Consider the following 72,089-nt stretch of genomic DNA (forward strand, 5'->3'; position numbering starts at 1 on the left):
CGTAAATGGAAATCATAAAGGGTTTGACTAGATATGACATGTTCAATAGGCAGAATCTTTGTAGTCGAAGTTTGTTTGTTCGCTTCTCCCTCAAAAAATAAAAATATATATCATTGTTCCTCTCGAGGATTTGGTGTTGACATTAAAATGCATGGTCGTGCTCCGACTGAATCGATGGATCAATTATGCAGTTTTCTTTTGATTGATACAAGTTAATATCGGGAAACAAAATCTTGGACATTTGACATTGAATATATCAATGTCTCATCTTCATATACATATCTCGAAGAACAAAGGAACATTTGATCACAGTCATAACAATTAGTACAAGCGGATTAATATGTAAGTTATTAGTACATAATGTTATAAGATGCAAGTTTGTGTATACCGTTATTACCCTTTGAGGAATGAAACACCTGATAATAAAAAGAAAATATAAAAAGACAAGTTTAGTTTTATGTAAAACCCATTAAAAAGTTGTTATAAACGTGTAGTAATTGTAATATATCTTAAAAAATATGCATAGAATGAATATATAAAAAAAAGAAATTGCATTAGTAACAAAAAATCAATTTCTTAGATAAGTTTCTAAAAAAACCGGTTTCTTAACTTGAAGAAACAAGTTCTGGCAAATTTGTAAACAAAGTCACGGCCAAAGTAATATTGAAAATAAAAACTTAGGCAATCTTGTAAAGAAAAGGAAACCTCTAAACATACTAACCTGCAATAACGAGTCATTGTGACAAAGAAGAAATAAAATATTTACTTCTCTTACTTCTACAAATAATAAAATGTTAACATGTACTTTTTATATATTTAAAGTATTTGGTAACCCATTTAGTGTTGGTATTAGCCATTTATTTTGTTTTGCAACCATATGATTGCAAACATCGCACAGGCACATAGAGGCTCACACGCAAACAGTCAGATTCAATTCGGGATGCAGGGAACAACAAGAAATAATGATAACTGGATTCTATAACAAACGACAAACCTTCAAAATCCTTAATTCATAGCTATGATTTTTCGTTTAATACTCATGGATTTAAGTAATTACTGCTCCAGTAATGTATTCAGAAAATTTCATTAAACCCAATCACCTACTAAGAAACACGTTGTGTTAAAGCTAATAATATGCGTGAAGCATAAATCATTGAGAAAGATTGCTAACCAACTGCAACTGCATATGCTAATGTACACAAAAGATCACATGGTGAAACGTTTACCAGCAAGAGCAATGTGTGAGACTCTACTATTTTGGTGTCAAGTAGCCCTTGGAGTTCCCCCAAACACTTCAGTAGGAAATCATTAATAAAGCATCCCAATGAAGTGTTCGGAGGATCTCTGAGGGACACTTGGCTTTTCCTTCATCTGTATTTGCTTGAAGTTGATTGCTTTCTTTTGAAAATAAACATGCCAGAATTACTTGGTATATATAGAGAGAGGGGGTAGAGGTTATTTTCTGATCGATGAACATGGATACATCAGCAGCATGAACATGGTTGCCATCGTGTCTCTATTAGGAGATATATTTTCCGATACTCCCAATTTTCACATAAAGGGAAATATATGAGAGTGACGAGTTATGCTGAGGACCAGGTGAACATGGGTATCATATTCTCATTTGATCATCTATCCCATATACATGACCACATTCAATCTCTGACCTACCATATATAACATATTAGCATAAGATTTGATAATGGGAAAGAGATGTATATTGACTATTCATTCAATACCAGAATTGAATCGAATATACCATGACTACAATATCATGTAAAGAAATGATGCATGCTGATTTATATATAACGTTACAGACACGGCAAGAGGCAGGACATGCAAAATTCTGCTCTAATTATACTTTTTGTGAAAGATTTCCTATTGCAGGTCCACTAGTCTGATTCTCTTCTTACTCTCATAAGCTCCCTCAGTTTCAACCATTACCCTCCAATTATGTTCAAATGTGTATAAACTATAAAAGGCGTTGAAACATTCTCACATCCAAATATTCACCCTACACCTATCACCATATATTTGGAAGACTGCATCTGATTGTCCACCTGCTTGTAATTTTCTTTTCTTCTGATTTTCTTTCGTATGTATTCTGTACCCTGTAATTTACCAGCTAGCTTCCAATCTTTTTGTTTTTATAAATCTGTGGTTCTAGAAAAAAGTTGCAGAAAGCATGAAGAGCAACTTACCAAGTAAATAAAGATCCAGTAGAAAAAAATTGATTTTGTATCAATCCCCCTCTTTTCTTTCCAATTGATAACTATAGTTACTGTTGCTGATAATGAAGAGCATTGACGATGGAGTAGACTTTGAATGACACGGGAAAGGAAGCAGCAACCTTTTGATCATGGAGAGGTTTTCCGATTGTGTTGGAGGAACGGTTTTTGTTTACATAAGTTGAATAAAAATAAACTAGTTAACGATTTATTTTAGGTTTAAAACACAAAACGGTGATAAGCCGATTTAAATGTAAAAAAATTTACAAAAAAATAACGACTATAAAGAACAATTAGAAAAAGAATTAAAAAAAACAGTTTCTTAAATTATTTTCTTTAAAATCATTTTTTTAAACAATGTAAAACTATATTGCAAAAATATAATGCAAATTTGTAAAAACAAATCCGAAGCTAATTCATAAAAAAATAAAATTTTAAATCCGGTGCCGAACTTGCTATAGCCCATCACACAGTAAGCAATTTCGATTACAATCATCGTCGGGATAGGTAGGGGGGGGGGTATCTCCGATGTTTTCTGCGAGGACGAGCTCATGAAGCCAAGGTGGATAGATGATGAGGGTTGGTTTAGGGTACGCCAAAATATAGTGAATTCGAAGCATCATCGGGAAGGGTCATTGAAACGTAATCATCAGCAAGTAAGTTCTCATGTTCTTGTTCAGCCTACGCTAGAATAAAATAAATTCCAAGAGAAATTGAGATGATAAAAACATCATCCTCGTCATTACAGCTAGATAGATCGATTGAGAGGGAGGTGAAGGTAAGAGATGGCGATTTCCATCTACTAACACCTCATAGATTGAATTTTAAGCTAACCTTATTCAATTGGTGCGTGGAGGAATCTAATGTTTAATTTTAAGGTATGAGTTATTCCCATTTATATTGAACATAGGTTTGAAGCTTTTAGTGGAAATCAAAATCCGTTTCGTGTTCATTTGAGAGACAGGGTTTTGTTTTTAACCATTTCCAGATAATTGATGTGGTTTCAAGCTCTGATCTATCGCCGACTTCATAGATTTGGTGTGTTTGGGTGAAAAACATAATTATGAACCCTATGTTTCCAATTGGGGGTTATGTGTGTTGGATTACCATCGCAAACAGAAGGCGAAAGCAAGCGAATGATTCAGACGCTCAAAGATATGCTTCGGTCTTATGTATTAGATTTTGGATGGAGTTGGAATACTTACCTTCCACTGGCCGAGTTCTCCTACAACAACTGTTATCATGCCAGTATTGACCGACCATCGTTTAAGATGTTATATGGAAGGAGGTGCATGACCCGGTTTGCCCGGGGGAGGTCGGGCATCGGGTCATGGGTGTACTGAGGAGGTACTCAAGACCAATGAATTGATTTTGTAGGTGCACGACAGGTTGCGAGTCGCGTAAAGCCGATAGGAGAGTTACACAGATCCGGGACGTTCGAACATTGTGTTTCAAGATAGGGAATTGGTGCTTCTAAATATGTCACCTTGGAAAGGTGTCATCTGATTTCGAATGTCAGGAAGATGGCCGCAGATTTATTGGCCCCTTCAGGATTTCTACCCTAGTGGGAAATGTTGCATACCGTCTAGATTTTCCTGATGAGCTCAGCCGGATCCACAAAACCGTCCATGTGTCTTAGCTTTGGAAGTGCGTCGTTGATTAGCTCACAGTTGTTCCTTTGGATTACATTCAGATTGATGATCGTCTGAATTATGTGAAGAGACTGGTGACGATCTTGGATTGGAAGATGAACACTCTTTGTAACAAAAGGGGCATCTTTACATAAGGTCCAGTGGCATTATCGGAAGGGTTTCGAATGGAAGTGGGAACCTGAGGCCGCGATGCGAGAGCACTACCCTAATTTATTCGCGACAACAAACTTTGAGGACGAAGTCTAGTTTAAGTGGGGGAGAGTTGTAACATCTTGACTTCCAAGTATTTTCAAACTCTACACTTGATTTGAGTTTGGTTTTAAAATTTAGTCCCAAGGGCTATTTTCCTAATTTTTGCGTAGGACTCTCGTACGTTGGGCGTACGTGGCAAGGGTGCAAATCCTAAATTTTATGGTTTGGACCCTATTTAAGCATCATTATAGCCCCATACCCTCGTTTATCTTCAGCCTCCAACCCTATCTCGAAACCCTAAAGTAACTGAGTGAGTTTTGAAGCATGATGAGCCTTTTTAGTTCCATTTTAGTGCTCTTAGTGGTGAAGGAGGAACCTAGAAGTTGTGGTTGTAACACTAGTCAAAATAGGTCAATAAATATCACATGTGATTATACCAATCATGTAATGTGATTTTGTTAAACTAGTAATGTAGTAAACTCACTATGTATTTCATGATAATTCTAATATAAATATGAATTTTCATACATACTTTATGGTATAAATCAAAGTATAGTCCATACGATTCCAAAAATATAGAAAAAATCTAAATCTGACTTTGCATGAAGAAGTTATGATAAACCGAACACTAAAAAATCTCTATAACATAAGGAATTTAAAATAGGCTTAGAATTAGCTATTGGAGTCTAAAAGAGAGTTGTAGTGCTCGTAAATACCTACGCGTGGATATAAAGATCGTTAAAAACGGAGTTCGTATGCAAAAGTTACGACCTTCCGAAGTTACAGCTGTCTGAGTGCATGACAAGTGTCAGAAACCCTAATCTAACTGGACTCACGACGTGAGCCTAAATACACATGACGTGAGGAGTCAAAATGCCACATTTTGAAGCTAGAAGTCTATGGAATGATAACCCAAAAGCTCACAACATGAGCAAAGTTTTCTCACGTCGTGAGGACGCTGCAGGACACGAATCGGGGCTAGAAAACACGCGTTAAAGCTACGGGCTGACTCTTGGCATAGCTCACGACGTGAATCTATCATTTTCACGTCGTGAGAGGCCAAAAATCAGCCTATAAATAGCAAGTCCAGCCTCCTCTCTCCTTACACCATTTCTTTTCTCTCTCTCTCTCTCGTTTGTTGAAGCCGTTTCGCTTCCCGAGCCCCTACGACCTCGTATCGCTAACCGTTTCTGATTAGATTACATAAAATCACGCTGCAAAGGTGATTTTCACGGCCCCACTTTCTAATATTTCGGGGGAAAACGCATGCTAAATATTATATATACGTTATTATTATGTCTATATGATAGTATATCAATATCAACCTAGATAGTTATAATAATCGGGATATAGTTATTTCGTATCTGAAAGTATACAACTATCGTAAAGTTGTTAGCATGTTAATGTTATAGTAGTATACTAATGTAGATCTTTAGTTATACTTAGGATTCTATATATATGTTGTGTGCGATATAGTAACAGAGTTATACTCGGAAGTTCTATATGCTATTTGATAAGTATGTTGTTATTATTGGTTTTATGTCAAGATAAAACCTAGTTTTAATTCTAATTATTGTTGTCGTAACACCGTAAGGTGTGATCCTTGTACTACCGCAAGGTGTGATCCTTGTACTACCGCAAGGTGTAATCCTTGTACTACAGCAAGGTGTAATCCTTGTACTACCGCAAGGTGTAATCCTTGTACCACCGCAATGTGTGACCCTTGTAATAATAATAATAGGTATAAAACTAAGTCATACAGTCGCAACTATAGACTCATGGTAGAACAACTTTAGAAGCATTATACTTTGTCGATATACAAGTATGAATGTTAAGTATAAGTTTCCTAAAGACTTATACTCTAAGTATAAGAATCTAGTAGGTATATTACTTGTATATTAAGTAGACCACTATACCTATCCTACTTACTCGTATAGAATTGAAACAGATTTATACGCAGCGGTTTTACTCGTATAAAATTGAAATAAGATTTATACGTAGCAACTTAGTTTGTATGGAATTACAAACATTTATATTTATAATACATGAAACTTATAGGTATATACTTAATTGGTAAGTAAACCATTATACCTAGGATATATATACTAAACGTTGGAAACTCAAAATAATACTTTCAAAACTATACTTATGAACTTGGAAAATGTGTTATTTTTATATGGAGTCAAAACCTGTGGACTCACCAACTTTATGTTGACGTATTTTAAATTGCATGTGTTTTCAGGAAGTTGATAACTATGATACGAGAAATGACGTTACACTGCCCGGTGTTTCCGCCGACGGCCGGGGTGTGACAGTGGTGTTTCACTCAAAGCTTTGTATCCTACAACTACTCTGCTTGTGCATCTTCTAGATGTATAAAGCTACAACTTGAAGAATATTTCATTTTGATGTAGTTTAGTTTAATTTTAGCACCTTTTTGTCCCAAATCTTGATTCTTATGAGTATGGAGTACTCCAAGATGTTTGAGTTGTCATTTTAGATGTTATAGGGTGTGTCAAGTCATAAAAATATGATCTTGGACATTAGTTCTTTCCCATGCATGATCTAGATTGTCTTAATGGGTCAAGAGACTAGGGTCTTTGGTAATACGGTCTTATTAGCCATGAAAAACCATAAAGTTGGAAACTTTATGGTTCTGAACACTTGTTAGGGTCTAGATGTAGATTTTGGACATAAGTGCTTAAGGATTTAGCACTTAATGGATTGGGAGGCTAGCAGCCACGAACGTTGGGCATAGCAACGGGTAGACTGCATGTTCAGGGTCAGCCCTTCGACATTTGGTCAAGCAATTAGTACTACCCATTTCTAGAATATTAAGTTATTCAAAATTCTCGGCCATACTTTTGAAAGTAAGCAGTGATTTAAGATTGTAACGGAGCATTGGTAGATTGTCTATGGTGATGCATAAAGAAAATTTTGGAACAAATGCTCATGAGTACTTTAAATGGAGATTTTAAGGTACTTGAGTAACCCAAACATAGAGATTACTTCATGGATTCTATTACAAGTAATTCTAATAAGGTAATATGATTTATATGTCAAATGGAGATGCTTGGGATTCTCTCCAACAATCTTTTTTGTTTTGGTTTCTCCCAAACATTGTTCGTAAATGGCAATCATAAAGGTTTTGTCTAGATATGACATGAGCAATAGGCAGAATCTTTGTAGTCAAAGTTTGTTTGTTCGCTTCTCCCTCAAAAAATAAAAATAGATATCATTGTTCCCCTCGAGGATTTGGTGTTGACATTAAAATGCATGGTCGTGCTCCAACTAAATCGGTGGATCAATTATGCAGTTTTCTTTTGATTGATACAAGTTAGTATCGGGAAAACAAAATCTTGAACATTTGAGATTGAATATATCAATGTCTCATTTTCATATACATATCTGGAAGAACAAAGGAACATCTGAAACAAAGGAACATCTGATCACTTATCTAAGGGATATATCACATTTATATGTTGTGAGTATAGCAAATACATTTGACTAGATCCTCTATACTCATTACTATTAAATATTAGACCATATAGTCTTGGTGACTTGTACAAGTTCAGGTCTTAGAAAATGGTGCCTAGAGTTACAACACAGTCACAACAATGAGTACAAGCGGATTGATATGTAAGTTATTAGTACTTTATGTTATAAGATGCAAGTTTGGGTATACACATAACCATTATTACCCTTTGAGGGATGAATCGCCTGATAATAAAAAGAAAATATAAAAAGACAAGTTTAGTTTTATTTAAAACCCATTAAAAAGTTGTTATAAACATGTAGTAGTTGTAATATATCTTAAAAAATATGCATAAAAGGAATATATATAAAAAAAGAAATTGCATTAGTAAAAAAATCAAATTCTTAAACAAATTTCTAAAAAAACAAGTTTATTAAAAATGTAAAAACAAACTTGTAAAAACAAGTTGTGGCAAATTTGTAAACAAAGTCACGGCCAAAGTAATATTGAAAATAAAAACATTGGCAATCTTGTAAAGAAAAGGCAACCTCTAAACATACAAACTTGCAATAATGATTCATTGTGACAAAGAAGAAATAGAACATTGACTTCTCTTACTTGTACAAATAACAAAATGTTAACATGTAGTTTTTATATATTTAAAATATTTGGTAACCCATGTAGTGTTGGTATTAGCCATTTATTTTGTTTTGCAACCATATGATTGCAAACATCACACACGCACATAGAGGCTCACATGCACACAATCAGATTCAATTCGGGATGGAGGGAACAACAAGAAATAATGATAATTGGATTCTATAACAGACGACAAACCTTCAAAATCCTTAATTCACAGCTATGAATTGTCGTTTAATACTCAAGGATTTAAGTAATTGCTGCTACAGTAATGCATTTAGAAATTTTCATTAAACCCAATCACCTACTAAGAAACACGTTGTGTTAAAGCTAATAATATGCGTGAAGCGTAGATCACTGAGAAAGATTGCTATCCAACTGCAACTGTATATGCTAATGTACATAAAAGATCACATGATGAAACGTTTACCAGTAATAGCAATATGTGAGACTCTACTATTTTGGTGTCAAGTAGCCCTTGGAGTTCCCCCAAACACTTCAGTAGGAAATCATTAATAAAGCATCCCAATGAAGTGTTCGGAGGATCTCTGAGGGACACTTGGCTTTTCCTTCATCTGATTTGCTTGAAGTTGATTGCTTTTTTTTTAAATAAACATGCCAGAATTACTTAGTATATATATAGAGAGAGGGGGAGTAGAGGTTATTTTCTGATCGATGAACATGGATACATCAGCAGCATGAACATGGTTGCCATCGTGTCTCTATTAGGAGATATATTTTCCGATACTCCCAATTTTCACATAAAGGGAAATATATGAGAGTGACGAGTTATGCTGAGGACCAGGTGAACAGGTGAACATGGGTATCATATTCTCATTTGATCATCTATCCCATATACATGACCGCATTCAATCTCTGACCTACCATATATAACATATTAGCATAAGATTTGATAATGGGAAAGAGATGTATATTGACTATTCATTCAAAACCAGAATTGAATCGAATCATGTAAAGAAATGATGCGTGCTGATTTATATATAACATTACAGACATGGCAAGAGGCAGGACATGCAAAATTCTGCTCTAATTGTACTTTTTGTGAAAGATTTCCTATTGCAGGTCCACTAGTCTGATTCTCTTCTTACTGTCATAATCTCCCTCGACTGTAACCCCACTATCATTTTCAAGTTTCAACCATTACCCTCCAATTATGTTCAAATGTGTATAAACTATAAAAGGTGATGAAAGATTCTCACATCTACATATTCACCCTACATCTATCACCATATATGTGGAAGACTGCATTTGAATGTGCACCTGCTTGTAATTTTCTTTTCTTCTGATTTTCTTTCGTATGTATTTTGTACCCTGTAATTTACCAGCTAGCATCCAATCTTTTTTGTTTTTATAAATCTGCGGTAATAGAAAAAAGTTGTAGAGAGAATGAAGAGCAACTTAGCAAGTAAATAAAGATCCAGTAGAAAAAAATTGATTTATCAATCCCCCTCTTTTCTTTCCAACTGATAACTATAGTTATTGTTGGTGATAATGAAGAGCATTGATACGGGAAAGGAAGCAGCAACCTTTTGATCATGGAGAGGTTTTCCGATTGCGTTGGAGGAACGGTTTTTGTTTACATAAGTTGAATAAAAATAAACTAGTTAATGATTTATTTTAGGTTTAAAACACAAACCGGTAATAAGCCGATTTAAATGTAAAAAAAAATTACAAAAAATGACGACTATCAAGAAGAATTAGAAATGAATTAAAAAAAAAACAATTTCTTAAAATTTTTTTTAATTAAAATTATTTTTTTTAAATAATGAAAAACTATATTGCAAAAACATGGTGCAAATTTGTACAAAAAAAATCCGAAGCAAATTCATAAAAAAAAAAAAAAAAATTAAATCCGGTGCCGAACTTGCTATAGCCCATCACACTGTAAGCAAGTTTGATTACAGTCATCGTCGGTGTAGGTGGGGTGTTTATTTCCGATCGGTTTCTGTGAGGACGAGCTCATGAAGTCAAGATGGATGGATGATGAGGGTTGGTTTAGGGTATGCCAAAATACAGTGAATTTGAAGCAACATCGGGAAGGGTCATTGAAACGTAATCATCGCCAAGTAAGTTCTCATGTTCATGTTCAAGATACGCAAGAATAAAATAAATTCCAAGAGAAATTCAGATGATAAGAACGACATCTTCCTCATTACAGCTGGATAGATCGTTTGAGAGGGAGGTGAAGGTAGGAGATGGCAATTTCCATCTACTAACAACTCTTAGATTCAATTTTATGCCAACTTTATTTAATTGGTGCGTGGAGGAATCTAATGTTTAATTTTAAGGTATGAGTTATTCCCATTTATAATGAACTCAGGTTTGTAGGTTGTAGTGGAAATAAAAATCCGTTTCATGTTCATTTGAGGGACAGAGTTTTGTTTTTAATCATTTCCAGATAATTGATTTGGTTGCAAGCTCCAATCTATCACCCACTTGATAGATATGGAGTGTTTGGGTGAAAAACATAATTATGAACCCTATGTTTCCGATTGGGGGTTATGTGTGTTTGATTACTACCCCCAGAGAGACGGCAAGAGCTAGTGGACGATTCAGATGCTCGAAGATATGATTCAGGCTTGTGTATTAGATTTTGGAGGGAGTTGGAATAGTTCGAGTTCTCCAACAACAATAGTTATCATGTTAGTATCCACCGACCATCGTTTAAGGTGTTATATAGAAGGAGGTGTAGGACCCCGGTTTGCTCGGGGGAGGTCGGGCATCGGGTCACTGAGGTGGTACTCAAGACCACTGAATTGATTCACTAGGTGCGCAATAGTTTGCGAGTCACGCAAAGCCGTTAGGAGAGTTATGCAGATCGGGGACATTCGGACCTCGTCACTACAAGAAAAAGACCCTTTTACGACGCGCAAACAACGACACTCGGAGATTTATGTTACGAAAAAGAGAGTGACGTTAAAAAAGTATCATCTCTTCAAAAAATTTAAGGATTTAGGTCACGCATTATTGCGTGCCCTTGAATTAGTGTCTAAAGAAAAAAATTAAAAACACGGAAGGTGCTTTATCTTAAACGTGCGTCCTCTATGGCTGTCGCTTTATAATTTTAATCAAACGCGCGTTTTAATAGCTAAGGGGGAAATGGAATCCATAAAAATCAAAACCCCCGCCTGTTCGATCCTTTCTCAGCCATCGACCCTAATCTTTGAATTAGCAAGAAAGAAGCCTTAGGGATCGACTTCATTTTCACCCACCTCCAACGCCTCCAACCCTAGTCCTTCATCCAACACAACTCGGGCTTTCTCTGCATGAAAACCTCCAACTACATCCTCCACATGAAAAAAAAACCCTAATTGGTGGCCACGTTTTGACATCAGGTATCCTTGGGATGAAAGCCTTCTATTGACATCAGGGTCCCATTGAGATCTTCTGTTAGGGACGATTGCTCATATTTAGTTCATACATCCCCCCTAACCAAACCATTAGCATCGCAAAATAACCCTAATCTTCTGTTCGTTCGTCTTGGCGGCTAGAGAGGGAATTGTTCAAGGTTTTTGTGTGGGTCTGTCGGATTTATGAGTCACCGTCGAGGGAAGAGGGGGAAGAGGACCTCGAGACAAACTTTTCTCCAACCTAAGGTATCAATTCCTATTATTTTCTTCTCCTTCTTTTATATTTCCCCGCCAAGCACCATCTACCGCCATGGTCGGCAGCCTAGGCTGTCGGCGTGTTTCTATGTCGCCACCCTCCACAATTAGACAGTTGGAGGGTGAACGACTTTCTCCATCAGTTCGATTCTTGCATAGAAGTTGCAATCCAAAAACAAAAAGAACAGCTGTCTGTCAAGGTTAGTTACATTTATAAAAAGATTTTGTTTTTTACATTAAAAAAGGATTAAAATCTTTTTCTTTCCTACTTCATCTCACTTTCTCAGAAATGCAGCTTAGCAAAATGATGCTTCTGAAGTATTGGGAGTGACATTTGACTATTTACACCAATCGTTCAAATCATTTGGATCTGGTTGTGGTGTTATTTTTTGATATTGAAGAAAAGGAAAATAGTGGAATGGGAATGGGGGAATGGGAGTGTGAAAACAGGTAATTTTTTTGGGAATATTTATAAAAGATTTCAAATGGTTCAATTCACATAAACAATATATTTTTGATTCTGTTTTTTTCTTTTCTCAACAGCCTGATTCTGAAGGTCATGAACATTGATGGAGAACTTGTCCCCCTCAGTGAAGAAAAGGTAAGAGATTTCATCTTGATTGAAAAAAAATATAATGTGTGATTGTTTACACTACAGGTGGAATATTTAAAAAAAACAGTTGAAGATATGGCTTCTGGAACTTGTCCCCCTAATTAGTATTTACAAATTGCCTCTTCTGTTACCAATGAGTTGTCATATATCTAATATCTGACAATCTCTCTGTTTTTTAGGAATTAGATGACCCTCTGATCGCTATAAAGGTAATCTCAATTAGAAAATGCTTAAGTGTCTACCATACAGTGATAACCAACAGTTTAAAACTATCTTTTTAATTTTAGATTTGGAATCTTGGTTCACCTGATCCTAACTTCACACTGGATGCACATCTCAAGAGAGTGAACTGTGTGGATTACTTTACTGGTGGTGATAAACCTTATCTTATTACTGGAACAGATGATCACACTGCTAAGGTTTGTCCCCCTTTTTTCTTGCTATGTGTATAAATGTGTCTACAATTTGCATTTTATGTTATAAATAATTTGAAACAGGTATGGGATTATCAAACTAAAACCTGTGTCCAAACTCTAGAAGGTCACACACACAATGTTTCTGCTGTATGTTTCCATCCCGAGCTTCCAATAATAATGACAGGCTCAAAAGATGGTACTGGTCGTATATGGCATTCAACCACTTACAAGTGAGCTCTTGTTTTTTTACCTTTAAGGGTGTGTTTGTTTTGTAGATTCTGAAGGAATCGGAATGCTAGATTCCATTCCATGGTGTGTTTGGTTTCCAAATGGATGGAATTCAATTTTTGTTAGATTCCTTCAAATTCCATGTTTGATGGATGGAAGGAATTCAATTTCTTTCTGATGCACATAACCTGTTTGATGAAATGTCAGAGATAAAAAGTTGAAGTTAAAGTTAATATTTTAATCAATATGCAGGGTGAAGATGATGAATCAGTTAGAATAGATAAAATGGTACTCAAGTCGATTTTGATTTTGGGTAGAAAATAAAAAGATTTTATATTAGGAAATCACCATTTTTTCCTTTGTTTAGTCCTTCAACTGCGATCACAAGAAATTGGAATGATCAATTTCTGTTCCACAGGTACGATCCAAAGCATGTTATCATTATAGTTCATCATAAAACCCATATAGGCTCTTGCAGCTCTTTTTAATACTGAATGTGTATTAATTTCTTGCCACCTTATTTAACTTTTGAAACCACCTTGATGCTAGTGTTCCTTGACCATCTATTACAGATGCATGAGTCTTATTTTTATGTAATATTGTTTTTTTAAATTTCATGTTTTTTGCAGGTTGGTAATGATTTTTTGAATTCAACAAGACAAAATTTAAGATTAAGGGAGGATCATAAGGTATATTATGTATATCATTATTCAAGATGGCATGTTAGTTTTGTCCTATTTTATTCATAATTCTATATAGAATGCCTTTTCGTCGTCAATATTATATGTTTTAATTCTATCAAAATCTTACAATTTCTAAATTAAGGTACACAATAATTGTTGGTTGCTGGAACCTTTGTTATCTCCTGTCCATGCTTTTTCCCTCATTACAGCAGGAAAAGGTTTGTCTATTCTATGTTTTACTCATATATTTAATCATTTTATAGGTTATATTATGAGAGTTTTACCCATGGTTAGTTAACATTTTTGTTCTGTGATCTATTTGTTTAGTGAATGTAACTTATCTTCTTGTGATCTTTGGTACCACAGAGCAAAAGCACGTCGGTTCTGTTCCACAAATTTTAATTTGCTCAGCAACAGAAGTCACACAATATTTACATTGGTAACTTTCTGAATTGGCTAAACTAATTCATTTTTTAGGTTAATTTTTTTAACATTTTATTACTATATCACCTTCTAATCAAACAATGATTTTCATATATCATTAAAAAGTGAAACAAAATAAAATGCTAGATAATTGTGGAGCCTGAACAACTAGTACTTAATCTAATAGAAGCTGATTCAGATATACTTAATGTCCATTGTGAGCAATCTTTGACCATCTATTTACATTATACTGTTAATCAAGTGATTTTTCATTTGTAACCATAAGTTTGCTGATGGATCATAGAATATAATTAGTGGTACATACCATAAGTTTGTTTGGCCAAGCTGTCGAGTGTTGCTACAGTCTTCTAAATATCATGCACAGGTTTATACTTTATATAAGTAGCATAAAATGGATAACTACATGCTAAAACTTATTATGCCCAGACAAGAAGAAAAAAAATGCTTACTCAATTTATAAATAAGTGACAGATGTGTAATATAAATAAAAGTTGTTTGGTTCATCTTCCGCAGGCTTTGGACACCAATTGATGGCGAGTTCGACGATTACATTGTCAATCCAAAGTCAAGCGGATATCAGGTAAAGATCTATCTCAGTATACTTTTTTGTATGCTGCTGATATTAGGTATACCTATTTCATATTTGTGTGAGTAATGCATGTTGTTTCCTTCTTATCTCTTCTTCTTGTCAATGCCCACAAATTCTGACTCTCATTTTATACAGTCTCTGCACACTGCAATGCATGGTCCAGAAAACTCACCCTTGGAAGTCCAAATAAGAACGCAGGTATACGTTATAATTATATATATATATATATATACATATATATATATATATATAAGTTTTTTTTAATAGAGCATGCATGAATATGCTAAGCATGGAGTTGCTGCCCATTGGCTTTACAAAGAAGCTGGTAATAAGTTGCCTGCGAAGAGCAATGTAATTGGTTCGGAGATAACATCATCCTCATATCTCTCGAATGACATGCAAGATAAAAGTCCAGTTGAAGATGATGTGTTTCACAAATACAACTCTCTAAAACCAGGACATCCGGTCCTTAGAGTTGAAGGAAGCCATTTGCTTGCTGCAGTAATTTTCAGGTATTTAAAATCATGTTTCTTTCTTTGATTAATGCTTTACATGGTTTGATGACACCTGCTGCAATTCAGAGTGGATGATGATGGAAGGGATCTGTTTGTGGCTGCGAGCTTCGTACTCGCTACTTCTGAAGCAGTTGCGGACAGAAGATCTTCTCAAAGAAAGCGATGGGAAGCTTATGCAAGATTATACAAAAAGGTTGATATAAAAGTCTCCCCAGATGTGGTGGCGAGGGTGTTACAGAGAGGGGGGGGGGTGGGGGGGAGAATGAATTCAGATGTAAACGTCTCCCCAGATGTGGTGGCTGTATCTGTTCTTGTCATCCTTCTCATAAGGTAATTAATTCAAATTTGCATGGGTATAATTGTCATTTCACCTCTCATTCTTGCTTTTAAAATGGTAAATTTTGTTTGTTAGGTTTTTTACCGGACACAAAAAGGACGATAAGGATCAAGTGGAGTTTATTGCTGGGAAAACTAGTCTTGGGGATGCTGTTGATAGAGAAATCAAAATTTTCACTGTTGCAATATGTATTTAGCAACTAGTATTTACTTCATGTATTTTTATTAAGTTTCCTTTTTTACCCTTCTTCTAATTTGATGAATCTTTAGGTCACGATTGTTGTTGTTGCGGTTCCAGAAGGACTTCCATTAGCTGTCACATTAACGTAAGTTGAACCTTTTCTTATAATTATTAATCCATTTCTTTTAAATGAGTTTCTGATTAATACAATATATATCATGTTGCTCATAATTACAGGCTGGCATACTCGATGCGAAAAATGATGTCGGATATAGCGTTGGTAAGTTTTATAATTTTGTTTACTATAAATCTCTCGGGGGCATTTTTGTAATTTTTCATGTGCAGGTTCGGAGGTTATCTTCTTGTGAAACAATGATTTGTTATATATTTGTTGATTAATTAGAGTTGATTAATGAAGTTATATATGTTGCATGTGAATCGATACCAATCAGGTTGTTTTTGAGCCCATATGAACTAACACCAATACATAAGAATATTAAGATGAAATTTTGTTGATTATAAGAAGATGAAATTTTTGTGCATTAACATCTGGTTTGTGCGGGTAGCAACAAAGATTTTGGCACGCCAATTGGTGAGGCTTAGACAAAAAATAGCCAACCTACAAAGTAGTCGGGCTCAAATGAGGGGCATAACAACACATACACAGGTAAATTTTCAAATGGCAACTTGTTTTTTTTGTCATAAATAAATAATACCATATGATTGACTTTCTATGGTTTTAACTTCTCCCAGGCATTAGCTGCACACTATTTTGTAGCTGTTGGGATGAAAGGTGCTACCAAGGCAATGACAGCAATGAATAAGGTTGGTTATACAACAACATATATATATATATATATATATATATATATATATATATATATATATATATATATATATATATATGTAATGTCCTGATTAGTAAAAATTTGTAAGTGTAATGCTATACAATGTCATGAGATTATCAATGTAGCCCTACACTACAATTTTCTGAGGAAGTTGATCCTCAATTACTTTTTTACCACTGGCATATTCTCAAATCACTAGAAAACGATCTATTTATTCTCAACTGCAGGTAAACCACATTTTACATGTCATATTTTAATTAACAGGATACCTTGTTAAGTGTTATGTGTTAATCTCCTATATAATGTTTTCATGCAGTTTTAAAACTTTATGGAACTTGGATCTGGTATCATTAAAGAAGTGGTCAAAGGTTTGACTTCTATTATCTAGATGATGATCTTTATGTTTTCGTGCTCCTTTTTATTCCTTCTTTCCTCCATAGTCCTCCTTGCAGATTTCTGAAACCCTAGAGGAATTCTGTCACCACTTCCTTCACAATCCTTCTACGATTTCCAAAATCGTTATCCTTCTTATTCAAAAGACACCAACATGCATCTTCCAAGTCTAGCTGTACGTATATGTTTTTCTTAATGAATAATGTAATCATATGTATGAATATAAAATAAAGTTTGTTATTTAGTATCTAATAATCATGTATAAGGAGAAAACAACTTCTATTGATTTATTTTATCTTTCTATGGATCGATTATTTGTATGATATTATATTTTATGAAATGGATTGTATTTTTTGTATATAGTATTTTATTTTTTGTTATGAGACATTAAATGAAAATTTAATTTGAAAACTAGTAAATCTATAAATAATATTTTTTTTTAACATTTAAAATTACGATACGCAAAAATGTGTGTCATCTTCATTTATGACATGGCCTTTCTTGACAGGGGTTTCCTTGATACGCATTGCGTGTCATTAACACACGCGTCGTAAGGTTACGACACACGAATGCGTGTCGTCTTTCTTTATGACAGGGCCTTCCTTGATACGCATTGCATGTCGTAAACATGCGTCGTAATTGCGCGTCGTAAATGAGCGTCATAAATGCACGTCGTCTCTCTTTATGACAGGGCCTTCCTTGACGCGCATTTGCGCGTCGTCTGAGCCTTTTACGACGCGCAATGAGCGTCGTAAAAGGCTGTTTTTCTAGTAGTGCGTGTTTTCAGAAGGGAGATTTGGTGCTTCTAAAGATGTCACCTTGGAAAGGTGTCATTCGATTTCGAAAGAGGGGAAAGTTGGGCCCAAGCTTCATTGGTCCCTTCAGGATTTCTGCTCGGTTTGGAAAGGTTGCATACCGTTTGGAATTTCCTAATAAGATCTTCCTGATCCACAAAACCTTCCCTGTGTCTCAGCTCCGGAAGTCTGTGGTCGATGAGCTCGCAGTTTTTCCTTTGGATTACATTTAGGTTGATGATCGTCTGAATTATATGAAGTGACCGGTGACGATCTTGGATTGGAAGATGAACACTCTACGCAACAAAGGACTATCTCAACTTAGGGTCCACTGGCAACATCGGAAGGGTTCCGAATGGAAGTGGGAGCCTGAGGGGGAGATGCAACAGCACTAACCTGATTTATTTGCGGCAACTGACTTCGAAGAAGAAGTATAGTTCAAGTGGGTTAGAGTGGTAACATCTTGACTTCCATGTATTTTAAATTTTGACCCTTGATTTGAGTATGGTTTTCAAATTTATTCCCAAGGGGTATTTTCATAATTTTTGCATAGGACTCTCGTACATTGGGCGTACGTGGCCAGGGTGCAAACCCTAAAATTTATGGTTTGGACCCAATTTAAGCATCATTATAGCCCCATACCTCATTTATCTTCACCCTCCATCCTTATGTCGAAACCTTAAAGTGAGTGAGTGTCTTTTGAAGCTTGAAGAACCTTTTTGGTGCCATTCTAGTGCTATTGGTAGTGAAGGAGGAACCTAGAAGTTGTGGTGTTTCACTCAAGGCTTTGGATCCTACAACTACTATGTCTTGTGCATCTTCTGGAGGTATAAAGCTCCAACTTGATGAAAATTTCATTAAGATGTAGTTTAACTTAAAGTTAGCACCTTTTTTTCCCAAATCTTGATCCTCATGAGCATGGAGTACTCCAAGATGTTTGAGTTGTCATTTCAGATGTTATGGGGTGTGTTAAGTCATAAAAATATGATCTTGAACATTAGTTCCTTCCCATGCGTGATCTAGATTGTCTTAATGGGTCAAGAGACTAGGGCTTTTGGTAATAAGGTCTTATTAGCCATGGAAAACCATAAAGTTGTAAATTTTATGGATACGAACACTTCTTAAGGTCTAGATCTAGATTTTGGACATAAGTGCTTTAAGTTGTAGCACTAAATGGATTGAGTGGGTGGCAGCCACGAACGTTGGGCGTACTGTTAGGTGCAATTTGTACACCTTTTTGCACACCTTTTAGTCCCATTTCATGCATCTATTTAGCATAATTGTCCTTCATTTGTCTTGAATTTAATCACATTTTGTGTTAGTCTCTAGAACAACCTTATTTGCACATTTTTATGTCTTTTTTAGGTAAACCGGAGGTTGGAACGCGCTTTGAGAAGTGTCGGGAAGCATTGGTGAAGATTTCGAGATGATCGGGCGAAGAATGAAAAAGTTGGAAAAATCAAGTTTGGATTCGGAGTCAGAGGGGAACACGGGGCGTGTTGAATTTACACTGAAAAGTGGGCACGAGACGTGTTTGACCAAAATGGGAGCTATTGACCATGCTGAACACGAGGCGTGTCGGTTTAGTGCAAATCAACACGGGGCGTGTTGCTGAACACGACCCGTGTCAGTTTAGCCTATTTTAACACGGGTCGTGTTCGACCCAAAAACCAACTTTTGGCAGTTTTTCCTATCTTTTATATTACGGGTTGAGGGCTATTTTTACAAACACACAACATATCAGAGCACCATTGGAGAGGAGAATTCGAAGGTTTTTGCAAGGGTTTGTCCGTTAATCATTTGGAAACATTATTTCTTGTTTTTGTAAGTTGTAATTACACTTAATTTCATCTTTTAGACTTGTGATCTTGTTCTACACATGTGTGTCTAGAACCGTAACTTCTCCAATTTCATGTCTTGACTTCTTGGTAGCGACTTCATTCATATGACATGATGTTTTTTCTTAATTTCTATCTAATGAATTTGATTTTGCTTCATTCGAATGTTTGATTCTAATTGTGATTCTTATTGGCCATTTGAATTAGGGTTAGGTCAATCAAGTTATCTCTTTTACCAAATCTGTAATTGTTTTGTGAAATTGAACAAGTAACAAGCATTAAATTGATCTCTACTGAATGAATTTAGTGTAAATCTTATTCATATACTTTTACACTCCCGAGCTTATGAGGAGTATTGGGTGTTGTTGGGAACATTCACATAAAGCTTCATGCAATCTTATAATCTAATTCTAAGAGCTTGTTTAAATTAGGTTAATAAGGTTAGGGTTAATCAAAGAGCTTGTTTTGGTTAATTAATGTGGTGAATGGGAAGTGTTAGAGCTTATTAGCACTTTCAAGTACCAACTTAGATAGAATTGAACGAATATTGTGTCATCTTTAAGTCACATTACTAAATTGTCATACATGGAGTTGGAGTCCTTACAAAATCTGAACTTAATTCATTCATTTATTTGTCTACTCGTGTTTTAAATTTGTTTGTTTAGTTATTGCATTCTAAACCCCCTTCTTACTGTTGGTGACCATAGTACCTTGCGCAAAGAGGTATAGACTAATTATCTCGTGTCTCTGTGGATCGACCCTGTTTGCCTTGTACTACCTTTTAGTGCAATATAGTTGGATTATTTTGGAGTATATCGTACCCCTTTATATGTTGGGTTTGACACGCCTAACAAATTGGCGTCGTTGCCGGGGACACGATGTTACTAATTGTTTATGCCTAGATTTTTGTGAGCAGGTACATCTCTATAAAAAAAACAAAAAATAAAATAAAATAAAATAAAATAAAACAGGAAAAAAGTGTCGCTCAGAAATGAATACTCCTTACATAGAAGACCAACTTTCTGAGCTAGCTCGGTTAGTTATGATGATTGGAAATGACCAAAGTACGCAGCCCATATCTTTTCCTTGCGATTTTTGCATTCAAAATGGACATCATTCCGATATGTGTCCATATCTACAAGGAGAATGGGAAGAAGTGCAAGAAATGGGAAGCTACTACTGGCCAAACCAATGGAGTTATGATCAACGTCAACATGATCAATGATGGGAAAACAACCAAGCTTGGGGAAACAACCAATGCCAAAACCCATACCATGCTTGGGGAAATGACCAGTACCAACTAACTCCACAGTTCCAACAACTATATTCTCCACCTCCCCAACAACCTGAAACGTCGAGCATGTCCTTGGAAGACATTGTCAAAAGCATTGCCACTACGACCTAGATCTTCCAAGAAACAACCAAGGCTAGCCTCAAAAGCTTAGAGCAACAAATTTCACAACTTACTCAATCTGTAAGTATATTGGAAACTCTGGGAAAAATACCATTGTAGACAGAGGAGGACCCAATGCATACCGTTTCTTCCATCACCTTGAACGATGGGAAAAATTTTGATGACCCAAGATTGCAAGTGGAATATGGGGAAGAGGAGGAAGAAGTAGAAGTGGAGAAGGTTGTCAAGGAAGAAGTAGAAATTAAGAATGTTGATATGGAAGTTGTAGAGGAGGTGTTGGAGGTTGAGAAAAAAGAGGCTGAGCCACCCACTACCAATGAGAAACTCCTTTCACTGGTAGACCAACCACAAGAGCCGAAAATGATAATTTTGCTTGACCCTTCAAATGATATGTACCCCGAGAAGGTCGACACCCAACCGGTCATGAAATTGACCACCTTATCAAAGAAGGAAGATTTGACCACCTTACTAGACAAGTACAAGAAAGGTATCGGATGGACGATTAGTGTCATTAAGGGTCTAAGTCGAACATGGTTCCCACGCAAAAAGAAAGTCAAGTACAAGATAAGTGTTCCATTGATGGAGATGGTGAAAAGTTTAGTGAGTTGGAGAGCCCCACATACTTAGATTTATGCATATTCAGGGGTCATGTCGAGCTAACGACTTTAAAAAAGGGCGGCTAACCGGGAGGCAACCTGGGGGTTTTTGTCTTTTCTTTTAAAACTATCTAGTCTTTGGTAAATTTCAAAATTTTAATATCCCAAATGGTTTTAAACTTGTTTTTGCCTAGAAAATGACTCTCGGGCTCCAAAAATATTTCACGGATAGCTTGGGGAGGTTGAAGAGGAGGTTCTCACCACCAACTGCAAGGCTCCAAGAACGATTCGGTAAATTCTTTCCATATCTTTAATCATTCATATTTTGTTTTAAAATTCAATATGTGTGCACTTGTGACTGTTTTACACTCTTACCCAACCCGACTACCATCCCCCACCACCTTCCGGTGATTAGATAGGTTGTTCCGCCCTCTCCAAGCATTGGGGACGATGCTTATCTTTTAGCTTGGGGAGGGGTAGGGTTGTACATTAGGTGCATTTTCATATTTCATATTCATGCATGCATTGTTTAAAAAAAAATAAAAAAAAAAAGAACTCCTTTCTTATTTTTACTTTCCTTGCATTCTGCATTTATAAAACCCAAAAATATTTTCCTTCCCATCATTTTCATACATTGTAACAAAAAAAAAAAAAAAAAAAAAAAAAAACTTTATACAAGATAATGACACTCTTTACATACAATAGCTCCATGAAGTGGGAAATCGAGAGCTCAAATGAGAAAAAAAATACTGAAGTGACCGGATAGGTGCTGGAAGTGTAGAATCAGCTATCATAACTAGGGGACCCAAACACCGTAATTCGAGACCCCAGCCTTAGATAATAAAAAAAATGAAATACTAAAACGTTTTTGTGGGCAGTAATAATAACTTTAGGATGATTTGCTTCTGAATGTTTAAAAAGAATCTTTATCGGCAACTCTGAACCCACAAAACACGGACCTATTTGTTGACACGCGTTACCCTCGCGGTAACAGAGAGCTTAAGTATTAGATCCACACAGTCAAGAAAGAAGAAAGGGTATAACTGTCACATCCAGTACCCCAATCAGAATTTCAAGTGCCAAAACGAAGAAACTTTCAGAAATTGAAAAGTTGATTGAAGAATTCAAAGTTCAAAATGAAGATACAAATCCAAGTTCAATCAAAATCAAAAGCCGCCTCAAAGTCAAGTCTGGAGAATGAAGAACTGTTTGATATGATACTTGTGGCTCTCGAAAAAGTGAAAGCATAGGAGTTGGGCCCCTTTGGGTGGGCTCACTGTTTCAACAAAAGTTGATTCGCCGTGACAGGTTCTTATGGATGCGTTGATTCTGATTCTTGACTATCTAGTCTTAAGGACATGAGATCCCGAACTGTGTTATTTTCGCTCGCAAAAGCTAATTAAGGTATGAAGTTTAAATAAAACTATGGTTGGATTATTGGATTACACCGTTTCGTGGTCTTCCTCACTTTGGGAGTTTGTGATATGTGGAAGGTAGCAGGATGGTCGCCTAGGTATTAATGATTGGAGCCCCATTGAGGTCAATTCTTATCGTATATGTCCATATTTATAAAAATAAATAAAAAATATTACTTGTGTTCTTAAATTTTTTTCTTTGGTTCATCTTTGTTCCTTAAGTATCTTTTGTACATATGTTTCTTTTTCATGGTCTTCATTTCATGCATTCATTCTTAGCTTTTAGGATCTTTATATCCCTATTTGTTCAATATTTCTTTTTGCCATCTAGAAATCATCCTGTTTGTCCGGTTCTTGTTCTTTCTTGAGGACAAGAAAGGACCAAGCTTGGGGAGATTTTTTAGGTGCAATTTGTGCACCTTTTTGCACACCTTTTAGTCCCATTTTATGCATCTATTTAACATAATTGTCCTTCATTTGTCTTGAATTTAATCACATTTTGTTTTAGTCTCTAGAACAACCATATTTGCACATTTTCATGTCTTTTTCTGGTAAACCGGAGGTTGGAACGCGCTTTGAGAAGTGTCGGGAAGCATTGGCGAAGATTTCGGGATGATCGGGTGAAAAATGAAAAGTTGGAAAAATCAAGTTTGGATTCGGATCAGAGGGGAACACGGGGCGAATTGAATTTTCACTGAAAAGTGGGCACGTGGTGTGTTTGACCAAAATGGGAGCTGTTGACCATGCTAAACATGGGGCGTGTCAGTTTAGTGCAAATCAACACGGGGCGTGTTGCTGAACACGACCCGTGTCAGTTAAGCCTATTTTAACACGGGTCGTGTTCGACCCAAAAACCAACTTTTGGAAGTTTTTCCTATCTTTCATATTACAGGTTGAGACTATTTTTACAAACACACAACATATCAGAGCACCATTGGAGAGGAGAATTCGAAGGTTTTTGCAAGGGTTTGTCCGTTAATCATTTGGAAACATTATTTCTTGTTTTTGTAATTTGTAATTACACTTAATTTCATCTTTTAGACTTGTGATCTTGTTCTAGCCATGTGTGGCTAGAACTCTAACTTCTCCAATTTCATGTCTTGACTTCTTGGTAGTGACTTCAATCATATGACATGATGTTTGTTCTTAATTTCTATCTAATGAATTTGATTTTGCTTCAATCGAATGTTTGATTCTAATTGTGATTCTTATTGGCCATTTGAATTAGGATTAGGTCAATCAAGTTATCTCTTTTACAAAATCTGTAATTGTTTTGTGAAATTGAACAAGTAACAAGCATTAAATTGATCTCTACTGAATGAATTTAGTGTAAATCTTATTCATATACTTTTACACTCCCGAGCTTATGAGGAGTATTGGGTGTTGTTGGGAACATTCACATAAAGCTTCATGCAATCTTATAATCTAATTCTAAGAGCTTGTTTAGATTAGGTTAATAAGGTTAGGGTTAATCAAAGAGCTTGTTTTGGTTAATTAATGTGGTGAATGGGAAGTGTTAGAGCTTATTAGCACTTTCAAGTACCAACTTAGATAGAATTGAACGAATATTGTGTCATCTTTGAGTCACATTGCTAAATTGTCATACATGGAGTTGGAGTCCTTACAAAATCTGAACTTAATTCATTCATTTAGTTGTCTACTCTTGTTTTAAATTTGTTTGTTTAGTCATTGCATTCTAAACCCCCCTTATTACTGTTGGTGACCATAGTACCTTGCGCAAAGAGGTATAGACTAATTATCCCGTGTCTCTGTGGATCGACCCTGCTTGCCTTGTACTACCTTTTAGTGCAATATAGTTGGATTATTTTGGAGTATATCGTACCCCTTTATTTGTTGGGTTTAACATGCCTAACACGTACCAAAGGGTATGCTGCACGTTCAGGGTCAGCCCTTCGATATTTGGTCAAGCAAGCAGTATGCCCTGCATTCAAGTTAGGAACGCCCAACGTACTCACCGAGTTAAATCGGATGACTCGGTTGACTTTGACCTGTATTCTAACCAGGGTTTGTGCTAGGGTATTTTAAGTATTTTGATCTATTAGCCAAGTATTGGTCACTGTATTTGTAAAGGTGACTGGTAGAGTTGATTTTGGAGCAGCGTGTTATTTCCGTTTTCTCATCTATCTTTGAGGTGAGTTTTTCACTGTCTACATGGGTTGAAGGCACCGATACCGACCTATATTTCGGTTATACAGAATATTAGCTGATATGTGATATATACTTGTTTGATTGATCGGGTTGAAAAATATCCCAGGGCGGGGCTGATTGTGTTTTGGCGAGTTGAAACATACCCCAGGGAGAGGCCCACTATGGCATGTTTGGGTTGAAGCATACCCCAGGGCGGGGCCCAGAATCACATGTTCGCATTGAAATATACCCTAGGATGAGGCCTAGGGCAGGGTCCATATTTGTTGATTGGGTTTAAATACACCCCAAGGGGGGGGGGGCATATTTGTATGTCTAGCATGTGGTACTTTGGGAATTCACTATGCTCTGTGCTTACGGTTTATGCTTATGTTTTCATGTACTTCTGGTCCGAAAGGGAAGGGCCCAACGTGATAACACAACATCCTCCCCTCATGATTTTCGCATTTTCAATAATTGTACTATGATATTTTCGATATTAAATCTAGTGATGGTTTTGAATCAATTAATGAAAGAAATATATCGTTTTTCAATGAAAAATTTTATTATGGTTTTTGGGGTGTTACAATTAAATGGAGAAATTAGTATTTGATGTAAATTAGTCATTTCTTTCGGTTATTACTATGTTCCACTTTTTCATGTTTAGAAACTCTCCTAGAATATTAAGTTATTCAAAATTCTCGGTCTTCCTTTTGGAAATAAGTAGTAATTTAAGATTGTCATGGAGCATTGGTAGATTGTCCATTTGATGCACAAAGAAAACTTTGGAACCAATGCTCATGAGTACTTTAAATGGAAATTTTAAGGTATTGGAATAACTTTTACTTACAGATTACTTCATGGATTCTATTACAAGTAATTCTAAGATGGTTATATAATATATTCTTAAAATGGAGTTGCATGAGATTCTCTCCTACAATCTATTTTGTCTTGGCTTCCCCCAAACGTTGTTCGTAAATGGCAATCATAAAAGGTTTGACTAGATATGACATGACGAATAGGCGGAATCTTTGTAGTCGAAGTTTATTTGTTCTCTTCCCCTCCAAAAAATAAAAATAGATATCATTGTTCCCCTCGATGATTTGGTGTTTACATTAAAATGCATGGTCGTGCTCAAATTGAATTGATGGATAAATTATGTAGTTTTCGTTTGATTGATACAAGTTAGTATCGTGAAACAAAATCTAGAACATTTGAGATTGAATATATCAATGTCTCATTTTCATATACATGTCTTGAAGAAAAAAGGAATATATCGCAATTCTATGTTGTGAGTATAGCATATACATTTGACTAGATCCTCTCTACTCATGTATATACATTTGAATAGATCCTCTCTACTCATTATTATTAAATATTAGACCATATAGTCTTGGTGAATTGTGCAAGTTGTGATATTAGAAAATGGTGCCTAGAGTTACAACAAAGTCACAACAATTAGTACAAGCAGATTGATATGTAAGTTATTAGTACATAATGGTATAAGATGGAAGTTTTGGTGTACACATAACCGTTATTACCCTTCGAGGGATGAATCATCGGATAATAAAAAGAGAATATAAAAAGACAACTTTAGTTTTATGTATAACCCATTAAAAAGTTGTAATAAACATGTAGTAGTTGTAACATATCCTAAAAAATATGCATAGAATGAATATATAAAAAAAGAAATTGAATTACTAAAAAAAATCAATTTCTTAAACAAATTTCTAAAACAACTAGTTTCTTAAAAATGTAAAAACAAGTTGTGGAGAATTTCTAAACAAAGATACGGCCAAAGTAATATTAAAAATAAAAACATTGGCAATCTTGTAAAGAAAAGGCAACCGCTAAACATACAAACCTGCAATAACGATTCATTGTGACAAAGAAGAAATAGAACATTGACTTCTCTTACTTCTACAAATAACAAAATGTTAACATGTAATTTTTATATATTTAAAATATTTGGTAACCCATTTAGTGTTGGTATTAGCCATTTATTTTGTTTTGCAACCATATGATTGCAAAAATCGCACACGCACATAGAGGCTCACATGCACACAATCAGATTCAATTCGGGATGGAGGGAACAACAAGAAATAATGATAACTGGATTCTATAACAAACGACAAACCTTCAAAATCCTTAATTCATAGCTATGATTTGTCGTTTAATACTCAAGGATTTAAGTAATTGCTGCTACAGTAATGCATTTAGAAATTTTCATTAAACCCAATCACCTACTAAGAAACACGTTGTGTCAAGGCTAATAATATGCGTGAAGCATAGATCACTGAGAAAGAGAGGTTTCATCAGACGAGACGATGGATTCACATTCATAATAATCGGCGTGAATTTCATCTTCCTTGTAATTCAAGAAATTGTAAAACCATCCTGTGAATTTTGTTACCAATCTCACAATCAAGGTGCAACTGAGTAATGTTAAAATAAAGCCTTTTAGCAATCAAACAAAAAAAAATGTTATGTTGTTTTAAAAGCATCAAATCGTCTCTTTGCGAGCAAATTAATTGATCCCTAGACTTGGACAAATCCGACTCGATCTTCTCTATCCACATTCGCCTCTCATCGCTTTTCGACGAAACCCTGTTAATTTGATCAGCTAATTTGATCGGCTAGGTTAGAGTTTATCAAACGAGTTCTTTTTAAACTATCACTAATGTTTGAAAAAGTGAATTGAGAGTATCTAGACACAAGTATATTGAGAGTTTTAATAATTAGATTTACCTTATTAATCAGCTATTCGCACTCATTGATTTTTTCAAGAACCGATCTTATTGCGAAACAACTGTCGTCTTCTCTTTCACTCTCGGTGGCATTCCCCTGCATCTGTGACCTTTTCCTCGTCACCATCAAGCATCTTCCTCCACACTGTGAACTTTCTTATTTCGCAACCAACGCCTGACCATGTGTGGGCCTGCAAACCTCGTCATCTTCAGAGTCTGTTGACCAGACCACAACTCCTCTAAACTCATTTTCAGCTTCATTAGCATTCTTTTTCTTCTTAATTTCCTCTAGCTTTCACATTTGGTAAGCCTCATCATCTTCTCCTTCCTTCTTCTTGTTTAACCTTCTCAGCATGCAATCCTTGGCCAAATGATTTTTGCCATGACAATAGTTGCAATCATAGCCAGAGTCCCCATGTGCTTCTTCTCCTTTTTGTCTTCATCCTTTTGAGAAGCACTTTTATTCTCTTCTTTCACCTTTTTAGAGTCGTAACTGCCCTGCCAGTTTAGGTTTTTGTTTGAGGGGAACTTTTTCCTTGAGAACCTCTTAGGGTTTGACAACATTAAAGTAAACTCCTCGCGCATAAGTTCGCATTCAGATTGATCAAACTCAGATCCATCTTCTGCAACAGTCTTTCCTTTCACAACAAGAGCCAGAGATCCCATTCTAGAAACAACTTTTGCTTCTTTAGTCAACTCACTCTCGTGTCCTTTCAAAATCCCAACAAGCTTGGCTAAGGAATAGTTTTTAAACTGCTCATATGCCTTGACAGTAGAAATCACTACCATCCATTCAGATCTAAGCCCGTTCATGAACGTAACCTTCTATTCGATTACTTCTTGTCCAATACCATGTTTCATCATCTTACTCAGAAGATGATTATAGCGATTGAAAGTTAAACTTAAACTTTCTTCAGGCTTTTGTGCAAAAGCACTAAACTCAGAAAGCAAGAGGGTTTGTATGGAGTGCTCAAGATCTGCATCAGTGGAATCGATTTCCTTGAGCATGTCCCAAATGGCTTTAATAGTATCACAGGAACTAACTAGACGAAAGGTATCAGTAGGCAAAGATAATATAATGATCCTCATTGCTTTAACGTTGTAGATTAGCTTTTCTTTCTCATCCTGAGGAACATCCTTTACATCATGGAGCAGCTGGTTATATTCCTTCTGAGTTTTAATAACTCTGCTAGTTCCGGTATGAACAAAAGTCCCAGTGTGAAAGCTTCCCATATGAGATAGCCATTGTCCTCCAAACCAAGAACATAATCTTCAAAGTGAAGTTCCCAAACTTCATACTCATTGGGAAAGAGAATTGGGATGCTTGTTGTCGATCGGATGCTGCTGGAAAGACTAGTAGAGTTGATTTGAGAATCGTCATGCTGCATGATGATATGACTTTGGTACCTGTTAAGAATCAGACGTGTAAACTAAGATAGTTTAGAGGGTAATATCAAGATGACTGTGTGCTGTCAAAAGCACTATGAAGACGACTGAACAAGATCCTATATTAACGGAAACCTTAATAAGTTTGTAAACAGAAGAGATGAGTATAGATTACACAGTCTCCTAATCTTATACCAATTTAGGATGTAAATCCTTGAAAAGATCGTTCAAATTCAAACAGATTAAAGTAAAGAACACAAAGATGATTCAAAATATGTTGAATCATTAAAAGTCACGCCTCAGAAGAACTCAACCAAGAATTGCTACTATAGAGGCGTGATTAGGGTTACAAAATAATATCGGAGTTAACAAAAATACAATACATGCATGCACCTTAAATACTCTAACCCTAGAAATAAATACGGGATGGACATGCCCAAACCGTTTACATAACAGACTATACAAAAAGCCCAATGACGCAACATCTAATACCCAACAACAACTTAATGTGTAAATGTGACTCAAACTTAGCTTACATTTAGACGATTGTGTAGCCACTTTTATTAAAAAGGATGTGTTTCTCTAAGTTGTTAATTACAATATCATTGATAGATTTCAAGACAAGACGACTAGGCATATTCAATTGTATCTTTTGCTTAAATTATATTTTTATTCAATTTATAACTTTAAATATTAAGAAGCTCTTTGCATTTTTTATTGTGAATCTTGACAATGTTTGTACCACATATCAAAATGTATGGTTCCGCTACTATCGTGTGGTGTATTGTATTTTTGGAATGCGTTCTAATATATCCTCGACATGGGGTAGCTTATAAAAGTTATTGCTTGACTCTTGCTTATGCATTTTATCTAACTATTGTTATTTTGTGTAACATTTGTGTGCTTTGCTAGTTTTTGTTTCATAAAAGCGTTGATATTCAACAAATCATGTTTGCATATGCATTATAGTATTCAAGCAAAATGGTGTAAAATGTAAATTCGGACAAGAACATACTTATTATTGTACTTTCAGAGATAGAACACATGATCATAGAGAAGAATATGAAATTGCAGATTGAGTTTTTATGGAAAAAAATAAAAGGATGTATAAAACATATATGCAAAAATAATATCACTACTAGAAAAACATCCTTTTACGGCGCGCAATAAGTGTCGTAAAACGCTCAGACCACGGGCAAATGCGTGTCAACGAAGGCCCTGTCGTAACGAGAGACGACACGCTTTTGTGCGTCGTCTATTTACGACGCGCATTTAAGATGCGCAATTACGACACGCATTTACGACGCACGTTTACGACATGCAATGTGTGTTAAGGAAGGCCCTGTCATAAAGGAAGATGACACGCATTTGTGTGTTGTAACCTTACGGCGTGCATTTACGACACACATTTTTGCGTGTCACAAAGTTAAATGTTTTAAAATATATATATTTTGATAAATTTAGTAGTTTTCAAATTAAATAACACATTGAAAATCTCATAATACAAAATAAAATACAATAAATAAATAACATAGATAATTCCTTTCACTAATATGTCAAATACAAATAATTATTCCAATAGTGAGTAAATGTATTAAAAAAATGAACTCAATAGAAGTTGAATTTATATACAGTTGCATTATCTAGCTTACTACGTGCCAACAACTCTCTGTGTGTTTGATTTTGCTTGAGTCTTGTTTCCTCCAAAGCTTCTAGCCATGCCAAAGTATCAGATGGCGAGACGTTGGTTCTCATGGAGAGATTTTATTTTGAGAACATGTTGAAGGAGGTGGAGATGGTATCGTCGCCGTGCAGGCCTGAAGAGTCAGTGTGGGTTGGAGGTGGGTGAGGGGCGGAGACGAAGGAGAGGAGATATTAGAGAACCGATTGAAACGAATGTAGAAGAAGAAAGCGGTGTTTAAATATTTTGGGGATTTCAATTTCCCTCTGCGAGAAAAGAGGCGCGTTTCTTAAAAAACATATAAAACGACATTTATAGAGGACACGCATTTTAGATAAAGTGCCCTCCGTGTTTTTAGTTTTTTCACATGAGACACTAATTAAAGGGCACGCAATAATGCGTGACCTAAATCCTTCAATTTTTTTGAAGAGATGGTACTTTTTTAATGTCACTCCTTTTTGCGTAACGTAAATCAATGACTGTCGTGGTTTACGTGTTGTATATATAAACAGTATTTTAATATGTTAAAAACATTTCGCTACCCAACTTGCTATTAATCCATTTATTTTAGCAAATGCACACAAAGGCACACTTGCATACACACTCACCCACCCATCGGCGCACATGCATGCAACCGCACAATTTCTCATAAACATCAACTACTAAAATATTTTAAAATATAAGAAAATTTCTTAATTACTTCTGATTGTCAAAGTAAACTATTAATAAACAAATGCTAATCTATTTTTAAGTGGTTTTCTCTCATTACTTGTTAAACTATCCGATGGAATATACGATGTAAATATTTTAATTTTTCAATAAACTCGGTTAGGTATATTTTGAAGACATTTTGAGTTTAACCCTTCAACTTCTACCCAATTGTTCTAATAACCATTATCTTTTCTATAATTATAGCCACTACAACTCCTCTTTGATTCCAAATACCCTACACAACAAATCTGCATACTAATAAATTGTTCTTTATAACAAGACAATATTGAATCTAATAACCCATATTTCTAAACAATGCTTAGATTTATGTATGAATTAAATTTAATGTTATCAGGCTCACCATTATCCTTTGTATAGTTATAGCCACTGCACCTCCTCTTTAATTCCAAATAACCCGCAAAACAATCTATATACAAAAAATTTAAAGTTGTTCAAAAGAAACATAATAATAAATGATTCTTTATAACAAGACAATATTCAACCTAATAACCCATATTTCTAAAACAATGCATAGATGGAAGTATGTCTCCATGTTGTTGTTATCTAACACAAAGTACATAAGCACAACATCATCAAGAGGTAAACATGGGTAAGAGGTAAACAACAATGATAAGTAAAAAAAAGTTCCTAAAAAAGACATATAATTGTGATCGATTCAGTATCACCACTAAAAAATTGGTTGTTTTCCTACGTCCAAATCAGTGGGAATACTTTGGGTAAGAGGTAAACAACAATGAAATTCTGTCACAACTAGCACTTTGCTAGGAAATTCTACTCTCATGTAAACATCATCTATTGTAAAACTTGTACTCTAAGTGTATATCACACTCTATGCTCAATCAAAATCATACATCAAAACTCACTCAAGAGGTTCAAGACCTAATACAATACACCTTATATGTTCAACTATGTAACAACCCGAAATTCATATCCCTAAATGTAACCCTTTTCACGACTCGTTCTGATCATCCAATCGTCGTTTCCGATTTCGTTTCTGAATCCGATATTTTATTAAAGTCATTAATGTGGATTTTATTTTATGACTTAATGAGTGTCTTAATACCCTTATAACTCATTCTAATGCCTCGTATTAATGATCGGAACATTTCTAGAATCAACCATATCGGATTACGGCAAATTGGCCGTGTGCGACCAAAAGCCCCGTCTAACGCCGGTATCGGGTACAATTTTACCGTGTCCCGAACTTGGACACTATTTAAAGTGATCCAAGTCTTCATTTTGAAGCTTTTGCTTCATTCTACAACTATCACTCCAAACTCTCTCCTCAATCTAGATTTAATGGTCCAAATCTCAAGTTTAAGGCTTCAAATCTTCAAGGTATCTTCCTATACTCATTGTGTATCATATTGGACCTTCAAATTCAAGATTAAATCATGATTTAGAGGCTTGTATATGAGTTTACGGCCCAGGATGGTGCTTAGGCCGTAAACCCATATTTAAAGGGTTTTTAAGCCCTTAAACCCTTCCATGACTCAAACTAGACCTTGATATGACTTTTAGAAATTTGGTAATGGACTTAGAACACTTTAAACATGAATTTTGGGGGATTTGTATGAGTTTACGGCCAAGGCATGTTCTTGGGCCGTAAACTCCTCAATCATGGGTGTAAATTCATTTCCAAGGTGTTAGAAAGCCATCCAACACCACCAAAAGCCTTGGAATAAATCATAGAACCAACCAAAAATAGTTTAGGGACCTTAAACATAACAAAACTCTTCATTTGAGAGTTTACGGCCATAGCATGTGCTCCAAGGCCGTAAACTCCTAATTGTAGGTCATTTGGTGCGCCAAATTCATTTCAAGGCTTGTAAGGATTTTAGGAATCACATGTGATTAACTTTGGGACATTAAAATCACATATTCAAGGGAGCATAAGAGTTTACGGCCATAAGCTCCATGTTAAGGCCGTAAACTCCTTTAAGTGATGTTATTTGATGAATTAAACTAATTCGAAGCCTTAGGTAAAATTGTTCCAACTCTTCCCAAGTGATTTTGGCCATTTAAGCTCCATAACCCTTGCCAACATGAGTTCACGTCCGTGAACTCATGTGTGGGTAGTGTATAGGCCATAAACTCATTAGGAAGTTTACTCTTGGGGAGTAAACTCAAATCCCAAGTCCCTCGCTTCAATTCTCGTCCGTAGATGTCACCCGGGTCACTCCAGACACCCGTTTTGAGGTGTTTTCGTTCGTTAGAGTGTGACTTCATATCTAATTAGAGTTTATGAATCTAATTAGATATATTTGTATGCCATTTCATGTTACATAGGAACCTCGTGTGTTATCAGGCCTCGATTTGACGTTTAGCATCCGAAATCGACACATTTTCGCGTCCGGTGAGTTCATACCCCTACCCTTTTTCAATGGTTTTTCAATGTTTTCAGGGGGGAATACAAGCAAAAGTACAAAAATATCTTGTACTTAAACACATGATTTCAGTTAAATGGTTTCATAATTGTAGATTTTTAAGAATTGAAAACCTTTTAACAAACTGTTTTAACTTGCAGAGTTATATATTTTAACCCGATTTTCATTTCTTATTATACATTGATGTATTGTATATTTTATATTTGATTGTTCGCATTTAAACTGATAGAACACATATCCATTGTAATGTCTGAAATAAAACACTAAGGTTCGAGTGTAAAAGACAGACACCATCAGAAAACATAAAACATCTGTATGTCCTTAACAATACACCTAGGTTCGAGTGTGATAGATAAATACCATCATAATACACAAATCAATTGTAATGTCCTTAATAATACACCTAGGATAGAGTGTAAAGGACAATCACCATAAGATAACACATATATCATTTGTAACGTCCTTAATAATACACCTAGGATCGAGTGTAAAGGACAGTCATCATTAGATAACACCTAGGCTCGAGTGTAATGTCCTTAATAAAACACCTAGGCTCGAGAGTAAAGGACAGGTACGTTAGAACTTAGCTAGTCGTAGATACTACTTTCCTAGTCGAAAAGTAAAGAGTAATCTTAAAGATTGGAGACACGTCCTTGTAACACTTCCTTCGCACGAGATAGTGGAGGACTACCCCTGTAACCAGAATCTCCGAACGTAGGAGAGCGTGGCTTGAGTGTATAGATCTATACGGGACTGACAATCCCACACCTGGCTACTAGCTACAGCCGAACCGAAAGGTTCAAGGGTGACGAAAGTCATAAAAAGGATACTGGCCCTGGTCCGAGTCATATCTAGTCTGAGTATGGTTAAGGACTCGCAATCAGGATTATTAACACTTTACGAGTATTTATTAGTTTTATGTACGTAATAAAACTAATGTACGTTCAAGGATGATAGGCACACACATACACACATTCAGGAAAACATGGGGTTTTCCTGGGGATAACATTGAACATATTCGGAATCGGTAACAGTTATCACACACAGGATTGGTAACATACACACACAGTCAGGAAAACATGGGGTTTTCCTGGGGAGAACACTGAACATAACCAGAATTGGTAAAGGTACACACACACAGTCAGGAAAACATGGGGTTTTCCTGGGGAGGACACTAAACATAATCAGAATCAGTAACAGTTCACACACACATGTAGGAAAATATATGATTTTCTTGAGTAACAGTAGTATGTAACCAGAAAAGTGTAACAAGTTAGATAACTAAACTTTACAATTCACAATAAACAATCATGTTTTTCATTGTACATCGTTTACTTTACTTTTCGGATTTGGAAATTAACTTTACATAAGAAAATATGGGATTTTCTTGGATAACCATGTTTTCAGAAAACTAAGGGAACTTGTACATTTTCAGAAAACTAACCGCTTATGAACTCACCAGCTTTATGCTGATTTTTAAACCGCTTGTATTCTCAGGTTCACGTTAGACAGGTACCCGAAGATCTTTTGTTCGAAGACGGAGTTCTCAGAAGACTCGTTTCGTGTTGCTTATATATGATATGTATCACTTGTATAACTTATGCTTTTGAAACGAATGTAATGAAATCTATGTAATGTAATGTTTTGTGTTTTACTTTGCTTACTATGTACATTGGTTATGATATTCCCATGAAGTCACCTCCACCCCGAGACGTTTCCGCCTTCGTTTTCGGGGTGTGACAAACTATGGGTTGAAAACCCTAGAAATCTCGGTTCAAGTTCATTATAAACTAGGATTCTCTTATTGGGCCTAATGGACCAATAAACTTTTAACTTGATCACTTTGGGCCTAGGAACCCTAATTGGGCTCTCAATAGACCACATTCATAAAACTTTAGCCTTTTGGGCCATGTGGCCCAAAAATAATCCATTTTATCTCTAATAGGCCTTGTTGGGCCATAAATGATTCCTTTTGCCCTAATGGGTGGTGAGCCCTTTTAATTGGGCTACATAAATTCGAACAAGCCAAGAATGGGCCCAAAACCATTTCTTTCCCATTCTTTTAGACTATTCTCGGCCCATACAAAAAAAAGAAAAGTTTATCGAAATAAGAGGTGACACCTCATCTTTACCCATAGAATCTCCATGCTACTTACATCCCATGTATCTAAACACTTACATCTTAATATTCCATGCATTAACCAATTGTGACATCCCCTAATTTCTCGGCCAGAAAATACCGATTTAATTTATGCTTTTTAAATATAATCAGAGAAATCCTTTTAAAAGATGTTGCGGAATTGGTCCCACAAAAAACAACTTGATAAAAGTTTATCAAAACCTTTCTTTAAGAAATGTATAGTTTCATTTCATATCAAAACCTCGGGTTGTCATGTTCTCATACAGATCAAAAGCATAAAAAATCTCTCATCATCCTACGACTATGCCCGGGTCCACTACCTGTAATAATAAAAAGCTGAGTGGGTTAGGCTTGGGAGCCTAGTGAGCATATAGGTTTTTCAACCCACAATAATAATAAACTTATTAAGTTCACCAATCAACAATAACCATAATTACACATTCCTGTTGTCCTCACTTTACGTCCCTAAACACCTATCACAAGGGACTTAGCCTAAGGAATATCATCGGGATGGACACTACTGCTAAGGGGTCTCCTCAGCCATACATGTCCTAAAGGTAACCATAAGGGGGATGGAGTACACCAATGAACAAATAGTTCACCAACACCTACAAGTTGCGAACCGGCTAGTGTTCCACTGGACTGTCTAGAAAGGTCTGTCGTCGTCATCTATAATCCACCAGATGACTACAACAACAGCAACAACATTGAGGCCTCTCACCATTTTATCACACATAAACTCTTTTGTCTACCCATGTTCTACCCAACATATTTGTAGATAAAATACATATACAGTTTAAAACTTGTATATAACATCTGTTCAACAGTCACCTCAAATAAACACTTAATATAATTACACATAGCATGTATTTTATAGAAAATACTTCATATCTAGGTGTAAGATGAAAGTGACTACACACTCACATGATTTGATGATAATCGGGCAGCGATTCGTTGCGTAAAATGATCGTTTCTAATAAAACCGGGAGTTTTATTGAGAAACTGGGCTCTGCGAAGGTTGGGCTTCAAAACCGAAAAGATAAATTTTCCGGGCTTCTCGGGCACTTCGTGGCGTACTGCGGGGGTTATAATTGATATCGGGGCTTTGGGGAATGTTAAAATGAAAGAAATATGAAGAAAGGGGTTAAAAGTGACAATTTCTTAAAATTATCCGAGAAGGCTCGCAGACTTCTATTTATAGGGGGGCTTCTGATCGAATGGCTGAGAAGCTCCCAGGTGGCAGCAGATGCGAGAGGAGGTCACATGGGTTGCGCATGCGAGGGCCTCGTTGGCAGCCTCTGATTGGACCAAAGTCCGGGTCTGAGGAGGGGGGCTCGTGGCTTCTGCGAGGCTCGGATGCACGAGGGAAGGGGGCACACGTCGCCTTCACACTGGACTGCTTCGGATGACTCAGCAATATTTCTCGGTTTTGACAATATTTCTCGATTTTCGCACCAAAACTTCTAAAATCCATAACTTTCGCATACGAGCTCCGTTTTTGACGTTCTTTGTATGCACGCGTAGGAAAAATTACGCTATACAACTTTCGGCTCGACTTTGTCGACTAATTTTGACTTTAATTTTTATATTTTTATTTTTAACAGACCCGAACAGGAAATCCGTTAAAAATTCATAACTTCTTCATCCAACGTCCGTTTTCGTCTGTCTTTTTACCGTTGTGCTACTATTGATGAGACCTTTGATTCTTGTTTAGGTCGTGTTGGCTAAAAATCAATCTATCTAAAATTCGAGTTTTTAGCTATCTACTGCTAAACTTAAACTTCAAAAAATCATAACTTCCTCATACGAAGTCAGATTTGGGTGTTCTTTTTATACCTACTCTCGGTTTAACGAACACTATGAGTTTCGTTTAGATCACTAAGGCTAAAAAGTAGTTTATCAAAAACTCACTTTTTACGACATTCGGCACCGTGTCGGTCTGTCGTGAAACTTTGACAGGTCATAACTTCTTCGTTATAACTCGGATTTCGGTATTCTTTATATATCTGTAATCCTTGTCACGACCACTACAAATTTCTTAATAGATATCGGCTTTATCTAATATTTATTTTTGACACTCATTTTTATTCTTAATTAATTAACTCCTAGTAATTAAGCATAAAACACATAATATTCACGTAATTCCTTTTCACTTCTTCAAAATGAATTACAAAGGTTAACCTAGACTATCACCTCAATATAAATGCCTAGGCATGAAACACGAGTGTTACAATTCTCTCCCCCTTAGGATGATTCCGTCCCCGGAATCGCACCTCAACAAACAACTGCAGGTAGGGACTCATCATGTCACTCTCCATTTCCCAGGTGAGATTTGGTCCATTCGTATGTTTCCAGTGCACAAGCACTAAATCAACCATCTTGCGTCGCAACTTCTTAGTCTTACGGTCAACGATTGCCTCTGGTTCTTCAATCAACCTCTTGTTTTCATCCAACCTTAACTCAAAAATCGAAATTATGTCGGGCACATCTCCCGTGAACTTTCTCAAATAACACATATGAAAGGTGTTATGAATACCCTCCAGTTCCTCCGGCAATTCTAGCTTGTAAGCTTGATTCCCGATCCTCTGAAGAACTTTAAATGGTCCAATAAACCTTGGACTCAACTTTCCTCTTTTACCAAATCTTATAAGTCCCTTCCACAGCGAGACTTTAAGTAAAACCGAATCTCCAACTTCGAATGATATCACTTGTCTTTTCTTGTCAGCATAGCTCCTTTGACGATCTTGAGCAGCTAACATCCTTTCCCTTATTACTTTCAACTTTTCAGCAATCTGATGGACTATTTCAGTTCCCATAAACTGCTTTTCCCCAGCTTCCAGCCAACATGACGGCATTCGACACTTTTCTCCATACAAAGCGTGATAAGGTTCCATCTTGATGCTTGAGTGGAAACTATTATTATAGGAAAATTCTACTAGAGGTAAGTGTTCATCCCAGTTACCTTGGAATTCCAGGGTACATGCTCTCAGCATATCCTCCAATGTTTGAATTGTTCGTTCGCTTTGACCATCAATTTGCGGATGGTAAGCTGTACTCAAACACAACTTCGTACCCAATTCCTCTTGTAGACTCCTCTAAAACCATGAGGTAAAATGGTTGTCATGATCGGATACAATCGTTAACGGAAGACCATAAAGCCTCACAATTTCCTTCACGTAAGAATTCGCAAGTTTATCTATAGACCATTTCTCTTTGGCTGCTATGAAATGAGCACTCTTAGTGAAGCGATCAACGACCACCTAAATCATGTCGTGACCGTTCCTTGTTCAGGGCAATTTAGTCACTAAATTCATGGTAATATCTTCCCATTTACCCATGGGTACAGGTAAAGGTTCTAAACTCCCATACGGTTTCTGATGTTGTGCCTTAACCCTAGCACAAGTTACACACTCGGCAACATACTTAGCAATATCGAGCTTCATCGTCAGCCACCAGTAATAGGGTTTTAGACCCCTACACATTTTCGTACTGCCAGGATGAATCGAGTATATGGTCTTGTGAGCTTCTTCCATCAGAACATCTCTTACTCCTCCCGTCTTAGGTACCCAAATTCTATCTTGGAATACCTTCAACCCTTGGTTGTTTGTACCGAATACTAACGTTTTGCCCAAACGTTCTTCCTTTCGATCATTTTTCTCTAAAGCTTCCTCTTGAGCTTTCTTTATACTTTCCACAATTGTCGATACAACTTCAATTCTCAACACTCTTGGCCTTTTCTTTTCAAGGGTTACCTTCCGACTAAGAGCGTCAGCAACAACATTTGCTTTACCAGGGTGGTAAAGTATCTCACAGTCGTAGTCCTTGAGTAACTGTAGCCAGCACCGTTGCCTCATGTTCAATTCCTTCTGATTAAAGAGATATTGTAGATTCTTATGATCAGTGAAAAATTTACATTTACTACCATAAAGATAGTGCCTCCATATCTTTAAGGTGAATACTACCGCTGCCAACTCCAGATCATGACTGGGGTAGTTCTTTTCATGCTCTTTTAATTGCCTCGATGCATACGTGATCACTTTATCCCTTTCGGTCAGAACACAACCTAACCCAACTCCATATGTATCGCTACAAACTGCGAAGTCATCAACTCCTTCAGGCAAGGAAAGAATCGGTGCTTCACACAATTTCTTCTTTAACTTCTCAAAAGCTTCCTTATGCATCTCATTGCAAGTAAAAGTAGCTCCTTTTGTGGGTCAAAGCTGTTAATGGAGTCACAATCGAAGAAAAGCCTTGGATAAATCTTCGATAATATCCAGCTAATCCTAAAAAGCTTCGAATCTCCGTAGGACTTTTTGGTTGTTCCCACTTCATCACAGCTTCAATCTTCGCTGGGTCAACCATATCCCTTCTTGGTTAACTGCATGACCCAAAAATTGGACTTCTTGAATCCAAAAATCACATTTGGAGAACTTTGCATACAACTTCACCTTCTTTAATACCTCTAACACTTCTCTCAAGTGTTTTCCATGCTCCTCCTGGCTTTTCGAGTAAATCAGAATGTCATCTATGAACACTATTACATATTTATCTAGGAATGGTTTACAAACCCTATTCATCAAATCCATGAAAGCTGCTGGGGCATCAGTTAGCCCAACGACATAACCAAAAATTCATAGTGTCCATATCTTGTTCTACACGCAGTCTTTTCGATATCCTGCTCTCTCACCTTTAGTTGATGGTACCCTGACCTAAGATCGATCTTCAAGAAATAGCTCGAACCTTGGAACTGGTCGAACAGGTCATCGATCCTCGGCAACGGGTACTTGTTCTTTATTGTTGCTTTATTCAGCTCTCTGTAATCGATGCACATTCTCATGCTCCTGTCTTTCTTCTTTAAAAATAACACAGGGCTCCCCAGGGTGATGAACTAGGTCGAATGAAACCTTTGTCCAATAACTCATGAAGTTGTGTCATAAGTTCTTTCATCTCTGTTGGTGCTAATCGATACGGTTCTTTTGCTATCGGCGCCATTCCTGGTAACAAGTCAATACAGAATTCTACTTGTCGACCAGGGGGCAATCCGGGAAGATCTTTGGGAAAGACTTCTGGATAATCACACACCACCGGAATATTCTGCACTTCCTTCTTTTTCTTCTTAGCATCGATCAAGAATGCTAGATATGATGTACATCCCTTGGCCAAACACTTTCTGCCTTTTATTAGGGAAATGATTCCAAAGTTTACTCTGCGTTTGTCTCCATACACCATAAACGACTCTTTCCCTGGTAGGTTTACTTTTACTATCTTCTTTCTACACAATATTTCAACATCATTGGTGCTAAGTCAATCCATTCCTAGAACTATGTCAAAACCATTTAACTCGATAGGCAATAATTCCTCGTGGAACTTATTCCCATCCAAGTCAATGAGGATGTTTTTCATACGATGGCTAACAGGTACAAACTTGCCACTAGCAATCTCGACTATTATAGCATTAACTAGTCTATCTACAGGCAAAGCTAGTTTTCTACCAAATTCATGCAAAATAAAGGAGTAACTGGCTCCAGAATCAAACAAAATTTGGGCAGGCAATTCGTTTACGAGAAAGGTACCTGAAGCGACATCGGCTTCTTCTTTTGTAGCTTTGAGTGTCATCTGAAAGGCTCTCTCCTTCAGCTTTGGTGGAATATTGGGTTTTGATGCGTCCTTCTTCTTCGGGCAATCCCTCAAAATATGCCCTTCTTCATTGCACCCAAAACAGACGTTCTTATTGAAGGTGCATTCATTGGCATAATGCCCTGGCTTTCCACATTCGTAATAAGTGACTTCCACGCTGCATTTCCCAGCATGTTTCTTCTTACACATGTCACACCACTTGGCTTCAGCTCCTCCTCCGAATTTTCTCGTATCAGTCTTCGAGAACTTGTTCTTTTTATTGGAACCTGAAGTTCCTTCAAACTTTATCTTTTCTCCAACTTCAACCTTGCTGGTAGCTCTCCCCTTAATCATATCTTCAACAGACTTGGCAGCCCAGATAGTTGCCTCCAAACTAAGTGCCTAACGTACTGGCACCGCATACTACCATGGAATTCCCTTTGTGTACCTGTCAATTTCTTTCAGCTCATCTGGAACAATACGCAAAGCAAACTCCATTTTGTCTGTGAAGCTATTTGTATTTTCGTCAACGGTCATACTCCCCTTCTTCAACGTTAGAAATTGGTTTTCTAACTCGAGTACGTTCTGGGCCAAGCAGTACTTGCGCTTGAAGTGCACCAAGAACTCTGCCCAAGTTAATTGCAATGGCTCATTAGGGCTTAGGGTGTTCCCATCCACCATCGAGCAGCGCTACCTCTGAACTGCCGCACTGCAAAATGTGGTTTGTAACTTGCCTTGGCAACCACGAGTCATGAAAGCCAATTCCATTTCTGAGATCCAATCCAATACTCCGACAGTATCACATTAGAACATGAAGGAAGGTGTAGTTTGTTCTGAAAATTGTCCCAAGGAGATCTGAGTCTAAGTAGTGCAGTATACAATGAGAGATCATTAGAACATGACCCATCGGTCTGTTACAATAAATAAAGGAAAGTACTTATTCCAAGAAGAAGAAGGAGTCCTCAATAAGGAATTATTTTGTAACTCAAAGGTTACGATTGAAGGTCCTATAAAGATCTGAAGCTTTTTAGGATTAGCTAGATATTATTACTGAATTATCCAAGGCTTTTCTTCGATTGCGATTCCATTGACAACTTTGACCCACAAAGGAGCTGTCTATACTTGGAATGAGAAGCATATGAAGCTTTAGGAAGTTAAAGAAGAAGTTGTGTGAAGCACCGATTCTTTCGTTGCCTAAAGGAGTTGATGACTTCACAGTTTATAGTAATGCCTCTGGAGTTGGGTTAGGATGTGTTCTGACCCAAGGGGATAAGGTGATAGCGTACTCATCGAGGCAATTGAAAGAGCATGAAAAGAACTACCCCACTCACGATTTGGAGTTGGCAGCGGTAGTATTCGCCCTAAAGATATGGATGCATTATCTTTATGGCACAAAGTGTAAACTTTTCACTGATCATAAGAGTCTTCAATATCTCTTTAATCAGAAGGAATTGAACATGAGGCAACAATGCTGGCCAGAGTTACTCAAGGATTACGACTGCGAGATACATTACCACCCTGGTAAAGCAAATGTTGTTGCTGATACTCTCAGTCGGAAGGTAAGTCTTGAAAAGAAAAGGGCCAAGAGCGTTAAGAATTAAAGTTGTCTTGACAATTGTGAAAAGTATAAAGAAAGCTCAAGAGGAAGCTTTAGAGAAAAATGACCGAAAGGAGGAACGTTTGAGTAAAACGTTGGTGTTTGGTACAAACGGTCAAGGAATGGAGGTATTCAAAGATAGGATTTGGGTACCTAGGATGTGAGGAATAAGAGGTCTTCTGATGGAAGAAGCTCACAAGACCATGTACTCGATTCATCCCGGCAGTACGAAAATGTATAGGGATCTAAAACCCTATTACTAGTAGCTGACGATGAAGCTCGAAGTTGCTTAAGTATGTGGCCGAGTGTGTAACTTGTGCTAGGGTTAAGGCACAACATCAGAAAACGTATGAGAGTTTAGAACATTTACCTGTACCCATGGGTAAATGGGAAGATATCACTATGGATTTTGTGACTAAACTACCTAGAACAAGGAACGGTCACGACATGATTTGGGTGGTCGTTGATCGCTTCACTAAGAGTGCGCATTTCATAGCAGCCAACAAGAAATGGTCTATGGATAAACTCGCAAATTCTTATGTGAAGGAAAGTGTGAGGCTTCACAGTGTTTCGTTAACGATTGTATCCGATCGTGACAGCCGTTTTACCTCAAGGTTTTGGAGGAGTCTATAATAGGAAAAGCAGTTTATGGGACTTGAAATAGTCCATGAGACTGCTGAAAAGTTGAAAGTGATAAGGGAAAGGATGTTAGCTGCTCAAGATCGAAAAAAGAGTTATGCTGACAAGAAAAGACAACCGATATCCTTCGATGTTGGAGATTCGGTTTTACTTCAAGTCTCGCCGTGGAAGGGACTTATAAGATTTGGGAAACGAGGGAAGTTGAGTCCAAGGTTTATTGGACCATTTAAAGTTCTTCAGAGGATCGGGAATCAAGCTTACAAGCTAGAGTTACCGGAAGAACTAGAGGGTATTCATAACACCTTTCATGTGTGTTACTTGAGAAAGTTCACAGGAGATGTGCCCGACATAATTCCGATTTCTGAGTTAAGGTTGGATGAAAACAAGAGGTTGATCGAAGAACCTGAGGCAATCGTTGACCGTAAGACTACGAAGTTACGACGCAAGATGGTCGATTTAGTGCTTGTGTGCTGGAAACATACGAATGGACCAAATCTCACTTGGGAAACGGAGAGTGACATGATGAGTCGCTACCCGCAGTTGTTTGGTGATATGTGATTCCGGGGACGGAATCATCCTAAGGGGGAGAGAATTGTAACACTCGTGTTTCTAGCCTAGGCATTTATATTGAGTTGATAGTCTAGGTTAACCTTTGTAACTCATTTAGAAGAAATGAAAAGGAATTATGTGAATTTTATGTGAATTATGTGTTTTATGCTTAATTATTAGGGTTTAATTAATTAAAAATAAAAATAAGCGTCAAAATTAAAGTGTGAGATAAGCCCTATATCTTTACATAAAGTTGTAGTGGTCGCAACAAGGATTTCGGGGATATAAAGAATACCAAAATCCGAGTTATAACGAAGAAGTTATGACCTATTGAAGTTTCGCGAGAAAACCGGCACGGTGCTGAATGTCGTAAAAAGTGAGTTTTTGATAAACTACTTTTTAGCCTTAGTAATCTAAACGAAAGTCATGGTATTCGTTAAACCGAGAAGTTCGATAAAAAGAACGCCCAAATCTGACTTCGTATGAGGAAGTTATGATTTTTCGAAGTTTCAGCACAGCAGTAGACAGCTAAAAACTCGAATTTTAGATCGAGCGGTTTTTAGCCGACACAACCTAAATGAGAATTGAAGGTCTTGTCATTAGGAGCACAACGGTAAAGAGTCTGACGAAAACGGACGTCGGATGAAGAAGTTATGAACTTTTAACGGATTTCCTGTCCTGGTCTGTTAAAAATAATAATATAAAATTTCAAGTCAAAATTAGCCGACGAAGTCTAAACGGAAGTTGTAGATCGTAATTTTAGCGACGCGTGCATATAAAGAACGTCGAAAACGGAGCTCGTATGCGAAAGTTATGAATTTTAGAAGTTTTGGCACGAAAACCGAGAAATTTCGCATAGTCACACAATTGCCACGTCACCCTCGCTTACAAAGTGACACGTGTCCTGCTGAGTCACCTGGCTGCTGAGTCATTAGGCTGCTGAGTCACCGAGGCTGCTGAGTCATGCGAGCCACGTGTCCTCTTCTGATTCGACCGAGGAGGAGGCCCAATCCGAAGCAGCCAGCTCCCCAGCCGAAGCTTCGCCCAGCTGCCGCGTGTGTCCGAGCCTCGCATAGCCTAGCTCCGTGCCTCGCAGGTGCGCCAGCAAGCCGCGGTCCACTTAGAAGCCGACAGCGATCCCTCGCATGTGCGAGCCATGCGAGCCATGTGCGAGACCCCCCCCCCCCTGCGAAGCCTCTTAGCCGTCGGATCAGGAGACTTCTCAGCCGTTGGATCAAACTTCGGACCCTATAAATAGAAGGGTACCTGCGAGGGTTTCCGGTTACTTTTGGATTTTTGCCACTTTTAGCCCCTTTCTCCATATTTTCTTCATCTTAACATCCCGCAAAGCCCCGGTATCGATTGTAAAGCCCGGAATACCCCACGAAGTGCCCGAGAAGCCCAGAAAATTTATCTTTTCGGTTTCGAAGCCCAACCTTTCGCAGAGCCCGGTTTCTTAATAAAACTCCCGGTTTTATTAAAAAGGATCGTTTTAGGAAACGAATTGCTGCCCGATTATCATCAAATCAAGTGAGTGTATATTCACTTTCAATTTACACATAGATATGAAGTATTTACCTTAAAATACGTGTTACGTGTAAATATGTTAATTGTTTATTTGAGGTGACTGTTGTGTTGATATTCTATACAAGTTTTAAATTGTATATATATTTTTATCTACAAATATGTTGGGTAGAACATGGGTAGTTAGTTGGTGTGTGATAAAATAAAGTGATGAGAGGTATCGATGTTTAAGATGATCTAGTCATCTAACAGAGTATAGACAACGGCCACAGACTATTTTAGATAGTCCAGTGGAACGTTAGTAGACTTGTAATCGGTACATATGTTTGAACTATATGTTCATAAAGTGTTCTTGAACTATATGTTCCTTAGGAGTTTTTGAACTATGTGTTCATCCGTTAATTCTTCTTTTTGACACTATTACGTGTCGGGGTACGGGAGCGTACGGGAGTACTTTATTAGTATTTTCCCTATGCTTCTATTTTGAAGAGATTTGGAGTCTTCGTTTCTTTTGTGAAGTGATCGGACGAGCTTCATTAGTTAGTGCTTTCATTTCCGATGCCGGATAGGGGTGAGTCTGGGGGTTCAGACCACAGCCTAGGCATTAGTTAGTGTTTTCATTTCCAATGCCGGATAGGGGTGAGTCTGGGGGTTATATACCTCACGATATTCAGACCACAACCTAGGCATTAGTTAGTGTTTCCATTGTCGGATAGGGTGCGTCTGGGGGTTATATACCTCACGATATTCAGACCACAGCCTAGGCAAAGTTCGATGTTGGATAGGGTGCGTTTGGGGGTTATATACCTCACGATATTCAGACCACAGCCTAGGCATTGATAACTACACCCTGACTTAATTGTCTTGTGGTTCTTTCTTTTACGAACAAAGGTTCGTAGTTAAACTTAGTCCATTCATTCAATATCTTTATCGATCCTTGTTTACTGCTAGAGGATTTCTGAAGCAGTTTAGTTAGTTAGTTGTTCATATCGATTCTTTAGGTTAGATCTAGTAAGATCACTGTATAAAGTTAGTATGTGGGGATCGATGTTGTTAGTTCCTGTTGAGTAAATCTTGGTGACGATGTGACGTCGTGCCGATTAGATAAATCTTGGCGACAATGTGACTTCGTGCCTATTTGACATAAATTGTTGAAGGAAAACAATGTTGTCACCCCGGTGTTTGTTTTATTTGACATAAATTGCCGAGAAAGCAATGCTGTCACCCTTTGACATAAATTGTTGAGGAAAGCAATGTTGTCACCCCTAATGAAAATCCTTAGGCTAGGTTCCTTGTGATAGTTGTTTTAGGGACGTAACGTGAGGATAACGGGAATGGGTAATTGGGGTAATTTGGTTGACTGATTGATGTTTAAACATAATAAATTTATGTATTGTGGGTTGAAAACCCTATATGCTCACCAGGCTTCCAAGCCTGACCCACTCAGCTTTTTATGATTACAGGTAGTGGACCCCGAGCATAGTCGGATGATGGTGATGAGTGATTTTGGATTATAGGCCATTAGTTATAAATAACTGTTGTAAGGCTTATAATGTCTTGTTTATGCTTTTGATCTGTATCGGAACATGACATCCCGAGGTTTTGTTATGAAATAAAAATATATATTTCTTAAAGCAAGGTTTTGATAAATTTTTATCATGTTTGACTTTGGGAACAAATTCCGCAACACTTTTAATGAAATACTCTGATTTTATTTTAAAAAGCATAAACGAAATCGGTCTTTTCTGGCCGTGAAATTGGGGATGTCACAGTTGGTATCAGAGCATTAGTTTAAGCGAACTAAGAAATTGTAGAATTTCTAGACTTAAACTTAGAATGCTAAGTGATGATTGTGAGATGAGTGTCTACCATATTTTAGACACGAGCACTAGTTTATTTTAGGGAAGATGCCTAAAATGCCCTTATGTGCTAAATGCTATGTGTTTGCCATGTGTGCCATTATTAGTACGGATCTATGGTCTGTTGCCGACCGGATCTGGAAACCTTATGTGTGTAGGATTCTAAACGTATGACTACGATATTGGAACTAACATATAAACGTTTCGAAGACTTAACATCTAACAAAAATGAGGATCTAAATTCACCTACGATTGGTGTATAGATCGAAATGCCGAGTACTCAAAGTGGGTTCGAAAGTGATAATCCACAGCCTGAGCCAATCACGATGACTGGAGTGCAGGCAATGGTACGTATGATGTTAGGTGAACAGATGAAAGAAGTCCTAGTAGAGTCTAGGAAAATTTTATGATTAATTGGACACATTTTCATGTGTTAAATTGTTTTGTGATTTTAGGACTTGGGGACTGTGAGACAGTACTTGGGACGAGTATGAGTAGGTGTGAATAGTAGTAGAGATCTATACTACTGGAAGCACAGGACTCGCACTTGGATCAGGGAAAGTCACAAGGTTACCAAGAAGCTATTATTTGATTCCGTCTTGTTCTAATATGTTGTTACCATCGTTTCGGTAATGACTAAGAAGATGATTGTTATTCCGACCCTAGTGGTCATATCAAATTGAGTCCGACTACGATGAGTTGGTTATGTGGTTCAGAGAACCAAGTTCAATGTAGCAATTGACTTAAGCCGAATTGAAGTAAAGGCTGATCAAAGCGATCAACAGAAGTATCGCACTCATTGTTAAAGAAGTTGATATGTAGGAATAATACATGTTGAACTGTGATTGTATCACATTAGAACATGAAGGAAGGTGTAGTTTGTTCTGAAAATTGTCCCAAGGAGATCTGAGTCTAAGTAGTGCAGTATACAATGAGAGATCATTAGAACATGACCCATCGGTCTGTTACAATAAATAAAGGAAAGTACTTATTCCAAGAAGAAGAAGGAGTCCTCAATAAGGAATTATTTTGTAACTCAAAGGTTACGATTGAAGGTCCTATAAAGATCTGAAGCTTTTTAGGATTAGCTAGATATTATTACTGAATTATCCAAGGCTTTTCTTCGATTGCGATTCCATTGACAACTTTGACCCACAAAGGAGCTGTCTATACTTGGAATGAGAAGCATATGAAGCTTTAGGAAGTTAAAGAAGAAGTTGTGTGAAGCACCGATTCTTTCGTTGCCTAAAGGAGTTGATGACTTCACAGTTTATAGTAATGCCTCTGGAGTTGGGTTAGGATGTGTTCTGACCCAAGGGGATAAGGTGATAGCGTATTCATCGAGGCAATTGAAAGAGCATGAAAAGAACTACCCCACTCACGATTTGGAGTTGGCAGCGGTAGTATTCGCCCTAAAGATATGGATGCATTATCTTTATGGCACAAAGTGTAAACTTTTCACTGATCATAAGAGTCTTCAATATCTCTTTAATCAGAAGGAATTGAACATGAGGCAACAATGCTGGCCAGAGTTACTCAAGGATTACGACTGCGAGATACATTACCACCCTGGTAAAGCAAATGTTGTTGCTGATACTCTCAGTCGGAAGGTAAGTCTTGAAAAGAAAAGGGCCAAGAGCGTTAAGAATTAAAGTTGTCTTGACAATTGTGAAAAGTATAAAGAAAGCTCAAGAGGAAGCTTTAGAGAAAAATGACCGAAAGGAGGAACGTTTGAGTAAAACGTTGGTGTTTGGTACAAACGGTCAAGGAATGGAGGTATTCAAAGATAGGATTTGGGTACCTAGGATGTGAGGAATAAGAGGTCTTCTGATGGAAGAAGCTCACAAGACCATGTACTCGATTCATCCCGGCAGTACGAAAATGTATAGGGATCTAAAACCCTATTACTAGTAGCTGACGATGAAGCTCGAAGTTGCTTAAGTATGTGGCCGAGTGTGTAACTTGTGCTAGGGTTAAGGCACAACATCAGAAAACGTATGAGAGTTTAGAACATTTACCTGTACCCATGGGTAAATGGGAAGATATCACTATGGATTTTGTGACTAAACTACCTAGAACAAGGAACGGTCACGACATGATTTGGGTGGTCGTTGATCGCTTCACTAAGAGTGCGCATTTCATAGCAGCCAACAAGAAATGGTCTATGGATAAACTCGCAAATTCTTATGTGAAGGAAAGTGTGAGGCTTCACAGTGTTTCGTTAACGATTGTATCCGATCGTGACAGCCGTTTTACCTCAAGGTTTTGGAGGAGTCTATAATAGGAAAAGCAGTTTATGGGACTTGAAATAGTCCATGAGACTGCTGAAAAGTTGAAAGTGATAAGGGAAAGGATGTTAGCTGCTCAAGATCGAAAAAAGAGTTATGCTGACAAGAAAAGACAACCGATATCCTTCGATGTTGGAGATTCGGTTTTACTTCAAGTCTCGCCGTGGAAGGGACTTATAAGATTTGGGAAACGAGGGAAGTTGAGTCCAAGGTTTATTGGACCATTTAAAGTTCTTCAGAGGATCGGGAATCAAGCTTACAAGCTAGAGTTACCGGAAGAACTAGAGGGTATTCATAACACCTTTCATGTGTGTTACTTGAGAAAGTTCACAGGAGATGTGCCCGACATAATTCCGATTTCTGAGTTAAGGTTGGATGAAAACAAGAGGTTGATCGAAGAACCTGAGGCAATCGTTGACCGTAAGACTACGAAGTTACGACGCAAGATGGTCGATTTAGTGCTTGTGTGCTGGAAACATACGAATGGACCAAATCTCACTTGGGAAACGGAGAGTGACATGATGAGTCGCTACCCGCAGTTGTTTGGTGATATGTGATTCCGGGGACGGAATCATCCTAAGGGGGAGAGAATTGTAACACTCGTGTTTCTAGCCTAGGCATTTATATTGAGTTGATAGTCTAGGTTAACCTTTGTAACTCATTTAGAAGAAATGAAAAGGAATTATGTGAATTTTATGTGAATTATGTGTTTTATGCTTAATTATTAGGGTTTAATTAATTAAAAATAAAAATAAGCGTCAAAATTAAAGTGTGAGATAAGCCCGATATCTTTACATAAAGTTGTAGTGGTCGAAACAAGGATTTCGGGGATATAAAGAATACCAAAATCCGAGTTATAACGAAGAAGTTATGACCTATTGAAGTTTCGCGAGAAAACCGGCACGGTGCTGAATGTCGTAAAAAGTGAGTTTTTGATAAACTACTTTTTAGCCTTAGTAATCTAAACGAAAGTCGTAGTATTCGTTAAACCGAGAAGTTCGATAAAAAGAACGCCCAATCTGACTTCGTATGAGGAAGTTATGATTTTTCGAAGTTTCAGCCTAAATGAGAATTGAAGGTCTCGTCATTAGGAGCACAACGTTAAAAGTCTGACGAAAACGGACGTCGGATGAAGAAGTTATGAATTTTTAACGGATTTCCTGTCCCGGTCTGTTAAAAATAATAATATAAAATTTCAAGTCAAAATTAGCCGACGAAGTCTAAACGGAAGTTGTAGATCGTAATTTTAGCTACGCGTGCATATAAAGAACGTCGAAAACGGAGCTCGTATGCGAAAGTTATGAATTTTAGAAGTTTTGGCATGAAAACCGAGAAATTTCGCATAGTCACACAATTGCCACGTCACCCTCGCTTACAAAGTGACACGTGGCCTGCTGAGTCACCTGGCTGCTGAGTCATTAGGCTGCTGAGTCACCGAGGCTGCTGAGTCATGCGAGCCACGTGTCCTCTTCTGATTCGACCGAGGAGGAGGCCCAATCCGAAGCAGCCAACTCCCCAGCTGAAGCTTCGCCCAGCTGCCGCGTGTGTCCGAGCCTCGCATAGCCTAGCTTCGAGCCTCGCAGGTGCGCCAGCAAGCCGCGGTCCACTTAGAAGCCAACAGCGAGCCCTCGCATGTGCGAGCCATGCGAGCCATGTGCGAGACCCCCCTCCCCCCCTGCGAAGCCTCTTAGCCGTCGGATCAGGAGACTTCTCAGCCGTTGGATCAAACTTCGGACCCTATAAATAGAAGGGTACCTGCGAGGGTTTCCGGTTACTTTTGGATTTTTGCCACTTTTAGCCCCTTTCTCCATATTTTCTTCATCTTAACATCCCGCAAAGCCCCGGTATCGATTGTAAAGCCCGGAATACCCCACGAAGTGCCCGAGAAGCCCGGAAAATTTATCTTTTCGGTTTCGAAGCCCGACCTTTCGCAGAGCCCGGTTTCTTAATAAAACTCCCGGTTTTATTAAAAAGGATCGTTTTAGGAAACGAATTGCTGCCCGATTATCATCAAATCAAGTGAGTGTATATTCACTTTCAATTTACACATAGATATGAAGTATTTACCTTAAAATACGTGTTACGTGTAAATATGTTAATTGTTTATTTGAGGTGACTGTTGTGTTGATATTCTATACAAGTTTTAAACTGTATATATATATTTTTATCTACAAATATGTTGGGTAGAACATGGGTAGTTAGTTGGTGTGTGATAAAATAAAGTGATGAGAGGTATCGATGTTTAAGATGATCTAGTCATCTAACAGAGTATAGACAACGGCCACAGACTATTTTAGATAGTCCAGTGGAACGTTAGTAGACTCGTAATCGGTACATATGTTTGAACTATATGTTCATAAAGTGTTCTTGAACTATATGTTCCTTAGGAGTTTTTGAACTATGTGTTCATCCGTTAATTCTTCTGTTTGACACTATTACGTGTCGGGGTACGGGAGCGTACGGGAGTACTTTATTAGTATTTTCCCTATGCTTTTATTTTGAAGAGATTTGGAGTCTTCGTTTCTTTTGTGAAGTGATCGGACGAGCTTCATTAGTTAGTGTTTTCATTTCCGATGCCGGATAGGGGTGAGTCTGGGGGTTCAGACCACAGCCTAGGCATTAGTTAGTGTTTTCATTTCCGATGCCGGATAGGGGTGAGTCTGGGGGTTATATACCTCACGATATTCAGACCACAACCTAGGCATTAGTTAGTGTTTCCATTGCCGGATAGGGTGCGTCTGGAGGTTATATACCTCACGATATTCAGACCACAGCCTAGGCAAAGTTCGATGTTGGATAGGGTGCGTCTGGGGGTTATATACCTCACGATATTCAGACCACAGCCTAGGCATTGATAACTACACCCTGACTTAATTGTCTTGTGGTTCTTTCTTTTACGAACAAAGGTTCGTAGTTAAACTTAGTCCATTCATTCAATATCTTTATCGATCCTTGTTTACTGCTAGAGGATTTCTGAAGCAGTTTAGTTAGTTAGTTGTTCATATCGATTCTTTAGGTTAGATCTAGTAAGATCACTGTATAAAGTTAGTATGTGGGGATCGATGTTGTTAGTTCCTGTTGAGTAAATCTTGGTGACGATGTGACGTCGTGCCGATTAGATAAATCTTGGCGACAATGTGACTTCGTGCCTATTTGACATAAATTGTTGAAGGAAAACAATGTTGTCACCCCGGTGTTTGTTTTATTTGACATAAATTGCCGAGAAAGCAATGCTGTCACCCTTTGACATAAATTGTTGAGGAAAGCAATGTTGTCACCCCTAATGAAAATCCTTAGGCTAGGTTCCTTGTGATAGTTGTTTTAGGGACGTAACGTGAGGATAACGGGAATGGGTAATTGGGGTAATTTGGTTGACTGATTGATGTTTAAACATAATAAATTTATGTATTGTGGGTTGAAAACCCTATATGCTCACCAGGCTTCCAAGCCTGACCCACTCAGCTTTTTATGATTACAGGTAGTGGACCCCGAGCATAGTCGGATGATGATGATGAGTGATTTTGGATTATAGGCCATTAGTTATAAATAACTGTTGTAACGCTTATAATTTCTTGTTTATGCTTTTGATCTGTATCGGAACATGACATCCCGAGGTTTTGTTATGAAATAAAAATATATATTTCTTAAAGCAAGGTTTTGATAAATTTTTATCATGTTTGACTTTGGGAACAAATTCCGCAACACTTTTAATGAAATACTCTGATTTTATTTTAAAAAGCATAAACGAAATCGGTCTTTTCTGGCCGTGAAATTGGGGATGTCACAAAATCCTACAGTTTCTTAGTTCGCTTAAACTAATGCACTGTGACATCCCCTAATTAGTTCGCTTAAACTAATTTATGCATTTTAAATAAAATCATAGAAATCCTTTTAAAAGATGTTTCAGAATTGATCCCCAAAACAAAACTTGATAAAAGTTTATCAAAACCTGTCTTTAATAAATGTATAGTTTCATTTCATATCAAAACCTCGGGATGTCATGTTCCGATACAGATCAAAAGCATAAACAAGACATTATAAGCCTTACATCAGTTATTTACAACTACAAACCTATAATCCAAAAAATCTCTCATCATCCTCCGACTATGCTCGGGGTCCACTACCTGTAATAATAAAAGCTGAGTGGGTCAGGCTTGGGATCCTGGTGAGCATATAGGGTTTTCAACCCGCAATAATAATAAACTTATTTTTTTCACCAATCAAAAATAACCCTGATTACCCATTCTCGTTGTCCTCACTTTACGTCCCTAAACACCTATCACAAGGGACCTAGCCTAAGGAATATCAAAGTAAACTAGTAATAAACAAATGCTAATCTATTGTTAAGCGGTTTTCTCTCATTACTTGTTAAACTATCCGATGTAAATATTTTAATTTTTCAATAAACTCGGTTAAGTATACTTTCAAGACATTTTGAGTTTAACCCTTCAACTTCTACCCAATTGTTCTACTAACCATTATCTTTTCTATAATTATAGCCACTACAACTCCTCTTTGATTCCAAATACCCTACGCAGCAAATCTACATACTAATAAATTAATCTTTATAATAAGACAATATTGAATCTAACAACCCTTGTTTCTAAATAATGCTTAGATATATGTATGCATTAAATTCAATGTTATCAAGCTCACCATTATCCTTTGTATAGTTATAGCCACTGCACCTCCTCTTTAATTCCAAATAACACGCAAAACAATATATATACAAAAAATTTACAGTTGTTCAAAAGAAACATAATAATAAATGATTCTTTATAACAAGGCAACATTCAATCTAATAACCCATATTTCTAAAACAATGCTTAGATCAAAGTTTGTCTCCATGTTGTTGTTATCAAACTCAACGTACATAAGCACAACATCATCAAGAGGTAAACATGGGTAAGAGGTAAACAACAATGATAAGTAAAAAAAAGTTCCTAAAGAAGACATATAATTGTGATCGATTCAGTATCACCACTAAAAAATTGGTTGTTTTCCCACGTCCAAATCAGTGGGAACACTTTGGGTAAGAGGTAAACAACAATGAAATTCTGTCATAACTAGCATTTTGCTAGGAAATTCTACTCTCATGTAAACATCATCTATGTAAACCTTGTACTCTAAGTGTATATCACACTCTATGCTTAATCAAAATCATACATCAAAACTCACTCAAGAGGTTCAAGACCTAATACAGTACACCTCATATGTTCAACTATGGGTTGAAAACCCTAGAAATCCCGGTTCAAGTTCATTATAAACTAGGATTCTCTTATTGGGCCTAATGGACCAATAAACTTTCAACTTGATCACTTTGGGCCTAGGAACCCTAATTGGGCTCTAAATAGACCACATTCATAAAACTTTAGCATTTTGGGCCATGTGGGCCTAAAATAATCCATTTTATCTCTAATAGGCCTTGTTGGGCCATAAATGATTCCTTTTGCCCTAATGGGTCGTAAGCCCTTTTAATTGGGCTTCATAAATTCGAACAAGCCAAGAATGGGCCCAAAACAATTTATTTCCCATTCTTTTAGCCTATTCTCGGCCCATACAAAAGAAGAGAAAATTTTATGAAAATAAGAGGTGACACCTCATCTTTACCCATAGAATCTCCATGCTACTTACATCCCATGTATCTAAACACTTACATCTTAATCTTCCATGCATTAACCAATTGTGACATCCCCTAATTTCTCGGCCAGAAAAGACCGATTTAATTTATGCTTTTTAAATATAATAAGAGAAATCCTTTTAAAAGATGTTGCGGAATTGGTCCCCAAAACAAAAATTGATAAAAGTTTATCAAAACCTTTCTTTAAGAAATGTATAGTTTCATTTCATATCAAAACCTCGGGATGTCATGTTCTGATACAGATCAAAAGCATAAACAAGACATTATAAGCCTTACAGCAATTATTTACAACTACTGGCCTATAATCCAAAAAATCTCTCATCATCCTACGACTATGCTCGGGGTCCACTACCTGTAATAATAAAAAGCTGAGTGGATCAGGCTTGGGAGCCTGGTGAGCATATAGGTTTTTCAACCCACAATAATAATAAACTTATTAAGTTCACCAATCAACAATAACCATGATTACCCATTCCTGTTGTCCTCACTTTACGTCCCTAAACACCTATCACAAGGGACCTAGCCTAAGGAATACCATCGAGATGGACACTACTACTAAGGGGTCTCCTCAGCCATACATGTCCTAAAGGCAACCATGAGGGGGATGGAGTACACCAATGAACAAATAGTTCACCAACACCTACAAGTTGTGAACCTATTAGTGTTCAACTGGATTGTCTAGAAAGGTCTGTGGTCGTCATCTATACTCCGCTAGATGACTACAACAACAACATCGAGGCCTCTCACTATTTTAACACACATAAACTATTTCGTCTACCCATGTTCTACCTAACATATTCGTAGATTAAATACATATACAGTTTAAAACTTGTATAAAACATGTGTTCAATAGACACCTCAAATAAACACTTAATATAATTACACATAGCACGTATTTTATAGAAAATACTACATATCTAGGTGTAAGATGAAAGTGACTACACACTCACATGATTTGATGATAATCAGGCAGCAATTCATTGCTTAAAGCGATCGTTTCTAATAAAACTGGGAGTTTTATTGAGAAATCGGGCTTTGCGAAGGTTGGGCTTCAAAACCGAAAAGATAAATTTTACGGGCTTCTCGGGCACTTCGTGGCGTATTCCGGGGGTTATAATTGATATCGGGGCTTTGGGGAATATTAAAATGAAAGAAATATGAAGAAAGGGGTTAAAAGTGACAATTTCTTAAAATTATCCGAGGAGGCTCGCAGCCTTCAACTTATATGGGGGGCTTCTGATCGAACGGCTGAGAAGCTCCCAGGTGGCAGCAGATGCGAGAGGAGGCCACATGGGCTGCGCATGCGAGGGCCTCATTGGCAGCCTCTGATTGGACCGACGTCCGAGTCCGAAGAGGGGGGGCTGGTGGCTTCTGCGAGGCTCGGATGCACGAGGGAAGGGGGCATGCGTCGCTTTCTCACTGGACCACTTCGGATGACTCTGTAGCTTGGTTTACTCAGCAATATTTTGGACACGATTCGGATGCCAGGTGAGGGCACGTGGCCGAAGTCCACATATGCGAGATTTCTCGGTTTTGACAATATTTCTTGATTTTCGCACCAAAACTTCTAAAATCCATAACTTTCGCATACGAGCTCCGTTTTTGACGTTCTTTATATGCATGTGTGGGTAAAATTATGCTCTACAACTTCTGTTTAGACTTCGTCGACTAATTTTGACTTTAATTTTTATATTATTATTTTTAACAGGCCGGGACAGGAAATTCGTTAAAAATTCATAACTTCTTCATCCGACGTCCGTTTTTGTCTGTCTTTTTACCGTTGTACTACTATTGACGAGACCTTCGATTCTCGTTTAGGTCATGTCGGCTAAAAATCACTCGATCTAAAATTCGAGTTTTTAGCTATCTACTATTAAGCTGAAACTTCGAAAAATCACAACTTCCTCATACGAACTCATGTTTGAGTGTTCTTTTTATACCTGCTCTCGGTTTAACGAACACTACGAGTTTCGTTTAGATCACTAAGGCTAAAAAGTAGTTTATCAAAAACTCACTTTTTACGACATTCGGCATCGTGCCATTTTTTTCGTGAAACTTCGACAGGTCATAATTTCTTCTTTATAACTCGGATTTCGGTATTCTTTATATATCTGTAATCCTTGTCACGACCACTACAACTTTCTTAATAGATATCGGCTTTATCTAATATTTATTTTCGATGCTCATTTTTATTCTTAAGTAATTAACTCCTAGTAATTAAGCATAAAACACATAAAGCACATAATATTCACATAATTCCTTTTCATTTCTTCAAAATGAGTTACAAAACCTAGACTATCACCTCAATATAAATGCCTAGGCTAGAAACATGAGTGTTACACCGATTTTCATCTCTCTCTTCCCTCTCTAAATCTCCGCCAAAAGCCTCTTTCTTCACCACCTCTTTTTCCTTCAAAAACCTCTCAAGAACACCTCCTTCCTCCTCTTAGTTTTTGATATTTGTGTGTGTCTTCAAGAGGATTCTTCATCAAGATCATAATCCTAGGTAAGATCTTACCAACCTAAGTTGATTTACTACATCTTTACGCTTAAATCACTCCTCTTACACCCATGTTTTGTGGATCATGTTTCTTAGAACCATCCAAGTTCGAAAACCTCCTAAAGAGGCTTGCTAAAGTCGAGATCTTCTCATTTCTCCATCCAAAAACTGAATCCAAACCTCAATGTGAGTTCATATCCCCTATTTTCGATTTTTACTTTGTTTTGGGGGAGAATACAAGTTTTTTCTGTAGATCTATGTGTATATGCATGACTATGTGTGTTTTCATGAATTATTTGGTGATTATGTGTTGTTTACTTCATAAATCTAAAAATATGTTAAGAATACGAAGTTTATCACTTGGATCTCTATAAAAACCTTGAGAAAAATATATGTTATCACATATAATACATGTAAACTTGTAAATCTTGGATTTATACACTTAAAATAGCAAAAACAAGTGTTATGTACAAACATGGATAACTTAAACTAAAAAATCAGCATTTGACAGAAACGTTTTGGTCCAATCATGAACTGTTTTGACCACCTTAATGGTAATATTTTTCAAAAATATTTTACATGCAAAAATTTCAGGTTTATACCTTTAAAATGACTACCCTCACGCTTTCATAAAATTTTTCTACAATTTTAGGCGAATTTTACAAAAATGTCTGTCATGTTTGAAACAATCTCGGACCAGCCTGTGAAGGTGAGAAATTTCACACTGGTTTGATGCCATTAAAAATTATGAGAAACATTGTTAACAAAGTAGACAAAATTTCCAAACTTCAAGAGTTTACGGATCTAAATTTCGACTTACGATGATTTTTCTACAAATTTTCCAAGAACCGGGTCAGAAAAGTCAAAAACCAGAAAAATATGTATTTTCACAAAAATCAAGCCAAAAATGATATTTTTGACAAAAATGGGTTAAAAATGTTATTTTACCAAAAACTAGACATAAATACAAGTTTTGAACAAAATGGGGACTAATGTGTTATTTTTATTAAGATTGGGCCTTAATTGTAAATTTTTGGCTTATTGGGCCAAGAATGTCATTTTTACAAAAAGTGGGCCAAGAATGTCATTTTTACAAAAAGTGGGCTTTTAGGGCAATTTCATGTTTATTAGGCCTTAGACCATCTCCAACCCATCTCCATTTTTCCCCTATAAAGGGAGTAAAAAATTGAGTAAACAGTGTTTCATCTCCAACCCTACTCCATTTTCTACCCCATTTTTTACCCCAAAAAATATATTCTTGGAATATTCTATTTTTATAACTTATATATATATATATATATATATATATATATATATATATATTGTCAAATACACCCATCTACTAATTAAACTCTATATTTTTGATTAATTAATATAAATTAGTATATAACATTATATTATAAATATTAAATACTGTATTTAAATTATTATTAGTAGATAAAATAAACTAGAAATGTATAAAATAAAAATGAGAGAGACTAAAATTGACAACCAAACTTCACCTCCATTTTTGGAGATATGAATAGTATTCCCCCATATATGGAGGAATAGTATTCATATCTCCATAAATGGAGGTGAAAATGGGGTAGGGTTGAGAATGAGGGAAGAAATAGGAGAAGAAATGGAGTTTGGGGGTGGGTTGAAGATGCCCTTGGTGGCCCATTAATAAGTTTGATAGGTCCTAATACTATTTATATGTTTATTGGACCTTATTGACCCATTAACATGCACCACAGACCTTGGATACTATTTGCGTGCTATTTGGCCTGTAAATACCTTTAATGTGAAATGGGCCTTAGTTGTACTTTTACATATATTTTGAGCCCATGTTATATAATCTCATTCCTATCGGGTCTTGAAATGACTTACATTTTTAGCGATGCCTTAGTGGTTCACTTACATGGTTCATTGGGCCTGGGAATGAGTTTTATATGTTTTTTCTTCGCGTAAATTCGATTAAGGATCTAGTGATACGTGTCGGTTGACACATATTGAGTGTACGATCGTAGCGTGTAGTTATAACCAGAGTCTCTTGGAAGGAGAGCGGAGATTTGTGTATAGATCTATACGGGGATGACACCCCACACCAGACCTATTCGCTATAGTTAGACTAAATCAGTCTAGGGTGACGAAGACCTTATTCTATTTTTCCATTGGCATTCACAAACGCCAAGACAGGCGAAATTGTCATTATTTAGTATGGTTATAACGACTCACTTAGAGGAACTAACATTATAAAGTTTGCGGAAGACCATTCTCTTATCTCTTGTATTACTCGGAAACTTACTTACATGAGTACTCAACCTCGAGGTTGGTACGACAACTTTCTCTTTTCTCCTTTTACAGGCAACATCGGGTTGTCTGGGGGCATTCTATTTACATTCTCTTCATTCACTTTTGGCATTCTATTAATCAATAACACACATGCATTGATACCAGATCGGACACAAACATACCAAACTATTTTAAGAAAATACAGGATTTTCTTGTGATTACAAAGCTATACAAATCATTTTATCAAACATGCTTATTAACTCACCAACATTTTTATGTTGACCTTTTTAAATTAACTTGTATTCTTAGGAAACCGTTGAAGCAAGTTGGGACGAACAAACTAATGGATGTTTTGTTATATTTCTATTTCATCAAATTTTAATTATTTTGGGCATATAATATTTAAATACAATACTCGATGTAAACAATGAATGTTGTTATATTACACGTGTGATGATGATGATGTTGTGTTTCAGTTATATACTCTGTGATGATACTACAACAATGGACTCACGCTCCAGCCCCCAGACGTTTCTGCCGTCTGATTCGAGGTGTGACAAATTCCAATACACATTTTCCATGATTGGAAAAATGTGGTTGATATTTGTGATGATATTTGACGAAAATTGTGACACAATGCAAAAATACATCCATATATACCGACTTAATTGCTATGGGGTATTTTTTGACCTTTTTTTAACTTTTCCGACAGAATTGATAAGGAGTGACGCAATCTCGATTACTTGAATTATTGACGGAATTCCAATGAATCTTTATTATGACTTTTTTGTTAGCTTTTTCGAAGGGTCCTACTTTGGACACACCAATCTATAACACCAACCTATATTATTAGGTTACTTTTTAGGTGAATGATGATAATTATTATGATATAATTATTATATTGACATTAATAGTAATCATTGCATTGTTTTTTAAAAAAGTAATTTTCTTTCTTTCTATTTCTTTTATATATATATATATATATATATATATATATATATATATATATATATATATATATATATATATATATATATATATATATATATTGACCTTTTATTTTTAATTTATAATCTGTTTATTATATAACTATATAATTATTATTTATTATTCCAACTAATTATTTTTATTAACTTTTTATTTTAAATTATACTTTATAAAAAAATATTAACAATCACATTTTTTTTTAAATCTTATCTACGTCGTCTTCTTTTTTTTTACAATATTTTTTTTGTTTTTTTTAACTTATGTGTCTCACATACCTGAATTCAAAAAAAATTATTTCTAAAGTTTGTTTTGATATTTTAAAAAAAATAAACACTATTAATAAAATACATTTACAAAATTCTCTTTTTTCTTATCATTTATTAAAATATTAGATATTAAAAATATTATTACAAAATTTTACATGAACGATATAATTATTATTTATTATTCCATCTAGTTATTTTTATTAACTTTATATATATATATATATATATATATATATATATATATATATATATATATATATATATATATATATATATTAAAAAAGGAAGAAAAAAAAAGCTAACAAACGATATGGCATGTGTTGGTAAAAGGCCTTAAAGTTGCGTATAACATGTATTTTTGTATTTTTGTCACATTTGTGTTGATAAAAGTATTGTCTCAAAAAATATATATATATAGCAGTTATTAAAAATATATGACCGCTATAATTAAAAAAAGATGGGTAGATGATGAACACAAAAGAAAAAAAAAACGAGATAAATAAAAGATGTGGGTATTAAAAAACGGTAGATATATCATGTTATGCTACTAAAAAATATGTAAATTGTAAACACACAAAAGACAAAAGAAAAAGAATTCGGATAAAAAAAAGCCCAAAGGTTTCAATACATATTATATTATAATTGCAACATTACTTTGATTGAAATTTAAAACAAAAAAAAAATGTTTATATATATATATATATATATATATATATATATATATATATATATATATATATATATATATATGAGAGAGAGAGAGAGAAATAGAGAAAAAAAAAGAAATAAAATTATTTTTTCAGAAAACAAAGTACCTAACAATATAATAACTTTTAATAATAATGATTAGGCTAGGTAAACTAGATTGGTGTTTAATAGAGTGGTGTATAGAAAGAAAATCCCTTTTCGAATGCCGCATAAATGAGTTGTGATGGATTCTAGCGGACTGCCATTAGTGGTAGTCTCACTAAATTTATGTCTAACTTAGAAATAATTATGTCATTAATTCGTCAAAAAGTTAGACCGTTATATAAAAGTAAATTTAACATACATTTAAATAAAAAAATCATCATTGAACAGCAAAAGATGCACAAATACCAACACAAGATATTAAACAGTCTACTTTTAACATTTTTATTTGTTCTAATTTTAACAAAAATAAAAACATAAATGTGCAAATTCCAACACATATCAATGTGAATAAACAAACATTCAAATATTTTTATGTTCATATATTCCAATATAGAGTCCGTTTACAGTAATTTCACCTCTAATTCATGTTGGTGAAGCACTTCTCGCCATGTTTCTCATCGTCAATATTGTCAAACTTTCTTCCATACTTCTCAACGACTACAAATTACCTTGGTAATATAAATAAAAAGTGAGTGAGTAAAGTCAAGATATGCATACTTTAGGCCTTCCCAACTAAAACGCAAATGAAAACAACAAACTTTCAACTACAAATTTAATATCTGGTGTGGGACAATATAAGAAACTGATATGAATTAATTTGATTAACTTGAAGAATACCATATACAAGTGAGCTTTTACATATTTCTCTATTGGTCTGATAATGCATTTAAAAATATCATTAAACCCCATCACCTCACTAAGAAACACCAGGTGTTGAAGCTAATAACAATATACTCGATGAAAAATAAATCATTGAGAAAGATTGCTAACCAACTGCAACTTTATATACTAATGTACATAAAAGATCACATGACGAACGTTACAAGCAATGTGTGACACTCTAATTTGTTGGTGTCAAGTAGCCCATGGAGTTCCCCCAAACACTTAGTAGGAAATCGTAAATAAGGCATCCCAATGAAGTTTTTGGAGAATCTGTGAGGGACACTTGGCTTTTCCTTCATTTGTATTCGCTTGCAGTCAATTGATATGCTTTGAAACTAAAAATGAGAGAGTTATGTGGTATATATAGACTGAGAAGAGTTGCGGGAATTTTCCAGTTGATGAACATGGATACATCATAAGCATGCACATGCATGGTTGCTATCTTGTCTCCATGGTTGCTATCTTGTCTCGATTATCAGAATTATGTTCCCATAATCTCATTTTTCACATAAAGGAAAAAGATGTGAGATTGACGACTTATTGTGGAGGATCAGGTGAACATTGGAGTTATATTCTCATTTGATTATATATCCCATATACATGACTACATTAAATATCTGACCTCTCACATATTAGCATAAGATTCCCTAATAGGATAGAGATGTATTGATTATACATTCAAAACTAGAATTGAATCGAATGTACCATGATTGCAATATCATCTAAAGAGATTATGCATGTAGAATTATAACGTTACAGATACTGCAAGAGGCAGGGCATGCAAAATTCTGCTCCCATTGAACTTTTTGTGAAAGCCAATTCCTACAAGAGGCCCACCAGTTTAACACTTTTATTACGCTCATAACCTCCATCACATCCAATTATGATATCAGATGTGTATAGACCTATCACTATATATGTGGAAGACTGCATCTGACTATACAACGCAACCACTGTTACAAATTTGGTCCCTCTTTCTTTTTTTCAAATTTGTCCCAAATATGAAACTTGATGTATCAATTTGACTCAAACATAGCTTATATTTTCATGTAATGTTTTTTTTTTCTATGAAGATTCTCAAAAAATTCATAGTCGCTAAAGTGTCTAGTGGTTTGTTGTCTATTTGGAATGCTTTCTAATATATCCTCAAAGTTGGGTAGGTTTGCTAATGCATTTGGTCTAACTATCCATATTGTGTTATTTTTCTGTGTAACATTTATGCGCCTTGCTAGTGTTTATTTATAAAATCCTTGATGTTCAATAAATCACTTTTGGTTATGCATGATAGTATTCCACTTAAAATTAACAGTTTAAAATAAAATTTCTCTAGTACAAACAATTTTTTACACCTATTAAAGCACAATGGTGTAAAACGTAATTTTGGGCAAGCATATACCCATTATTATACTTTGAGAGATAGAACACATGATCCTAGAGAAGAATATGAAAATGCAGATGAGTTTTTATGAAAAAAATAAAATAAAACGGTTGTGTATTTTAGCCTAATAAGATTTTGGGCTTTATCTTGTTTTAGGTTTTATGATTGTGCCTTTTAGTTAGGAAACAGTAATTAGCCGGTCTATATATTATGTATTTTCCTTTCATTGTATTTATACTTCTCTTTGATAATAATAAGAAATCCTATCTATTTTATGTTTTTCACTTCTTAGTTACAAGGTATCAGAGCTCGGTTGATCATCTGTATTTTAGTTTTGGGGGCGAGTTGTAGCAAGCACGACAATATTCATCGAAGTTAATATTCATTGAAGTCACTATTCATAGAAATCAAATCAACATTCGCGAAGTTCCTATTCATCAACATTATTCACGTATATATATTTTTTGCAATTTTTGGTATGGTTTTCTTGCTCGTTTCTGTATTCAGTTTGATTTGATTTGTTCGTTTCTATGACTTCGAGTGTTTTGTTTTGTCTGTTGTTTTTTTTAGATCTTGATTGTTGCTGCTATTCGTATTTGTTGTTGTTTTGGTTATTCTTGTTTGACTGATATTAAAATATGGCCCCAAGAAATGATTATCTTCAGTCGATTAGTATCCAACTCGATGGCAAGGACTATGCCTATTGGAGTTATGTTATGTAGAATTTCTTGTGAGCTATAGGCAAGACTATGTGGGGGATTGTTACAGGTGACAAGGTGACAGGAAGAAACCAACAGACGAGAAGGTTGCTAATTATGCAACCCTGCTAGATTCATGGGAGACTGATAAATCCATGATCATTACTTGGATTAATATTTATGTTATCCAGTATATCGGTACTCAGTTGGCGAAGTATTACACAGCAAAGGAGGTTTGGGATCACTTGGCTAGGCTGTATACCCTGTCTAACTTTGCAAAGAAGTATCAGTTAGAGTTTGATATTCGAGCCCTCCAACAGAACAATCTTAGTGTTCATGAATTTTATGCAGTTATGTTGGATTTGTGGGATCAGTTAGCTCTTACAAAACCTCATGTGTTGAATGCTTTTAATCTTATATTGATAGAAGGGAAGAGAACGTTTGGTTCAAATCTTGATGGCATTATGTTCATATTTTTAAGGTATGCGTGGATCAATCTTGCATACACACCTCTTCCCACTGTTGATTGTTCACGAGTTGATTGCTGAAGAAACTCGTATTAAGTCCCATGCTGACAAAGCTCCCAAGAAAAGCACTCCTGCTGTCTTTGCTATTCCACAACGACCTCAGTCTTCAAACCAAAATCATCCAAGAGTTGCATTCGATGAGTTTGCTTTCATTAAGAAGAAGAACCATTGGAAGGCAAATTGTGCTTTGCTAACAAGCAAGGGAAATCAACAGCAACAAGAAACAAGATCACTAGCACAGTCTCAGTCTTCACAATAGAACAGGTCTTCTGTAAAGTCACGTCCCTCGTTTCTATCTTTTAGGCCACCACAGTATGTAGCTAGTACACCTTCCGTTGAGAATAAAACAGATTTCACACCACCATCAGCCTTGGATCCACAGATTGTTGAGTAGTTCTGACAGTTCTTAGCTGCCAACCCAACTACCATGTCAGCTTCCATGTCTCATTCAGGTCTCTCTTCATCCAGCATGTTAGGTATTTATTCATCCTTGTAGATATTGGATTCTGGTGTATCTCATCACATGTCACCACATTTGTCATCTTTTGCTTCGTTATCTTCTCGTACACCTGTCTTTGTTATGTCTTCTAATGCTACACCCATGTCAGTAGAGGGTGTTGGTTCTATTGTCACTCCTTATGTCTCTTTAACAGATGTGTATTACATTCCCACACTTGTTTTGAATCTTTCAAGAGTCAGTCAGTTGTGTAAATCTGGTTGTTGGGTTTTCTTTTCTGATTCATTTTGCTGTGTACAGGACATTCGGTCTCGGGGGGTGATTGGGATAGGTCGTATACTTAGGGAGCTCTATGTTTTGGATCAGCTACATGTTGCTGATGTTGCTGCATCTAGTGTCGATTTGTCTTCTTTTCGTTTAAACCCTTCATTGTCTATTTTTTATCTTTGGCATTCTTGTTTGGGACATGTGTCAGCATCTCGTTTACAGTTTTTGGTTTCCACTGTTGTGTTAGGCTCTTTGAAATTTGATGATATTTCTGATTGTTATGGTTGGAAAGTGGGAAAATTTTCTGCTTTACCATTTAATAAATGTGACACTCGTTCTGTTACTCCCTTTAATATTGTGCATTCTGATGTGTGGGGTCCTTCTCCGATAACTTCTAAATCGGGAGCTAACTCTTATGTTTCGTCCATTGATGATTACTCTCGTTATACGTGGGTTTATTTTATGAAGAGCATGTCTGACTTTTTCACCATATATATATAGTGAATTTAGAGATCTTGTCAAGACTCAACACTCTACTGTCATAAAATGTTTTTGGTGTCATTTGGGAGCAGAGTTTACCTCTAATGATTTTATAAAGTTATTGGCATCTGATGGCACTATACTTCAATCATCTTGTATAGACACTCCTCAGTTGAATGGTGTTGTAGAAAGAAAACATCAATATCTCCTAGAAACTACTAGATCCTTATTACTTTCTGCTCTTGTTCCCAATATGTTTTGGGGAGAAGTTGTTCATACCGCCAGTTATGTTATTAATCACATTCCTATTGCGTACACTTCGGAGAAGTCTCCTTATGAAATGTTGTTTGGAAAACGTCCAGATTATTCTTCATTACAACTGTTTAGGTGTACATGTTTTGTCTTGAAGCCTCATGTAGAGAGAGATAAGTTGTCTTCTAAATCAGTTGTTTGTGTTTTTCTGGGATATGGTGTTGGTTAGAAAGGTTATCGGTGCTATGATCCTTCAAATCAGAAACTGTATGTCTCTCATAATGTCACTTTTTTGGATCATATTCCATTCTAAAGAATTTCTAGTCAGTCACATGATGCAACCTGAGAGGAGCTTCGTACTACTGATACGTTTAGCATTGACATTAATGACCTACCATATGTCACTGATCCATCACTTGTTGCTAATTCACTACATGTTGCTGATCCACCACTTGTTGTTTATCCTCTACCTACATGTCATAATGACCTCCCTCCATCGAGGCCTTATCGTAATAAAAAGTCTACAAAGCTTCTTAACTTTGTCTATTCCTCTTACTCATTGGTGTTTGACTCCTTTATTTCTAATGTACATCGTCTCTCTAAGCCAACATCCTACAAAGAGGCCGTTTTTGATCTCCTTTGGCAGACCGCTATGGTTGAGGAACATGCAGCTCTTTATCAGACTCAAACATGTGATCTGGTTCGTCTTCCGTTCAAAAAACACATGATTGGTTGCCGTTTGGTATATAAAATCAAAACAGAGTCTAATGGATCCGTTGAGTGTTATAAATACAGACTTGTTGTGAAAAGGTACGCGCAAAATTATGGTATGGATTATGAGGAGACGTTTGCTCCTGTTGCAAAAATGATGATTGTTCACACCTTGATTGCAGTTTCTTGAATTCGCCAATGGAATATTTATCAGATGGATGTCAATAATGCTTTCTTGAATGGTGATCTTCATGAGGAAGTATACATTTCTCCTCCCCCTGGTATTGATCACCAACCAGGTGAAGTTTGTCGACTTCTGAAGGCACTATATGGCCTCAAACAAGCCCCTTGTGCTTGGTTTGAGAAATTGTATATGGTGATTAATTCGCTTGGTTTTCAACCAAGTAACCATGATTCGGCTCTATTTATTCAATGTACGAATGCATGTCGGATTATTCTTTCCTTATATGTCGATGATAATATTATTACTAGCGATGATCATGATGGTATAGATTCTTTAAAGCGTGATTTGTCTCGTTGTTTTGTTATGAAAGACTTGGGTTTGCTACGTTATTTCTTAGGGACTGAAGTTGCTCAATCTACAAAGGGTTATCTTTTATCTCAAACGGAGTATATTTGAGTTTCGTTTGCACGTGCACGACTCACGAATAATCCAACAGTTGATATGCCTATAGAGAGTAATGCAAAGTACTCCCTAAATGATGGTGTTCGATTATCAAATCCACGCCTTCTTTGTACCATTGTTGGGTGTTTGGTTTACCTGACTATCACTAGACCGAATATTGCTCATGCAGTTCATGTGGTTAGCCAGTTTTTTACAACTCCTACTATTGTTCATTGGGAATTGTTCTTCGTATTTTGAGATATTTACGTGGTACCCAGTTCCGCACTCTTATGTTTCCATTTACATCATCACTTGAGCTGCGTGCCTATAGTGATGCAAATTGGGAAAGTGATATTTATGATCGTAAGTCAACTACTGGGTATTGTGTTTTTCTTGGAGATTTATTGATATCATGGAAAATCAAGAAACAACATGTTGTTTCTCGATACTTTACAGAATCTGAGTATTGAGCCATGGCTATTGCCACTTGTGAGATTGTTTGGTTAAGATAGCTTCTTGCGGATATGGGTGTTCACATCTCTCAGCTTTCCCTTTTGTATTGTGACAACGAGAGTGCGATAATGATTGCCAAGAATTCAGTGTTTCATGAGCCTACAACGCACATTGTGATTCACTGTCATTTCACACATCATCATCTCCATAAGAACACTATATCCCTTCCTTATGTTCCTTCCTCTTTGCAGAGTGCTAATATTCTTACGAAGTCGTTGACTGCTGCTCGATTCCATTTCCTATCTGACAAACTCTCAATGCTTATTGCTATTGCATTGTGAGTGTGAGGGGTAATGTTAGCCTAATAAGATTTTGGACTTTATCTTGTATTTGATTTTATGATTAGTCCTTTTAGCTAGGAAACCCTAATTGGGTAGTCTATATATTATGTATTTTTCCTTTTATTGTATTTGTACTTCTCTTTGATAATAATATGAAACCCTAGCCGTTATATGTCTTTCATTTTTTAGTTTACAGTGTAAAATATATATTTGTTGTGTACAACATTTAAAGAAAAAAAAAAAAAACAACAACAACAACTACATAAAAAATTAAAGATATAATAATAAAACAAAATTTGTAAAAAAATAAACAGTTCTTTTAACAAATTTCTAAAAAACTCAACTTATTAAAATGCAAAACCAAACTTTCAAAAACAAGTAGGTGCAAATTTGAAAAAAAAAAAACAAATCCATACCTAATTCATAAAAAAATAAAAAGAATTACAAAACTGGTGATTAATGAGGTAATCCAAACCCACAAACCATCGCTATATCTTCAATATCACCATGGCAATTTCTTCAACCCTTATGTCGGTCAGGATAACTTCAGTTGATCAACACGCTTGAAGTCAAAATCGTGACCTAAACCAAGGTTTTCTCTTCTGTTTTCTTGTAACTCACATTGTTTATAGAATTACCTTCTCATGTATGGATTGTTAACTGTGTTTAAATACATGATAATCATAGGATCTTTTTTTCTTCTATTGTGCTTCAAATCACATGTTTATGTGTTTCTTTCTCCTTTCTCAACCTAAATCAGTGTTGCTTTCCTTTTCTCTATAAAAATCCTAACAAGCAACGCCACCCCTTTCATCACCTATGTCACTCCCATCAAACCCTCTAAACCGTCAAAGTTGTCTCCTCCATCAGCCACCTCTGGAACTCTGGTTATATTTCATCTCTCTCTCTCTCTCTCACACATCATCATCATCATCATTATCATCAAATACAGTGGTCTGTATTTCACAATATAGCCATAGATCAAACAACCCCTAAAGAAATCATCAGTATAGAAACACTAAATCATTATATCATAAGGTATGAAAACAACTATGTCAAACATACCCACCACTCTCTCTGAATTTGGCTCACACTGTTTTGCTTAGCCATGTCACTTGCAAATCCATGGCCATTTTCCTAAACTTCAATTTCTTTATTCTAGTTCTGTTTTTAATTTCGATTCCTAACTTGGGTTTTGAATTTCGTCAAACAATGAAGAAATTGCAAGAGGATACAGATGTGTTGAATAATCCACATATGATTCTCTCACAAATGTCTTGAATTGATTGAAATTACTCAAAAAACACTTTTATGACTCAAAGCAATGTCTTATTCTAGTAACTGTATAGGAGTATAGATCTTTTATATACTCGTTTGTAATGAAGGCATCGAGGCATCGAGAAATTTCCCTTGAGAATGGTCATGGATGCATATATATTGCCCTCAAGAAATTGGAATAAACATGAAATTTAAAACTCAAATAATACCAGATGTCGTGACCTTAATGGTTCAGATGGATATCATAACTTCGAAAATGACCACGATGATGTTACGGTTTGTAAAGACCCGATCAAAACCGTCATTCATATGGATGTGGAATTACTTAACTATACATTCATGGATCTCCTAAACTATATATAAAGAGAGGGCAAAACTCCATGCAATAGAACACTAATGCATCCCAAAAAAATTAGAAAAAGATAGTTGAGAGGAAGACGAGAGAGGAATAAACATCACAACAGGGGTGACTTCGTCCGGTTAAGGTAAATGTCCCATACTAGAAACTTGGTGTGGGCCATTGTCTGTGTATGTGGGAGAGAGAGAGAGAGAGGGGGGGTGTAGGACCTCTATTATACATTAAAAAAAAGTGTTAAATTCAAGAATAAAAAAAACAATGAACGGAAAATTGAAAATATGTATACAAGGGTATTAATTATAATTTTCGAAGGGATCAAATACGCACTGAAACTAGCTCAAAAGGGCCATCAACCCAAATCTTTAGTGTTTTGGACCTTTTTCCTGTAAAAATGCAAACCATATGGACCACTAATAACTTACTTTTCTCCATTTCCTTATAGCCAATTGTGTTATAAAGCCAACCCACAAAAATCCTATTTTTTCTCCATTTTCATATAGCTAATTGTGTTATATGGACCACTAATAGCTAATTTTACTCCAATAATGTTAGCATCTATTAGGCCCAAGGCGATTAGGCCTTTAGAATGTAGGTTAGGCCGAGGGCTCAATATGTA

General features: G+C 36.3%; 1 protein-coding gene and 1 long non-coding RNA gene across 2 annotated transcripts; both read left to right on the forward strand.

Moving 5' to 3' along the window:
* Positions 1-13,332: 13,332 nt before the first annotated feature.
* LOC145100076 (uncharacterized) lies at positions 13,333-15,027 on the forward strand. Its single transcript, XR_013704801.1, has 6 exons — positions 13,333-13,487; positions 13,699-13,758; positions 13,895-13,970; positions 14,119-14,191; positions 14,710-14,776; positions 14,921-15,027. It is a non-coding gene; the product is annotated as an uncharacterized LOC145100076 (long non-coding RNA).
* LOC145100075 (uncharacterized) lies at positions 15,025-16,474 on the forward strand. Its single transcript, XM_079037482.1, has 3 exons — positions 15,025-15,297; positions 15,367-15,630; positions 15,713-16,474. Exons 1-3 carry the CDS (start codon positions 15,056-15,058, stop codon positions 15,831-15,833), a joined length of 627 nt encoding a protein of 208 aa, XP_078893608.1. The 5' UTR covers positions 15,025-15,055; the 3' UTR covers positions 15,834-16,474.
* Positions 16,475-72,089: the final 55,615 nt, after the last annotated feature.

Source organism: Lactuca serriola, chromosome 4, assembly GCF_051521515.1.
Source record: "Lactuca serriola cultivar US96UC23 chromosome 4, Lser_US96UC23_V15, whole genome shotgun sequence".
NCBI classification, from domain to species: domain Eukaryota; kingdom Viridiplantae; phylum Streptophyta; class Magnoliopsida; order Asterales; family Asteraceae; genus Lactuca; species Lactuca serriola.

Excerpts from the sequence above, each read along its gene's own strand:
- LOC145100075 (XM_079037482.1), top strand. The coding sequence starts at position 15,056 with ATGCATGAATATGCTAAGCATGGAGTTGCTGCCCATTGGCTTTACAAA. Across the intron at positions 15,298-15,366 it reads CTTGCTGCAGTAATTTTCAG|AGTGGATGATGATGGAAGGG; the intron begins GTATTTAAAATC and ends GCTGCAATTCAG. Across the intron at positions 15,631-15,712 it reads CTTGTCATCCTTCTCATAAG|GTTTTTTACCGGACACAAAA; the intron begins GTAATTAATTCA and ends TTTGTTTGTTAG.